Source organism: Sinohyriopsis cumingii, chromosome 7 (genome assembly GCF_028554795.1).
Source record: "Sinohyriopsis cumingii isolate HCF-2022 chromosome 7, ASM2855479v2, whole genome shotgun sequence".
Classification (NCBI taxonomy): Eukaryota; Metazoa; Mollusca; class Bivalvia; order Unionida; family Unionidae; genus Sinohyriopsis; species Sinohyriopsis cumingii.
In genome coordinates, this window is record NC_142967.1 from 124898251 (window position 1) to 124970339 (window position 72089).

General features: G+C 38.8%; 1 protein-coding gene across 5 annotated transcripts; it reads right to left on the reverse strand.

The window, feature by feature from the left end:
• Positions 1-5153: 5153 nt before the first annotated feature.
• On the reverse strand, positions 5154-42477 carry LOC149796070 (G protein-coupled receptor 157-like). 5 transcript variants are annotated; one of them, XM_089965980.1, is made up of 4 exons: positions 41848-41984; positions 35656-35755; positions 7489-7682; positions 5154-6833 (listed from the first exon to the last, which is right to left on the reverse strand). In XM_089965980.1, exons 2-4 carry the CDS (start codon positions 35696-35698, stop codon positions 6477-6479), a joined length of 594 nt encoding a protein of 197 aa, XP_089822106.1. In that variant the 5' UTR covers positions 35699-35755; positions 41848-41984; the 3' UTR covers positions 5154-6476. The 5 variants fall into 5 exon arrangements, with proteins under 5 accessions (XP_089822106.1, XP_089822104.1, XP_089822105.1 ...); XM_089965978.1 differs by lacking the exon at positions 35656-35755 and having other exon boundaries at positions 41848-42458; XM_089965979.1 differs by lacking the exons at positions 5154-6833; positions 35656-35755 and adding an exon at positions 15592-15833 and having other exon boundaries at positions 7540-7682; positions 41848-42477.
• Positions 42478-72089: the final 29612 nt, after the last annotated feature.

Below are 72089 nucleotides of genomic sequence, written 5' to 3' on the forward strand. Positions count from 1 at the left end.
AAAATCAGCTGGCAAGACCGTGTTCCACACAGCGAGATCCTGCAGCGTGCAAGTACCCCCAGCATGTACTCCCTGCTAATTAAACGCCGCCTTCGATGGCTGGATCACGTCCGACGCATGGAGGATGGAAGGCTGCCAAAGGACATCTTATGTGGACAGCTGGCCACTGGCATGAGAAGAGTCGGACGCCCCTCACTCCGTTTCAAAGATGTGTGCAAGAGGGACATGAAGGCATGCAACATTTCACCCGATGGCTGGGAAGAGCTGGCCGAGGACCGAGGCACCTGGAGACTGATGGTAAACAATGGCATATCAGTCGCTGATGCGAGGAGAGGCCAGTTGGCGGCAGAGAAACGTAAGAGAAAGAAGAACGCAGCAGCAACCACAGTAACGCAGACTTCCCAGTATGTCTGCACCAACTGCAGTAGGGACTGTCACTCACGTATAGGCCTGCACAGCCACAGCAGACGATGCCAACAGAGACAGACAACACCCCAAGGGCGCTATTCGCATGGTCTTTCGAGACCGAGTCGCCAATGATGATGATGATGGTGATGATGATGATGATGATGTGATGCAATTTAGTGATGTCTGTATGTTAAGTAGGTTACCGCTCTTTATTGCAACGTTGTTTTCTATAAGAACGTGTGTGGTTTTCGATGTGAACGAATGCGTGACCGAAGATCTTGATAGCCTTTATCTGATGATTGATTGATTGTTGATGTAGTGTGAGGCGAGATGGCTAACCAAATGCTAACGTCCTTGTGTTTTTCGCAGGAAGCTTTTGGAGACAGAACTACCGGGTAGTCAAGTTCTGAGTCTCAGAGAGACAGGATAGAACAAGGCAGTAGGCCGAAAACAAGCCTAGTTGCTGCAGAAAAAGAGACAAAAGGGGAAGAGGATAGGAAGAATCGGAGTACGGAAAACGCCGGAAGGAGGAAAGAAATTGGCGGAGTAAACACAGATGAGTAGAAACCAAGTACAGGGGAAAGCCATCTCACACTATAATCACGTGATGAAATAGGTTGTTACATAGTCGAGAGGAAGAAGATTGGTTGAGAAATTAATATCGTTTAACTTGTATTAAATTGTTATTCTTTGAATTCCACCTTTGTGTTCTTAATAATTTAATTGTCGGTATTGCTGACTGGGGGCTTGGAGCTTTACCTCTCTCGATCACTAATTTCACTTCCTACAAAACGAGCCAAAAAGTTTCATCAGTCGCAATATACGCGAGATAGAATAAATGTTTTTCTTTCCTGATACTTAAATAGAATTTCAGATTTATTAAAGAGAGATTGCTCTTATTGAAGGGACATAACTCTCCTAACATTGACAGAGTAATTTAGCAGTTACCTCCCTTGTTGATGTCGATAACGAGACACAGCTCTGTAATATATGTTTCTCCGTATTTTGTGATTCATTTTTTTTTTTTTTTTTACCATTTGACCCTCGGAAATTGTTAAATTAAGGCATATGGTGATAAAGTATATTTTACATGTAACCTTTGGTCTACAAGCAAGAAACAGCTAAGTGACCTATTAAAATAAAACGTCTACCTGGAATATTCCACCAGATTAAACCGTACACTACGTTTAATATGATCAACCTGTTTTTATTCCGATACTAACTGCATCCCATCATGCTGGCTGTTCTCACCAATCCAAATAAAAACTACACCATGCAAGCGAATGTTGCAACGAACGAAGTTTTTGGGCATTTCAGACGTTATTGTAAACAAAGTCAATGACAGTTTGGAAATTGTCTAGCTCCATTGCTTTAAGAATAACCCATCTCCACCACCACTCAGAAAACAAACCGACAGACGAAAAGCAAAATTAAAGCGTCTATACTGCAATGTCAGTCATTATAATTCTCAATTGTGTATTGAATTTGCCACATAGCTATCCATTCCATGCATAGCACATGTGACCCAACTTTTGCAAAATCGAGTACAACGTAGTAAAAGTCATTACACTAACCAAAATATGCTGAACATGCCAAATTCTTTATTAAGAACGCCAATATACCCTTTCAATGTAACTGGATACCTCTATACACGTTCTCTGTCTGTTTAACCAGTTATCAATTCCGTTTTGTATTCACCTTCATACACTTGAAAAGTGCAGGTCTTACTTAATGGCTGTTGGTAGATCGTCTGCCCATAGCTAATGGTTAATTACAAGAATGATCAGGATGTCATTCATTTGGTTGGCGCTTATCTTTTCTCTGAGGCGAGGGTTTCGACAGCTAGCAGTACCGCCATCGGTCAAAATATTACTAATTGGGCCTAACATTAAAAATAATAAAAAGTAAAATACACGAGAGAGGTCAAGAAGGTCCATATTTCTTAATAGGTATTATAAAGCCAAACATAAGAAAATCAGTCACTCCACCTATCAAGTCAGTGGAAATTCATAGAATAAAAGATAGATGTATCCCACCGCCAAATTACAAACCCTGTCGACATTATACGGTACATTTCTCGGTTACATGGTACACATACATGTACTATGATGTGTGTGTGTGATCGGAATTTTTAACGTAGCTTTAGCTTTTTCAGTCATATTGCTACGATATATGCAGTGTGGCAGTTTATAGTGATGTCTAGCACTGGCGCATCATGCTACAGACATGTAGCACGATGTCCCCCGCCAATCATATTATCCTGACACCAGGCCGACCAGTCCTGACACTAAGATCTTAATAATGAGCGCCTAGCGAGGCAGCAGTACCATTTTTATAAATCTTTAGTATGACTCGGCTGGGGTTCGAACCCGCGACCTCCCGCATACGACGCGGACGTTTTAACCACTATGCCACTGGGGCGGTCCATACTGTGATGTATTTAATGTTTAGCTGTTGTTTCTTAAACCTATTATAGCGTTCTAAAATCGATTATTATTAATTAAATGTGAAAATGTCCAAATGGCCTCCCTCCCCTCTCTCTCAACTGTAAATATATTAAAATATTTTAATTACCTCTTGTTTGTTTATTCATTTTGCTTGGCTTCTATTCCACACTAATTTCCATGCGCTGGTGGGTGAGGGGCTGAGCGTTCATGTCAATGATTGAGTTAACCATGTGTTTGTATTGCCCTACTTCCTTAATTATGACCATCTTCAGATTTAAATCATAACTGTGTCTTATATTGATTTAATCAATGTAACAAAAATGAAAGAAAACAATCAAATTATCAGATTGCAAGGGTGATTATAAATAGTAACAAAAGGCACATACTGCATTTTGTAGCGGATACACTCGGTAGGGACGTGAGTAGTTCATTCACTCAGTGAATACACAGTTGCTTGTAGTCAATCGTAAACTCCATTCAAAGTGCAAATACATGTATGTGCATTTGATATAAATATAATATATGTACAGTGTGTAAGCTGTATCAGTTATAAACCACTTGTATAAATCGTTCGTCAAAAGGATATTCGGAAAGCCTCTTTTTGATTTAATATAAAAAATGTATACATCTCGTGTTTTATCATGCAGCGGATATACTAATATACATGGGATTCGCGGACTTCAAGCCCTAACGCAGCCATGGAAAGTTTGCGGGCTGCATGATATGCCAAGATTCCAGACTAAACAATCGGCTTCTCAAAGATTATTTTGAAGCATGTCGCTGATTGAAAAGTAATTAGGTAATACATGTACTTGTTATTAATGTAACTCGTGTGAGATATATTGTAGAGGCATGCCTAATAAAGCACTTATCCATAATGATTATAGCAATTTCTATTTCTTTAAACGCCTAATCAATCAACCTAAACACAAGCAACCCAATCGGTGTTTATCATCTATTGTCTGATTGATTACATGAAAATGACAGGAGACTGATAACTATTTATTGTTTGGAAAAGAAGTAAACAAATAAAAAAAAACGTTTTCTCAAACTCCTTCTCAAAACTCAGCTTGTCGGAAAGAAAGTTTAAATACATGTCGCCGATTTCATGGTGACTAAATGATTATTGTTAAACAAATGGATAAGCCAGTGTTCTCAAATCATTATTCAATATTGTTGTACATATTGATCTGGTGAAATATCTAGGCGTAAAATGGTGAATTTAACAACATTTCCAAAAGCAAATCAAATGAACCCTTTAGAATAAAAATAATTAATGTTTCAGTTCAATGTATTTTACCTACCCCTTCTTTCTCACTATACTCTCTTTCGCAATTCTACCTATTTCAAAACCATAATATATTTATCTATGTATATACACATGCATATATCGGCATTCTACATTGTCGCATACTAGGTTAAGTGCAGATCTCCCAAAGGTAACTTCAGTTTCAGTGAATTTGCATTGGGCAAACTGACTTATGACATTTGTGTTGCTTAGGTGTCAACCTAGATTTTTAGAAATCTCATTTTTTATTTTAATAGATGAATTGACAATTTAGATGTTTGATATTTTCAAGTTTTTATTTTGCACTATCTAGACTTGATGCATATTTTTATTATAATGATATTTCTCATTTCCCAACCGGATGGTAATTTTTTATTGTGTCAGTAAAAGAGATCACAAAGTTGAAAAAAAGTGCCTGAGATGTTGTTTTCGGCAAAATAACTTAAACGTATATTATTTTAGGATATGAACATAAAACATCGTGTATCTTGTCTGTCTATAGTTTTAATTGCAGAAAAAGTAGTTCCTAAGCTTTTAAATAAATATGTTCTCATGTTTTTGCAGGACAGGCATAGTAAGAGAAACAAAACATTCAGGTTCTCAGGTTGATGGCAGTCTTTGTTTTTGTGTCATTAGTCCTCACAATGATGGTAAAAGTAAGAGTGGGCCTAATAATGTTTAAAAAAGTATACGGCAAAAAGGAAGTGATACAGATATTGCCTGGGTTACAGTCAAGCTTGCTTTCAAAGTTCTAACATATACTTTCATTCCTTCTTATGGTCCTCGAAATGTAGTCATATGTCAAGGTCCTCACAAGTTTATGAATACATGTTGTGTGTGTGTGTGTGTGTGTGTGTGTGAGAAAGAGAGAGAGAGAGAGAGAGAGAGTACACATGTAAATATCATTGCAGGGAAATGTAACTTACCTCAAGGACAAATTTCATCGATTCCACCTTCTGATGATAAGACAAATTAAGCATAGTACACAGGAATTAAACAAACTCAAATAATTTTAATATTTTCAAATTATGTTTATTGTTTATATCGTTTATACATTTTCCTTCTTTTTTATTCCGTCATAAATAAAATATTGAATACTTGTTAATTATTAATTATTTTTCGATTACAGACGGACTGAACTTGGACTACGCTGAATATCGGCGTGTCTTTAATAATTGTTAATTTACATCATCCTTAAGTGTCTTCCTGTTTATTTAGGACGGAGAACTCAGTTAATGAATGATTAATGGTGCAGAATTTAATGTAGAAGGGGCAATTTGGGGTTTATGAAGATTTAACATTACTGGTGTCACTATAGACCTATACGACGCATTGAACTGGTCTAGCCTTGTTCAGGAATATAGCATGCTGGGGAGGATACACACGGAATTTAAATTTACTGGGGTCTGAAAGTTAAACGAGCATCATGGTAAACCCTTTAATTCATTAGTCCCTCTGGTACATCAGGTATCTTTTTGTTTTCAATCGATGCTTCTGTTCTCAATGGCGATATTGGGGAACGCCACAGAAATCATAGCTATACTTTGTAAGCATACGTGACTGAAAATCCAAAACTTTCGTTGGACAACTTTCAAACAGCCCTTAACGAGGAATTCAAGTAAGTAATTCATCTTCATCTTCAGGTTAAGATGCTGGACGTTTGCTTCCTATAACCTTTATTTATAGGTCCATATTTAGCAGTAATTGCCGGGATTATTTTATGGAACTGTCTATCCTTAATACGTGTTTCATAAAGCACGTCTTTGAGGCAGCCTTCTCTACTATGTGATATAGAATTAGGAGTTGTTTGTAACTATTCAGAACCGTCAATTTTTCTCACAAGGACAAACATGTCGGCAAGCTGTTCATTTAATTGCTGAGGGATCCTGTTGTACATTGATCTGGGTTCCATTTTATCGTACCGTAGCCACTCTTGGATCTATTCCATGTCTCAGCTACAACTAACTGGTGTCTTCATCCCTGAAATATACGGTCAGCTCCCGCAGCCGACGTCGAGAAAGATACTGTATATAAAAATATGTTAATTATGGTGCCATGAGGAAGACGGTTAAATCAATCTATGTTATGTGTGTATGTACGTACGAAGAGATAGAAAAAAGGATTAATAGCTAGACCTCTTCCAAAATCGATAATCGTGTACAAGCTATATCAAAGATCAGAATGTTTTAATTTAGCTTACAAAGTCCGTATGTAGCAGCTGTGATTTATATACAATCTGCTAAAATAAAGTTTGTGTCTATATTATGGATTTGTGTTTTCTTCGTCTAGTTTACACAACTACGTTCGTGCCATTAATTTCCGTTGTAACACTCTTATACTGTGCCGTAAGCGTTACTCTTTTTATTATTCGCCGATCCGTCAGGTGTCGGAATAAGTCGATCATGCTCATCTTCCTCCAATGTAGGAGAAATACCTATATTTTTTATATGTCCCATAACCTCTTTATCCAAAACGCAGAAAAGAATGCAATTGCCAAAAGCCTGTGCATTGTCGCCGATACTTTGAAGAATTAACAGGAAATCAGGATCATCAACCCCGATCCAGACTAGTAGGAATCGGATGGTGCCCCAGACTCGTAGGAGCCACAAAAGCAACCACAGGTACAAAAAATGGGTGTCCGCTTCCCTGAAGTCTGCATTTAGCTCCCTCAGTGGACGTCGTGAAACGTACTGTAGATAATAAATGTTAAGTATGCTATAGTAAAATAAGATCGGTGAAATTAGGCCATATTGATTTATGTGTGTATTAATGGATAGGCTTATATATGGGCAGAGAAATGAATGCATTGTTAGCGGTCTTTGAGACTAATGACAACCGGAAAAAGATCGACCTTATGCAATTCATTAGAAAAAGAGTCTGTCATTTTCTAGCTTCTTCATTATAAACATAACGTAAGTAGCAGCTTGCATATACAAACTGCTAAAATAAGTGTATCTCTATTATTGTGAGTGCTTTCTTCAACTATTTCACTTTTGTACTGATGCCTATAACTTTATTATCACTAGTTTCGTCAGAGACAGTTTCATATCTTACGGAAATTTCGAATATACTTGAAATCGGAAGATTTTCAAGGCGTTTTGTTATTTACTGCAAATTTCTTGGCCGGAAGAGTTTTAAACTCGTAAATGTTTCGGTAATATATGCTTGCAGACGAATCCCAGAAATTAGTTCTACAACGGGTTTATTAAAGGAATTGACAGATCTCCATGTTACGATTTTTATTCTTTTTCTGTTGAATATTCATGTAAAACTATCGCCTACCAGTTAATGTGAATTGTATATTTTCTCGGTTCCAAAATAAGCGATGCATAGATTTCAACTTACCAGCTTTACTTTCAGCAGGACGAGGATAGATAAGGACAATATATAGCACAGCATTTCCCAGCTCTTTCCTGCAATTAGGATCCATTTAGTATGTTCTGCAGGTGGTAAATTATCCTTAATAAAACACCACGTTCCTGTCACATTATAGCTTGGTCCTATAACTCGTTTATAACCTGCCACTGATGTGATTATCCCTGAAAGAGAAGAACATTTGCTTTGCATTAAATGTTTTTTTTTTTAAAAAAATGAAAAATATCTAGAGGTTTATAATTCAAATGAATCTATTTTCATGGCATCGACAGGAAACATAACCAGGGTATCGATGATTTGTCATGGAACGGTTAATAAAGTAGTCCAGAAACCAGTTAATCTATTAGGATTTCAGTATTGACAGAAAATTGTTTTTCAAATCATGCTGCTACTGGAGTATTTACTCGATCAAATTAACGTTAGGAATATAAGACCTACTATCACCGGAATCCATTACTCCCAAAGACGAAATTTTGTCCTGTATGTCTATAAGATGTGGCAGGAAGGCAAAAGCTCTTGCCGATTACATCAACTTGCTAGCTACAGGTGGCGCTAATTTAAAATGAGCGAAATGAGTGAGTGTAACAGGACGCTCGCATTACGCGGCGAATGAGCGGGTGTTAAATAAATTTGATCGGGTAAGTGTTCTAGGAGAACATAATGATTTAAAACAGTTGTTTTCTCCTTAGAATACATTCACCGGTCACATTAACGTTAAGAGAATATGTAATAGGCAGAGGGTGTGTGAAACGTCCAACGTATACATCAGGGAACCAATTACTGGAGAGTAATGGATTCCCAATATGAAGGTAAACCCTGTTTCAAAACACGCGAGCAGCGTAACCGGAAGCGTCATGGTTAACATCTGGAAAGGAGAAAAAAATGAGATCTTAACACATAACATTTCCTGGCAGATCTAGCGAAATCTGCGCAGAGCGTTCGTCTAGAGGTTTTGCTTGTGTCAATATAGCTCAGGTAGCCGCAGGTGCAACTAAGCCTAGTAACACGGAATTTTGTATTCTCATACCTGAACGAAAATGCTCACATATTTCGATTACGCGTGCAGAATTACCAGAGAGTGGTTTATTTACGTCTAAAATTATATCAAAACATGCGTTTAGTTCACGCCATCCTACACGAGCAAAGTGATTACGATAAACCTTTGCTTTCTGGTTGCGTATAGCACCATAGCCAGGTACTCATAGACTCGAGATGGAGAGTAACATCACATAACAGAAGGTTTTGTCAATAAGCTGTCCACTTTATTGGAGCAAAAGCTTCCGCTGCCGAGGCACACGAAATATACAAGTGTATTTTCCTTTCGCTATCCTTAGTACGTAACTGAGTTGTTCGATATACTGGATGTTCTAATGTTTATTCTAAATTTTACAGTTGGTCACACCTATGTCATAGGCACTACGGTCTATTTTTGATTTAGTCATTTGCATAATTGAACAGAACTGAATTAAATGTTGCGTTATAAAAGGATGAGAAGCAGTTTGCGATCTTTAAGTTCTGTATCATTCTTTATGTCGGATTCATATTTACATAGGAACCTGCTTATTATGGTTATAATCTTGAGCTGTAGTTCCGATAAAATGATTTATTATATAATAACAAACTCCACGTGCACGCCTGCACAGCGCCCGTAACAGCGTTAGGAAATGGCCTTGTTGCATTTACTACACGGCTTTAGTCACCGAAATTTCATTTGTTTGAATGTTTGACTGTTCGGATATTTGGCTGTTTTCGAGTTGTGAACATGTGTCTGAATTTGGAGACGTGAGTGTAACCGCATAGATATTAGGCTGAATGCAGAATCGTATGACTAGCAGCAGGGAGGGCGAACAACCTCTAATTGGTTCACCTGTATTTTTCGCAAAATACGACTTCCTGGGGGATCGCAAAAATCGTTTTAAAAAATGCGATACTCAGCGTAAGACAACTCCGTCAACGACAAATTGGCTTACCTGTTATCGCTGATGGGTTTTTTTCTTCGATGCAACTTAAGAAAATACGCGATAGTGTCGGTGACGCGTTGAGAGCGTCGCCCTCCCTGCTGCTCAATTACAAATTTTATCTAATCCGATTCGATAACGTGTTCTAGGATCGTGTAGATTTATTGTTACAAATCCGTGTGGGGTTATTTTAGCACGACTAAAGAAATTTTTAAATTTATTTATGTCCATATCGCCGTTACACCAGGTTTGATGTATATTTCGTAACGTGTGAGTATCAACTCCGTCAAAGACAGTAAGAATATTACAGTTATCCCTGATCACTTTAGGAATTTGTGTATACCGCTGGGTTACATAAATTACATGTGTGTTTTTGTGTCTACTTCTGGAAAATATCCTGGCAGGATTTGATTGTTTATCCAACATTACATCATCGTAAACAACTAAATTGTTAATTGACCCATCAATATCATCGATACTTGACGCTTCATTGATGTCATTTATAAATTCAATAACATCATCTCCACTTAACGATTTTGCGCTTTCATTATAATCTTTTATTACATCATAACAACGCTGATCGTCCACAGATGGTGCTACCAGATATAATTTATCCCATTTCATCCACTTCATTATTAAATTAAGTAACAACTGCGTCTTGCCACTTCCAGATGGACCTATAATAATCATACGAATAGAATTTGGTAACGCGGCGTTATGCTTAACTGGTTCTCGTTTCCTTGTAGCAGAAAAGTCAGTGATATCCATTAGAAAATATATAAAAAGAATATGGATTTATATTGTGTGAAATGTAGGGCGCGCACACCGACAAGTGATCTAACAACCATTACAACAAAAAATAATAGATCTGCGGAAAAACCAAAGTCAAAGCCAAAATCAAAATCAAAGTCAAAACAAAAATCAAAGCCAAAGCCAAAGTCAAGTAAAAAAAAAAAGCAACACGGAGGTGACATCGCAGCACAATTAACAAAACTACCCGGTACTCCGTGGGCTAAATACCCAGGAGAAAAACATCTTCCAGGATATAGTTACTGCGGAACCCGACTTGATATCAGACTTGATGACCAGGATCAACCAAAACCAGGTGAATATCCGATAAACGCCATTGATAAGGCGTGTCATGCTCATGATGTAGCTTATAAAAGTAAGGATCTGCAGCATAGGCATCTAGCGGATGTGAAATTAATTCACGCGTTAAATTCCATCACTGATAAATCTCTCAAGGAAAAATTTTCTAGTTGGTTAATAAAATCCGCGATGAAAGGTAAATTAGCGCTAGGAGCTGGTAATTAATTATAATGGAGTCGATTGATTATTCCCCAAAAGGATATTGGAGCGGTAGCGCAGCAGTTAGTAAACTCGCTGAAGCAACAAAAGTTACGCGCGTTACTGCTAAAAGTTGGTAATCCCGACAGGCAATATGGCAAATTTACCAACCACCGCCTAAACAAATTCACTTTGTGCATTTCAATGTTAGTGTGCCAAATGAAGTTCATCAGGCTAACATATTATATCTGCCACATGATACCATTAAAATCCGAAGACGTCAAATAACTTATAAATACGCGTTAACTGTAGTTGATGTTGCAAGTAGATACAAAGATGCGGAACCGTTAACGACTAAAACAACATCTGAAGTAGCCAATGCTTTTGAACGAATTTATCAACGAGGTGGTCTACGATGGCCACATCTATTAGAAGGTGACCCTGGCAGAGAATTTCAAGGTGCAGTATCATCGCTGATGAAACAACATACCGTTACCATCAGACGAGGACATACTGAAATTCACCGTGATCAGGCAATTGTTGAACGATTTAATCGAACACTTGCTGAGCGGTTATTTGGATATCAATACGCGAAGGAATTCATTCAAGATAAAAGATTACGCGAATGGGTCGCAATATTACCAAGCGTGATAGCTGCATTAAATAATGAAATAACTCGAACAACCAATATGAAACCTATTAACGCAATATCCAAAAAAAATATACCACAACGACATGATTTGTCAACACAGCCGATACTGGGTGATGTCACTGAGATATTTATGTGAACCAGGTGAACTTGAAAAGGGTAAGAAAAGAGCGACTGATCCTATCTGGAGTATCACTACAAACAAGGTATCTAACATAACTAGATCTACTGGTAGACCAGCAATCTACAGGCTGGATTCGACTGCTCCTCAACGTGGGTTTACGCGTGAGCAATTACAAGTAATTCCCGAGGACACACAATTACCGCCCAAATCACTTAACTAGCACCACGACTTCGATTACACTCAAGACAGGTCAGCATCACATTCTCTCGTGTATGACCAAGACGATTATCTTTTCTATCTACGGTGAATTGTCTTGAATGTTTTTTCCGAATACTGCCACAACATTATACAATTACAGCTTGCACAATGATCATTCTGCTGTTGCTTCAGTGTCATGATAAATTCAACATCGAGATCAAATTCTCGATTATTTTTTTTTTGTCACTTTGTTTGTAACCGGCTAATTTTTTTCTGATTACATCACTGTTGTTTTTATTATTAATTTCATCAGCCATTGACTCTTCCAATATAATCCTTCGCAGTTAAGATATTCTTCTGACTCTGGACACAGCCAAGTAAACTAAGTTTGACCACTCGATTCGATCATCAACGATTCAAACAACTATATCAGAGATAGTTAGTCCCTGAGATGAATGTATCGTCATTGCGTATCCTAGCGTCCACGGGGATTTATCAGCACGCAGTGCATCTTCAACAACACTGACATCAACTGTAACAACATCATTTAATACTAAATTCTGCTTCCCCCTGACTGTCCTGGTATATCAACGTCAATATTCTGTAACCACGTATCAGCTGGTCTATAACACAATAGCACTGGTAACGTTGGAAATTTTTTCTTGTGTAATTGAAATAATTGTTGTTGAAGTGTGTCTCTGACTATCTTTCTACTTGCCACTATCAAATCATCTGGTTTCCACGTTTTCCAAAAGTCGTTCAAAGAAGTTCCTGAAATCACCTCGCGCATAATTTCGCACTGAATTTTATTCGGTTGTAGTCTGATTAATTTCTTAAATTCCTTTAATTCTGCATCGAGAGATCTATGATCATCAGCCACTACTTCGTAATAATCAACAAAATTCTTCAACCAATCGTATGGGGATGGTCCAACAAACGGAGGTGGCTGACCCTGATCGCCGCACATTATCACAGCTGTATTTTTTGTTAATAACCAATCGAGAAATGTTTTTAATGTTTATAACGGTACCGTACATATTTCATTCCAGATAATAACCTTTGGAATATATTTCTCCCCCATTCGATCTGAAGTCCACACACCACCGCTATATTTGAAAAAGCTGTGATAAGCACTAGAATTAACTCCTCGTTGTTTCATCTCCTTAGCGAGTATGTGTGTTGGTGTTAACACGATCATATTTGAAGATTTTCCACGAAATAATTCAATCTTACCAGATGTTCCTGTCACGGAATGGTGCAAATGTTGTTCATTAAATACATGTACTCGGGTTTCGTTTTTTTTTCTCTGTACAACGATACCCGAGGGTAATTATCTATATGGTCTATTGTATTTCGAAATCGTGAGTACGATTTGTCCTATGCCACACGTGCAAGGTGCTTTCGATACAGCAAAACGAAAATTCTAAAGGTATAAATACGTTACTGCATGTAAAGGGTCTTTACAATACTAATGGTTTTGTCAGCAAGCGGCCTGCTTAAAGGATTCGCACAACTCCAGCTGTAGGGGTAGGTAATTTTTCGGTCTTAAGTGATAACTCTTGTATTACCATATTTACCTTTGCATGTTTGTTATAGTTTTCTTTATACAGCATAATGCGTGCATTTCTTTTATTCTTGTTGCAACGTAGTATAGGATTTATATTGGTAATGTAAAGCTACATTTTTTTTAAAGACTTGTTTACTATAGTCTTATCGAGCAGGGTTAGGTTTACTATTGAACTTACCATTTTGTAATTGCCATAATAATATAATCTTTATAACTTACCATGTATAACGTCCTTACGTTATTATGTCTGTATCAAGTTTAGTACACTGTATCGGGTATATTTTCAGCTGTTTTTTGAGGGTAGGAATATCCGGGGTGTCCGGTGTTGTCTGAGGGGAGGAATATCCGGGGTGTCCGGTGTTTGACTGTAGAAACGTCCGTTTGTCCGGAGCGTTTAAGGTGCCGGAGTGTCTAAAGTTTAGCGTCCGGAGTGTCTAATGTCAAGAGTGACTAAGGTGACCCAGCTGTAAGAGCCGTCAAAGGACCAGGGTGTCCGGAGGGTCTAATGTTCCGAGTGATCATAGTATTCCGAGGGTCCGGAGTCTATAGCAGTTGTGAAATTGATTCGTAGGAGCTGTGGAGCGGATATGGTGCACGGGTAACGGAGTGTATCTCCATACATGTATTTTATTAGCTATAGGCTAATTTTGGGTTAGTAAGACCCAGTGTATCATTCAGGACTTGGAGGATAGAGGGTATATCCGTTCCTGTGTTTAGTGACATAATTTCGCTACCTCAGCGAATACATTTTTTTTACTATGTGTAAAAACTTGCATCGTTTACTATTTGAGTGAACTATATTCATCTTTCCATTATTGAATTATTTGTGAATCATTTATCCTGTGTTTTAGTGTTACTGAACTAATTTATTTGTATTTTTTTCCATCTTTGGAACTGTGTTTTTTTATGTTAAATAGATCCAATATTTGGATCATAAATACGCACACATCTTCATAATCTACTGCTCATATAAATCACCACATTAAACCATATATGTGTCGTCAAAACGTGTTCTGTTGTCTATCCGAAATATCCCACCCGGTTATCTTGTTACACTCCCCGCCCCGTTCAAATAAACGGTTTTGTGTCTGGATACTGGATCGTACACTAATGGTGCATTCGACATTTCTTATAATTCTGATTTGCAACAGCTATTTTTAACCGCAACATCAACGGATTCACAATAATAATGTAACATTTCCTTTTTTATTCTCCATGAACTCCATGATTCGTCATTGCTTGTGAAAAGAGCCAGTAATGCTGAATATTTTTTATCGATATAAAATGAATCCGTAGCAACTCTAACTGCAGTGTCAGGAAATCTATTTATCATCGATAGTAAACTTATAGAAACATAAGCGAGCATCGAAGATCTTAAATGGGTGTATTGAGGTGATTTTCTTTCGATGCAACTAAACAATTTGTGCCCAACTTTGTTCCGTCAGACAAGTAAGCATCTTCCCGATTACAAAGTATATCTCTCGCAGTGGCATCATTAATTATAAAATCTAATTCAGCATCATCCATAATCAATCGTGAGTGATGTCGTTTATGATCATATGCACCACCTTAAGTAAATTTACCAATTATTCTTCTACCGAGATCTTTTGCTGTTTTTTCACTGTTGCTGAGTTTAATCTTAAGAATATTAACAATGACATCCGCGGATAGGTCCGGATATTCTCGTGCCCATTCTTCTAGACTGATACGCTCCGGTGTTGGTAACCAAACCGAAGTCTGTTTTCGGTACGATATAATTGCTTCACTGACAACCAACGATATCAATATTTTACTGTCAAGCATATATCGTAATAACACTATTGGTGACAAACGTTTCTCCGAAAAATGTCTGCCAAACCAAATAGAATCAATCGGATGAAGATTCATAGTGAATTCAAACGACGTTACACGAGCAAATCCTGTCAGATCAAAATCAGGTAATGGACCATTAATCGATACTCTTACCATCTCATCGCTCCGGTGGCCTAGTGGTTAGAGCATCCGCCTCGGATGCGGGAGGTCGTGGGTTCGATCCCCGGCCGAGTTATACCAGAGACTTAAAAAATGGTACTAACAGCTGCCTCGCTTGGCGTTCAGCATTAAGAGGTTAGTGTTAGGACTGGTCGGCCTGGTGTCAGGATAATGTGACTGGGTGGGGCATCATGCTACATGTCTGCGGCATGATGCCCCAGTGCTAGACATCACTATAAACTGCCACATTGCAGACATCGTAGCGATATGACTGAAATTTTTTTAAAGCTACGTTAAAAATAAAAATCACATCACTTACCATCTCATGACAAGGATGACCAAATCTCGCAAAATATCCGGCGCACTCGCCCATCCCAAGAAAACTTCCAGGATAACACGCGGTCATGTCCACGGAAATCATCTCGCTAATATTATACTTGATGTTCCACAAACCGCCGTGTCCGTATTCGATACAACTATTCTGGACATCTTCAAGGAACTCAGCGTGTGTTGGTCTACATGAATTTCTTTCTCGAGCGGCATGGGCAGCAATCGACGGGACTGTAAAACAATTAGTTAATAATTGCTCAGTATTTTCTGAATATTTCTGTGCGAGTTTTCTCATTTCTTCGTGGAGAGATTCTTTACGATATAATTCGCCATTAGGTCTTACAAATTGATCATACTCGCCTTGATCGGAACTTTTAAACAACCACATTGACACAGGGTCGGTTTTGTTTATTCGGCTGATAGCATCAAATATTCCACTCGACGAGTAATATCTCACAACACGATTTCGTGGAAATAATGTTACCGCGGAGGTCCAAGCATGAGAGTAATGGTCAATAATCTCAATTGGTGCTCCTTTTCCTTTATTCGCTGATTCATATAAAACCTCCCCCGTTAATGTTTTTACTATCATTGGAAATTTTAATTTACTTGATAACTCAGCGACATCGTTTATTGACGCTCCTGTATCCTTAACCTATTCAGCCCATTAGTTTATTTTTTCACGTCGCAGATCAGTTAAACGGTTTCCACGCTTCGCTTTTTTAGAATGTTATATTACTCGCTCGGCTACACAATTCAGCTTTGAAAATCTCACCGGGGCGAGATCATTAATTTTGGGGTTTTTATCGGATAGATTCCGTAAATGACCGCTGTTACAGGATACGCTCGAGCGTAATATGGTCTGTCGATCCCAGTCAGCATTCCTGGTTTGGAATCTTTACTTAACAGAGCGGTTTTTCCATTAGCAAGGACAGGGTCACGTTTGTCACGGATAATCCACGTACCGGAATCTGCCTGCACAATAAACTTTATTCTGAAATGGTATTCTGATTGAGGTAATCGATAATTGTTTTCGCTTGTGTATCGTTCATTGTAACATCAATGACTTCGTCGACATTGTCTTCGTCAACGTTGCGTATAAATTTGAATGTAAACTGCACGTGAGATGCTCCATCATTACGAAATTCCTTTTCGGCATCCCTGATAATATCAAACAGATGATTCAGGGCTCGCCTTCGCGAATCAGGGGTTAGTATGTCGAGATCAAATCTAGAAGCTTTCCGGGGCTTGATTGCAGATAATCTCTCAAATTCCTCCATATTATATTTAAGACAAATACTTAAATAAGAAATATATATATAATGAATCAATGCAATTTGCTCAAAGTAGGATCTGTAACTGTCTGTAACAAATCCTGCAGAAAAGAATTTTGCGGGGAATATTCCCAAAACATCCAAAGGGGGAGGGGAGGGTCAGGACCATTACCGTGTCTGCAATGTGGTATTGGAGTCAAGGGTAAAACAGTTATGCGCGGGTTGCGGGGGAAAAAGATACCGTGAACTTAAGCGATATTATAACAACAAAAATTATAAATTAGACCAAATGACATTGCTATATAAAATGACCCAGGAATTTGGCGACACCCTATCATCGAGAATTACGAAGCGTCACGTAATGGTGAAATTAGAAATTGCAGGTTGAACAAGCTAGTTGGTTTTGTTGATAATTCTGGATATCTTAGATTTACCGCTGGGAAGAAAAGATATCTCTGTCATCGTTTTGTTTTTGAGGTATTTAATGGAGTGATCGAAGATGGTTTTGTGATCGATCATATAGATAATAATAAATTTAATGATAAATTATCCAATCTGAGAGTTGTGACACAGAGCGAAAATTCTGCACGAGGAGGTACTGGTAAATTTAAGAGTGTTACAAGGAAAGTTGTCAAATCTCTCAATATAAGCACCGGTGAAGAAAAAATATTTAAGTCAATGTATGCAGCTAGCAAGTATTTCGGTATTCAGTCGCATTCGGTCCAATTTGTTGCAGAAAATAGAATCAAATCAACGTTTTCATATAAATTTAATAACTGGATTTCATTTCGTTATGTAGATGCAGATAACGGAGATAACTCTGCAGCGGCTGTGTAAAAGTCAGTGATGCAGTTATCCCCTTGACGAGTCAAGGTCATTACCTGTAAATACATTATCCAGCAGCGGGCAGAACTGTATACAATTTTTTTTAGAACCAATTGCAACCGTCTTATTGTATGCATACTAGCAGCAGTCTATTTTCACCTGCGTGTGATTGTCAGTCCAGGTAAATGTTTCATCAAGGAGATTGCACAACACATATCATTACCTGTAAAGGTGCATTATCCAGCGGCGGACAGAACTGTATACAGTTTTTCACAGCCAATTGTAACCGTCTTATTGTATACACACTAGCAGCAGTCTATTTTCGCATTAACACTTCCGCGTTTGATAAAATCAACAATTGTCAGTACAGGTAAATGTTATTTTCACAAAATCTAATTCAGAACTTAAAATCTAGTTCAGAACAGAATTCAGCTGCAGCTCTGTCAATAGTTACCTATATGATGTTTTTTAAATCTTATATTCTCAGATGCGACCGTGGTGTAGTGGTTAGATCAGCCGACTCTCGTTCCTGACTTATCGCTGCCTTCAGATAGAATCTCGTAACGGACATATGTCGACGGTGCCGATAATTATGGCTTATTATAAGTGGGAGGGCCCCAGCAAAGGCCCTTCATGTACATATCCTCCTCCACGTTAAATCGTGGGGGTGACGTTTTATCACTCCTGGGATTTAATTCAGGGGGGTATGTACATGAAAACACAGACAGCCTTCTGAATACTCTAACATTTCGCCTCGCTTTCGCTTAGAGAATTCGCTGGAGGTATGTTTGTGAATACACCCCCAAAAATAAACAGTTGCCTTGGATGCAGAAGGCTCTACGTCACATGGGTCCCACAAAAAAAAACATTCAGAAAGAATGCGGCCAAAAAGAAACGGTCACGAAGGATGCCGAGAATCGACAAGAAACGATCTGTAAGACAAAAGTCTCCGAAGATAAAATCTAGGGACAAAAAGTCTGAAAGGACCTTCATGCAGGACCCATGATTGATAACCGCTCATCAAGACAACTGTTTATTTTTTCTTTTAAATATATAATTATATAAATAATGAACTACGAAAATATCAATGAAGTAATTGTTGCTATTGCAAAATTAGAAGAAAACAAAATTAATATATCTGATGAATTAAATCCTGAAAAAATCATGTCTAATTTTGAACCACTATATGAGGCTAAATTGGAAGGTCGGTATATTTTACCCGCTCAGTATAAATTTATAAAGAGAATGCAGGCAGAGCTGTATAAATCACTAGCTACAATGCAAGAACAGCAACTAGATGAGTTTGTCCCCCTCTCCCTTGCAATCGAAAAAAATTATATCAGCGTTATCCGAAGAATACGAAGCCAGGAAGGTAATTAATACGCGTGCAAGACAGTTGAGAAAAATTATATCAGATAGTGAGTTAAACCTCCTTGATAAAATCAAGGATGAAATTACTGGGAAAGGAAGTCAGGTACGTGGAAATGAAATCGAAAGTAGAATGTCGGTCTCGCACTGACAGAAAAAAAAATATTTTTTACCCACATTTTTTTAACCCATATCAATCTGACCTGCATCAATTAATCTGATAAGTTATTTTCACTTGTATCATCTGCATCTGGATCTGCAGGGTTAAATAATATTTCCTTAAGTTGACTAAATGTAATGCAGGAATGCGCGTAATTTAAAATCTGATCTCTGTCACATGTGATCACACAGATACGTTTTTGCCGCTGTTCATCTAACTGTTCCTGCGTTAATAAAAAGTCTTCATTACCGAATATATCAATAACTAAATCAACTTTGCTAACGGGGGACTGCGTAAACACCTCTTTGATGTAGTTTTCAAGTGCTTGCTTGTCGTATATAAAAACTTTCACGTGCTGGTACATATATAATATTCGTTTGATTTAATTAGAAATCAGGGTCTGTCCGGAATAAAATTCTTCACAGGTATATTTTTTTACTGAATTTGTCAGGCATACTACTTTTCAGAATTGGCAAATCGGACGATTTTCATGATTCTGTCAGGCATATTACCCTTCAGAATTAGCAAATCGGACGATTTTCATGATTCTGTCAGGCATATTACCCTTCAGAATTAACAAATCGGACGATTTTTCAGTAAAAAACCCTGTCAGATAATCAACATCATCAAAGTTTTTTGATTATAAGAAAAAAAAATTTATCGCGAAAAATGCTGATTTTTCATGACTCTGACAGGCATATTACCCTTCAGAATTAGCAAATCGGACGATTTTCATGATTTTGACAGGCATATTACCCTTCAGAATTAGCAAATCGGACGATTTTCATGATTTTGACAGGCATATTACCCTTCAGAATTAGCAAATCGGACGATGTGTACAAAATATATATAAATAAAATATTTACTGTTGTTCGTGCACAAAAAATAAAATTATTATACTTGCTTGTGAATTTCGGACGATTTTCATGATTTTGACAGGCATATTACCCTTCCAAATTAGCAAATCGGTCGATTTTCATGATTTTGACAGGCATATTACCCTGCAGAATTGAGAAATTTGAGTTTTTCAGTAAAAAATAAATTTCTTATAATTTTGAGCGATAATCCTGACTGTCAGGATTATTTTTTTTTTGAATAAGGTTCTGAAGATTGAAAATCTTTACGATGGAAATCTTTAGGATGAAAATCCTTAGGATGAAAATCCTTAGGATTTCACAAGTAGATTAATATGTAGAGTTTCATTTCTTAAATCAGGAAGGTGGCCAGATTGGTCTGTTAGTTTGAAATTTATTCTTGATAACAATGGATTATAACACTGCAGATAAACCTGATTGATCGGCTCTTGCACAATCATATATCCAGGTGGGTCTTTCGGGGTGAATGAATAAAGAACAAATCCTTGCTGGGCTTGATTTGATACTGTTGTGTCTGTGCTGTAGCTACCATCGATGACATCACACACAAGATTGACTGCGACCACGTTGGTTATATTTACGATGCCCGGGGATACATGTCGGCCTGTCCCTTCGGGGTCAATGTTGTGCCTGAGAATAGTTGCCGGTGGTAATGTTTTCCTCCACGCAGCAAGTATGTCGGGAAAATATTCATCAATGACATCATTGACTGATTTTTTTTGTTCGTCTGCGTTATACCCAGGAAATGTAAAATTCGACAGATCTGCTTCTGTTGTTTCATATATAGTAAAAAAAATTGGCGTTTGGAATTATTTTTATCGCTGTCAAAATGATCGATTTTCGCCTGAATTAATCGCTGGTTAAAATATTCTACATCGAATATTATCTGATTTAATATCTCAATTTGTTTAATGATTTTGCTGCGTGAACTTGTTATATCGAAAAGATACTCCTGAAAACTTTGCCGTAGTCGCCGCCATTGTGTTTGATGATCCTGATCAACAACCATAAAGTATCGATCGATCACATTCAGGTTAATATTGGTATATTGTTTTCTTCCCTGTCAATCGTGTTCATAAGCAAAGAACCATTGGAAACCAGAACCGCGAAGTTCAAATATACTACCTAACGTTCCCAGTTGTAAATAATGTAAAACTCCCTCGCATAATGGTTGAACTCTATGATATGACTTATTGTCCGTGACATAATCAGACTTTTTCGGTTCTGGTGGTATCGGTGGTGCCGGTGGTGGGATTTCAGGCCATCCTAACACTGTTCTGATCGAACTCTGACATATATCCACAGCGTAGTCTGGGGTGCTTATTTCGATCGTAGAAGACAGGGTTGGTTCATGAACAGTTATTGCTATCTTGGATTCTTTTCCTGTGATATTTTTTTATTCGCCGTTGTAATTCCTCTTTGATTTCTTCGATTTGATAAGACGGGAGTGCCATCGGGTTTATTTTTTCGTGCAAACACGAACGAATTATTTGCTGGTAATCCACCGAACGATTTTGATCTGATATTGGGCCAACTGTGGTATACTCGTTATTGTGCTAGTGCGATTTCTTTCACAGGAATCGCAGTTGGAAAATTAATACTAAATTCAGGGTTAGTCGAACTTATCGTTATCATTGAAATTCTCTTGGGGCTTGTATTTTCGACTATGTCGAGCAGAGCTCGATGAAGTAATTCCGACATTATCTATCTTGGTTGTTTTTAAATGGCGGGTGCAGTCTTCGTATATCTTAACCATTAGAGAGAATTCGGAATCTGATATTGTTGTATCATCGATGCTTGATGATATCAACGACGATAATTTTGAGTATGCGGCTGTGGCTGTGTTTAGTTGTATGACGTAATCGTGCAATTTTGTGCTCGTGCACGAGGATATTTTTTCGCGATTATATTAAAAATCCTGCGATGGCAGTTGATGAAGAGACGATTGTTACTACGATTGTTACTGGTGTTAGCGCTGATAATACTACTCCGGTGGATGCAGCTAACGCGGATACCGAGTACACTAACTCATCTAGGATGACTGCGTATTTGTCGATGAGGGTTTTTAACTCTGATTGCCATTCGCGCACTTGATCGTATCTATATTGTTGCGCATGTAATGTTGTTATTGATGCTGTTAAGGATATCATTTATTATCTTACTCGGTAACCAATTCAGGTGTTTCAGCTACGAATTCCAAACACCACCAGTAAGATGTTGCGGTTAATGTCTCATCGTCTGCTACCAACATAAAATCCTCTTCGGTTCCTTTGTTTAATATGATAGTAACAACCTCGGAAAACCTGTCGATGGAATGTTGTCGCCAGGGATATTATTTTGTTGTGAAAATCTCAAATTTTGCAGCACTGAACACAGAAAACCTATACACACCAGTAACTGTTGCGGTGCATTTGATAGTATTATTTTGTTTAGACCATGTTGCTTTTCCGGATGATATCGTTGGTAAAATGCCCGGTGGTAACTCCAGGTGGGATTTTAATCAAATTGGTTTTGTTAACAATCTCAGGAATCCCACTAACGATATCCTGCTGTGTTTGTTTGATCGTGTCAATGCTGGTTTTGATATCAGAAAGATTTATGTCAACGGTGAACGGAGTGCCGAAGAATCCTTCTGTGATTTCATTAATTTTTTGAAAGTTTCTACGAAGTCTTGAAAACGCGCTTACGTGAACGATGTGTACAGCCGGCAACGTGGATAATTTATTATCTATGGTGCCATAGTTAACGTCAACATACTTTTTCGTTGCAGCATCTTCGTCGGATGTTGGCTCTCTTAAAACAACTATTTTGTTTCCGCTCATGCTGAGTTCACCTGTCTTTGTGTCACCGGTATTTTTTAAGCGATTCGCTACAACTTTTTTTATCTCGTCTCTGATGGTTGTGAGTGATACACTTGAATCCCTGATTTTTCCGCTGTCATTAAACACAGGAATGTTATTGGGGCAGCTCGAAGAACCCTGATAATTATGTCATTTAATTTGATATTACTGGTTTTTAGTTTTCCGTATCGGTCCTGAAGAATAACAACCTCATCTGGGTCTATCCCGGATAACGATGAAAGATTATAGATTTCATCTTTGGTCGCATATTTTGATAAATCTACATCACCGCGTTTTTTTATCTTTGCTTCGATGAGAGATCTTCCGTAAATATCTACCATTATTTGATAGGAAACTGTTTAAATTGACCCGCGGTATACTCGTGCACGTCTTTGTGAGGCGGTTTGGTTGATTTTAATATCGCGTCGAGAACATTTAATACTTCACGACCACATATTGGTGGATCGGTTAGTGTTTGTGGTGGTAGCGTTGAATACCAGACTTTGGATGGGATGTCTTTTGTATATTTTAGAAATTCAACTGGCGGTGCTAACCCATACTAATCGAAATAGATAATTCCACGTGGATCGATCGGTAAGCAACCCAGTGAGTTCCAGGGCGTTCGCTGTTATCGAGATTAATAATTCCGGTTTCTGGATTATTCGGTTGTTGCGGTAACTGATCTCGCATGAAAACACCTTTGAAATTTTTTATATTTAATTGTTTGGCAGCATCGAGCAAATCTAAATTTGACATCGGTGAAAACGCTTTGTGTTTTATCAGAACCGTTTTGGGTACCATGAAGGCGGAGTTCCTGAAAGTCTTAGACCTCGTCCTTTTTTCTGTATCCTTTAACCAGTTGCCTTCTTTAATGCCATTCCGGCAGCTGTTCCAACAGCTCCCAACGCGGCTGCTTTTGCGACTGCGGGGGCAGCAGCAGCTATCAGCGCTGGTATTGCTGCGAGAAGAGGAAATATACCACCAGTTTTAACCATATCCTTGATAGCTTTTGGAGCGAAATCAAATTGAACTCCGGTTTTTTGCTTGCTTCGCTTTATTGAAACGTTTTAGTTGGGTTTTAGTCAGCGATAACTTGTTTGGGCCACCATTAACAATTTGATCTTGTTTTTGTGTTATCGTTGCCCCACATGCTTTTGTGTTTTTCGATTGTAATTTTTTCGCCTGACCAGGAGTCAGAGTGACATTAACGTGACTATATGACATTTTATAATAAACGCGATTGATCTAATCGTCTTTAAAAACTACATGTTTTCTACTGGTGCATCAATAACTCTCATTCGGCCACCAACGGCTTTAAGTAACATTGTTTTATCGCTGAGTATAACAGCAATTGCTCTGTACTCAGCTATACCCCCTCTATTCACTTGAGCTGTGAAATGCACATCAACGACAGACTGTCTAGTTAAATCAAAATGCTCTAGTGAGAAGTAATAGATTGGATAATGTGCCATAAAATCTAATTGTGATATTTGCAAACCAGTATCGATATTTACGTCACGCGCTAGATATTTCATCAAGCGATGATATACACGTGCAACATGATAATTAGCAAAATTTAACTGTATATTTTCTGATGGTTCTTGATGCCCGTTTATTCTTAAAGAAACGTCTGTAACATCAAGTGGATCAAATATCATGTGACTATGCGTTTGTGAGTTTATTCGTGCAATATTTTGAAGAGCAATGAGAATATGTCGCGGTGCAGAAACCCCCTGCTGTGATGCTACATGCCATGTAAATAAACCGTTAGCGGTACTCTGAATGCTATCTGTGGTTACTGTAAGCCATGATAACAACGATTTACCACCTTGATTCATAAAAGAAAGCAGTCGCTGTTCTTCAGCAATTGTCGGAGTCATTACCGGCATCCACAACACAAGTTTTGTTATTAATACTTTACCAACATCATCAGCACCACCAGCTTCTCGTCATAAGCCATCATTGTCATTATTTTTTCTAAAAGACACAACCGTTTGTTTGGCTCCATCAATTACCTTTTTGATATCTCTACAAAATCCAAATATATGCGACAGCGGAATGGTACAAGAAAATTTTCTATCAGTTCCACTTAACATTTGTCCACGTGTATGAAATCCTAGATTAAAATTATTATTAGCGCCGTGAACCACCGGCCACACATCAGCGTCGGCGGTGTTGGCAAAGTTTCTTGGTCGTCTAATATTGTACTGATCACTGTCAGGATGATTAGAAGTGTCCTTGGCAAACATCATTGATGGGCCAGCTGATTTTGTATAATCATCAGAGTATCTTGCTAAACCTATTATTATTGTAGCCACATCAACATTATTCACTATTGACTCAATTTTTTTCCGTCTATGAGATACGCAGCGCTTTCAAATAAGACCATAATTCCGTTATTGACAAAACCAACTTTAAATCCCGCGTCATGTTTTGCATTATTTGTTCTTGAAATTTCACCCTCTATTTCGATAAACGCTTCAGCGGGCAAGAAATATCTACTTGTGTCTTGAACCTGCAATTCAATTCGTCCTCGTTGATTTGGATGTTCTATGCCATAAGAATAATGCTGAAAATTTCCCACTGATTCGTCCTTGGGTACTGGTGCATCCATGTCGAACGCTGGGTCGGATTGACGTTTAAACATTTTATTATAATTTGTTATCTTCTAAAACGAAGACCACTTCCCGACACCAGACTTGTATTTATTTGTTCAGCCCCTTGATTTATCAACTCTGCTAGTTTTTGATTTGCAGCTTGATTTATTACTTTACTAACATCTGCAGGCATCACTTCGGTGCTTGGTAATTTCACCGGTGGTTTTGGTCTGCGTATTAATCGTGCAAGTCTGTATTTGATTGCCAAGAGCGCTTTGCTGGCCGCGCTACCAACAGCACCAGTAGCTTTATCAAGAATAACGTCAATAGCTTTCATTGATAATTGTTTTCCAATCATTATTGCTTTAGGAGCCATTCCCGCAAATAAACCTTGAACAACATCACCAAATCCATCTCCGTAAGTTATTTTGTATACTGGCAATCGTGAATTTACCACCCTGACCCTAACTGGCCTACCAAGAGATTCGTGTATGATCATTTTATTTAACTATTTATTTATCTAACAACTAGTCACTGTGGTAGTCATCAACGAGCTCATTAATAAGTTCTCGGTAGATATCGATATCCATGATACCACCTTGAAATAATCGTCGACAAATATCAGCTGCTTCATTTATTATTTCTGGTGAGTTATTCCCAGCTCGCTTTCTTCCTATGAGAACTTCCAGCCTTTGCGCATCATTGATGATATTGTTTGGACAGTCAATAAAACCACTTCCTAGACCAGGACGGTCAATAAAACCACCTCCTAGACCACTGCCCATACAAGTGTATGGTCCTTTGCGAGACTTCTTATATGCTTTGACATCTTGCTTAAATCTTAGGTAATCGGGATCACCGGTGTCAATACTCGAACTTTTAGAGGCAAAATATAATGCAGCGGGCCAACTTTCCTTTGTTACTCTTTCAGCGTATTCAGGTTTCAAAAAATTGTGTTTCCACGGATAACTTTCTGCAGCAGTACTGATTAACATATTCCGATTCGTAATACAATCAAGAGTCATATCGGTAAACATCACTGCAGGTTGTGATGGTAATGCTATGACGCGAGGTTGGGGTTGAGATTGGGGTTGAGGTTCAGACTGAGGTTGTTGCGACGATGAAGATTCCCCTTCGGGGGTGAATAAGGAGGATGTGATGGTTGTGTAAGTCTGTTCATATTATTTATCAATTTATTATATTCGTCACTCCTGACTTGTGACCTGTCGAGAGCCACGCGATACATCCATTTTATAAATTTTTCATTACTTGTTTTGGCATATGCTGGTTTTAAAACCTTATCTTTTGACCTAAATTTTTTTAGTATTACGGGGGGTAAATTATCTTTATTTGCTTTAAGTTCCTCAATAGCATTTTTGTTACATTTTGCAATTAGTTCAACATTTTCTCTTATCGGTTTTGGCTTCAAACACGAGTTTTCCTTTTGCGCCAGCGACCTCAGTACGAATTCCTCTAAGTATTTCTTCACAAGTTGAGGTTGAGCTGTAGCTATTTTAGTTGGAAGTTCTCGTAAAATCTTTTTTGTCTTTTTAGTTCTCGCTGCTATTTTTTCAGTCTGCTCAGCGGTCTCTTTTAATATTGTAAGAATACCCTTTCTTCTCTCCTCCTCATCCTTAATATCTCCCAATAAAGCTCTTTCAGTGACCGCAGCAGCTTTTTCAGTAGCTGTTGTAACGGGTTTAAACAATTGTTCCGTACCTGTATCGTATTCAACTTGTGCTTGTTGCCGCGCTTGTAATTTTTGTCTTACAGAATCTCTCACAGGAAGAAATTTTTTGATTACTTGTAGTCGCTCTCGAGCTAATCTAGTGGTATATGCTTCTCCGATGTTAGCAATTATTGATAACATAAAATTTTTAATTGAGCAGCAGGGAGGGCGACGCTCTCAACGCGTCACCGACACTATCGCGTATTTTCTTAAGTTGCATCGAAGAAAAACAAAACCATCAGCGATAACAGGTAAGCCAATTTGTCGTTGACGGAGTTGTCTTACGCTGAGTATCGCATTTTTTTTAAAGATTTTTGCGATACCCCAGGAAGTAGTATTTTGCGAAAAATACAGGTGAACCAATTAGATGTTGTTCGCCCTCCCGGCTGCTTGACTGGGTGAGTTTGTGAATAACATCTGTGGTGTATGTGATAATGTTAGCTCGGAGGTTGTGTTATGTATATTTAACTTAATTTATATTTGCTTTAATTTAATTTAATTGTTTGTTAGCTTTAGTTTATTTCATTACGTGTTATAGTAATTTAATTTTGTTTGCTGGAATTTGACAATTTCCAGAAAAAGGTTTGATATTATTTTTTTTTTTTATTTATTCTTTTTGTAAATACATAATATTAGAACTTTGTATCTCAATGCTGTCCTAGTTCCCGACCGTGATTTATAATTAGTAAAAAGTTGTAGTAAACAACAACTTTTTTATTTTTCTTTATTGTGGGATACAAAGAGTAAAATCAAGGCTGACTGGGGAGTACATGATGTTAAGCATTTGAAGCGTCGGTCTTGTTCTAGAAATTGATCAAGTGACCCTCATAAGGGAATCTGTTTTGAGTCTTACATTAGTGTATAGACTTTTTCTATGGAGAAGGTAGTCAGTTGGGCTTTTAAACACTTCTACGTCAAGTGTGGGGGCCCCAAGTGCCCGAGTGGTCTAAAGTGCCCTCCGTTACGGATCACTGCCATCTCACCTCTGTTTGCGCAGGTTCGAGTCTCAGATTCAGCCAATGTGGGTATGTGAGAAAGCTTGCAAGTAGCTTCTCGTGGGTCAGTGGTTCTTTTTGAGGTTTTCCCGGGTTCTTCCTCCACCATTAATACTGGCTGCCATGTATAGCCTATCGTGTACTGAACAACGGCGTTAAACCCCACAACAACAACAACAACAACGTCAAGGTGTAAATTCTGTTGTGACCAATTTGATTTGAAATTCCCTTTTATGGAATTATTAATTCTTTTCCCTGGGAATATTTAAGTGCTCATACAAAATTCTTGGACAAAGACATTTTTTGATCATTTTATTCGGAATTCAAACACCGGAATATTATTTTCTTTGGTTCAACAAAGAACTGTTGACACGTCAGTACTATACTGGCTCCAGCATACGTCCTCGCTTTCCATTTTGGATTTTCGTCGTAACTCGAAACTCAAGTTTATTTGAGTATTATTAGGACTTCTAATTTTCAACTATTGGATTATTCCTGGGTTATTTTGGATTTGATTCTTAAAACTGGAAGTTTATTTCTTCATTTTTACCTGGTTTTTCTAAAGAAATACATTATTTGTTAAATTTTACAAAGCTTGTTGTCTTCATATTTTCTTTCTTACTGTTTATGAGAACCTAAACACCTTACAGAGAGAAAGTGGGCTGCTTATGAATTTTGGCTAAAATGTCAGGAAACTTTGTTTGTTTTTTTAAATCTGAATTCCCAAATATTTTAAAATATTTCAAATCCCAAGCATTATTTTCCATTTTTTAAATCTTTAGTGAAATCAGCAAGCTTTTTAACAATATCATCAAAGGTAGAGAATTTTTAATCTACCCAGGAGTGGTCGGACGTTTTTAAAATTGAAGCACAACTAAAAATGTTGGAATTACAGACAAGACAGGTTCACTTTCAGATAGAAAAGATACAAATGGAAAGAGAGATAGAAGTAAGACGAATGCAGTTTCATAAAGAGGAAGATGAAAGAAAATGCAGTCTCGGAAAGAAATGGAATTCAGACCAGCAGAATTTCAAATTCGGTTTAAAGAATTAGAGATGGCAAAAGGAAAACACTTATCCACTTTTGATGTTTTAAGAAATATCAATGTTAGTACCTCCTTTTCTGGAGAAAGAAGTAGATCAATATTTTCTTCGTTTTAAAGAATTGCTGAAAGGCTGAAATGGCCAAGAGAGCACTGGATTCTGTTACTACGATGTGTACTCACTGGTAAAGGTTGTGATATTTACAATTCACTGTCACTAGAACAGAGTGCTGCCTATGATGTAGTTAAGGACTACATGTTGATAGGTTATGAGTAGTTAGTCCCATAAACTATAAAAAGAAGCTAACCAGACCTATGTCGAATTTGCACGTGAAAAGACAATTTGATGGATATTGCTTAGCCAGGAAAGTTTAATAAGATTATGAAAGTCTCAAACAACTTGTATTGCTTGAAGATTTCAAGAACTGTGTACATAGTGACATTAGGGTTTATCTTGACGAGCGTAAGATCGAAACCTTGGAAAATGCTGCTCGTGCTGCTAATGAGTATTCTTTAACTCATAAAACTCATTTTGTAAATAAGACTTCTACTAAACAGTCTTCTGGCAGAAATGTATTTCAGCCTAATTCAAGCCCTTCTAAATCTCAAACTGGCACAACTTCTCAGAAACAAGCTTCAGATAAGCTAGATCGAAAATCCTACAAATTAAAAAATAGGCATCAGAATAAAGATAGACCTATTCCAAATGCTCTTATTTCTAAGAGGTCAAGGTTACAGTCATGTATTGAAAGCACTACATGTGTTGAATTAAAAAACAAAAACGAGATTGATTTTATTATGGAGAATTATGAACCATTGATATCGAACGGTTCTATATCACTCTTGGGTGATTCGGCCAATCCTATCCCGACTAAAATGTTAAGGGACACAAACTTCTCAGAGTCTTTAATTGTCAGGTACTTTTTTCTGAGAAATCTTCTTCTAATGAAGGTGTTCTTATTCAGTTCTAGATTACAGCTTTGTTAATGTTCCTCTCCAATGTTTACATCTGTCATCAGACGTAGTCGCAGGACCCGTGACGGTCGGAACATTGCTGTTTTACCCGTTGAGAGCATTCATTTACTACTAGCCAACGACCTAGCTGGAGACAAGGTTGTGGTTATTCCACTTGTAACTGACAAGTCTTGTCTGGATCAGAAAGTCAGTCCAATTGAAAAAAATTCCCTGATTTATACCTAGGTTGTACAGTTACCAGAACTATGGCAAAAAAAAGCTCTTGCGAATGATGTTAATAAGGTCAGTATTATTTTATCTGACACATGTATTAGTCGGGCTTTTGATGAGGTCAATTTCACTCCTTGTTTGGATCAATCAGAAGGTATTGAGCACAGTGATCCTCTTTTAACTACTCATTCTTTTTATTCTAGTAAGGGTGATAAACGTCACAAAACTTGGAAACCCTAACATCACCTGCCAGGAGAATCCACTGCTGTAGTCTGGAGCCAAACAGATCTGCCTTACTTTTGGATAATTCCAAATTCCAGTCAAGGTCATTTAGTTCACTTTTTATTATGAGGTGTGGTTCAGAGAAGGTGGATGGGAGAAAATATGGGTCATGTGACACTGATGATTCAGGACTATAAGTTTCATACTCTTCCTCTTCTCACTCAAGTGAAAATGATTCTAGTGCATCAGGAACCGGCAGACCTTCTCCGCACGGTACTGGACGTATAGCTGATGGAATGCGTAGATAATGCACAGTCCACTTTTTTCTATGACACCTTTCCCAATTGCAAGAACCATGCAGAAGTAACAAATGCTGATATGATCTGTTGTCTCTCTACAAATCAGTGGCACTGCAAAATGCATCGGTTTTCTTTTCCTGTTCAACCACTGGCAAAGGTTTACTGCACACGTGTTGCAGAATATGCGTGGGTCCCACCTATAGTCCTGATCTTCAATTTTGCAGCCAAAAAAACGGTGATAGGCTTTCTTAACCATAGTGTTTATACTGTGCTTTTCTGGTGCATAAGTCACTTCACCACAAACATAGCAAACATTATTTACATTGTTCACATAAGTACGAGGTATCTCTACTCACTTTGGCTAAATAGAAATGTGTCCCTTTCCAATATCAAACACTGACAAATAATTCACAGCTAATATAGTGTCATTTATTCAGCAGAGTGATGTAAGCTTACTTCTGATTCCATCATCCATGACGTCGAGGAATAATATGATGCAATTCATATCATGTATGACGCAATACCAGCTTCAGTTTGCTTCATTCATTGTTTTGCCTAAAAAGAAAGTACAGTCTTAACCCAGTCAGTGATTTATTCATTGATCCAGTCAAAGATGTATTTTATACATTTCTGGTGGAAATTTAGATCCCTTCCATTTATAACCTCCTTGTCCTCCTTATCCCATTCCCATGTCAAGGGTCTTAATTACTGACCCAGTATAATATCTTTAAAACTACAGCCAATCAACAATTGTTAGCATCATTTTAATTCTCAGTGACTAATTATTAGTAAAGTTTGACTGTAACAAGATAACCGGGTGGGATATTTCGGATTAACAACAGAACACGTAATGACGACACATATATATGATTTAATGTGGCGATTTATATGAATATTGGATTATGAAGATGTGTGCGTATTTATAATCCAAATATTGGATCTATTTAACATAAAAACGCACAGTTTCAAAGATGAAAAAAATATACAAATAAATTTAGTTCAGTAACCCTAAAATACAGGATAAATGATTTCACAAATGATTCAATAATGAAAAGATGAATATAGTTCACTCAAATAGTAAACAATGTAAGCGTTTACACATAGTAAAAAAAATGTATTCGCTCAGGTAGCGAAATTATGTCACTAAACAAGAACGGATATACAATCTATCCTTCCAGTCCTGAATAATACACTGGGTCTTACTAACCCAAAATTAGCATACAGCTAAAAATACATGTGTGGAGATGCACTCCGTCACCCCTGCACCATATCCGCTCCACAGCTCCTCCGAATCAATTTCACAACCAATATAGACTCCGGACCCTCGGAATACTATGATCACTTGAAATATTAGACCCTCCGGACACTTGAAATATTAGACCCTCCGGACCCCCTGGTCCTTTGACGGCTCTACAGCTGGGTCACCTTAGTCCCTCTGGACACTCCGGACGCTAGACATTAGACGCTCCGGCACCTTAAACGCTCCGGACACACGGACGTTTCTACCCTCTGACAACACCGGACACCCCGGATATTCCTACCATCAAAACACTCACTCACTCAGCTGAAAATATACCCGATACAGTGTACTACACTTAATACAGACATAACGTAAGGACGTTATACATGGTAAGTTAAAAAGATTATATTATAATGGCAATTACAAAACAGAGGTTCAATAGTAAACCTAACCCTGCTTGATAAGACAATAATAAACAATTCTTTTAAAAAATGTAGCTTTACATTACCAATATAAGTCTTGCACTACGTCGCAACAAGAATAAAAAATGCACGCATTATGGTATGTAAAGAAACTATAACAAACATGCAAAGGTAAATATGGTAATACACTAGTTATCACTTAAAACCCAAAAATTACCTACCCCTACAGCTGGAGTTGTGCGAATCCTTTTAGCAGGCCGCTTGCTGACAAAACCATTAGTATTGTAAAGGTCCTTTACATGTAGTAACGTATTTATACCTTTAGAATTTTCGTTATTCTTTATCAAAGGCACCTTGCACGTGTGGCACAGGACGAATCGTACTCACGATTTCGAAATACATAGACCATATTATAATCACCCTCGGGTATCGTTGTACAGAGAAAAAGAAACGAAACCCGAGTACATGTATTTAATTAACAACCTTTACACCATTCCGTGACATTGACTACATTTATTTCGGAGGCATTTTGGCTGTAATTAGGATTATTGGGATTACACACAAGGAAACCATACACGGTAAGCTATTTTTAATTATTCCGCTTTGTTGACACATATTTATATTGTGGAAAACTTTAATGCTTGCTTAGATTTTAAATAATCGTGTTGCTTAATTTGATCCACCCAGACGTAACACTACTGACGGCAATCATTTCTTGGCGACGCAACTGGCTGCGTCATAAGGGCCACCGAGCCACCCGATCGAAAGAGTAGGCAACCGAACAAGGACGGCAGGTTATTTACCTGCTCTGCAATCCGAAGTGAACACTGTCATGGAACAGGTTTTGTATGAAAGAAGCTTCAGCATTGTTCTGGCTAAATGCTCGAATTTTATCGGAACCAGCCAAGTCAGAACCCCGAAACGATTCCACAAAGGAAAACAATTCGGTAATGGGAAAACGAAGGTGAACAGTGTGTGCTTTCAGCTGGTTGTAAATGACTATAATCATCAGACGCCCACATACTTGTTAAATCTGATGAAAATAAACTGGATAGAAAGATAAATCTGTGTGGAGAATTTATTCACTCCTTGACAGGGAATGGGCAACTGATCTGGATGCCGATGTTGCGTTGTGCTCACCAACGATAACATGCCCAGACCAAAATATAGAGTTGGGATGACTTTTAACCGCTGTTTGAGGAGGTATATCAACAAACACATTGTATGTCTAAAATGATGAGATTTGTCTCGTACTGAAGATGGTTGCTCTAAAGTAAAGATAGTTCTCAACTCCAGAGGTTGTTGTGAGATGACTTGTATCCTCCGGTACCCCAATGGTCGTTCACTGTGTCGAGGTCCGGTAAGAGAGGGATTGTTCAACCCCAGGAACTTGTATTTGTGTATGTATTCGTGTCCTGAGCCAATCCTGGTTGCATCACTTGTCTTCACTGGTACTGTCTCACTAGTTACACTGATTCTCTAATCAAGCAACATGGAAGAGGGGCGCCTTTGAGATAAGAAAGTCATTTACAAAGGGCGCGCTAAGAGATAATCCTGCAGTCGAAGATCTGTTAATGCATAGAAAAGTTTGTGTTTGACTGTTGTTGATGGGCTTGGAGTTGGATATTGATGTGGTCATATTAAACTCCTCCTTATTATTGTCAGCACTACATGTCTTCTTTTATTGTAAGGCCTGTTTGGCTGTGATGACCTGCGTAAACGTATTACGTCTTCCTGCCTTCTCTTTTGATGATTTCATATGGGCAGGAAGTTTTCCTTAGCTGGTTTTTCTATGACACGTGGGCCCCTTCTGGTGGCTTCCACTTTTTCTGTGGGTGTTGCAGGATCCCTTGTAACGAATCGGACATACTGCCTACGTTTTCTGATAAAATCAGTGTACTCCCTCTCTTCATCCTGGCCCTACTTTATATTTGCTGTCTTGATGAGGTTCATGGTGGCTCCAGGACATGATAGATGTTTGCTGTCATATCTTGAGCTGCATGCTTTGCATATGCTACACCTGTATCCAAATTCAGAGTGTTCAGTGGTGATGTGTCTTTCACAGTAGTGGAGCTTGGCAAATTTCAGGTCTCCACATATAGTACATTTGAACGTTGTAATCTTGAAGTAGAATGTGAAATGTACCAGACGGAGCTTAAGAAGAATACAGCTATATGTAGGTATAGGTAAATAATTATTTTGTTAATTCAACCAACCTGATATGTTTGTTGATGAACAACTTTACGTTTTAATTTCGGGAGTTTTCTGGATAACATCATTTATCTTTTGTATTATGAGAAATGGACCTTCCCATGGACAGTATAATGTTCTACCTTTGCCTTCGTTATGTGCATTATATAACCACAAAAAATCTCCTTTTTCGTGGATATTTATGTCATGAACTTTTCTCATATGTTCTGAAGAAAGTTTAATTTCATCCCTTGCAAATGCATGTATTGTCTCTAATTTCTTTCTTAATCCAAGTGCATAATCAGTTTTTATGTTTTCCATTTCAGTTTCAAGTCTTCCCAGAACAAGATCTACTGGTAAATTTATGTTTCGGCCAAACACCATCTCACAGGGAGATACACCTGTTGATTCATGTTCTGCTTACCTATACGCCGTCATGAGAAGGTACATATGCTCATCCCAGTCTCTTTTATTCTTTGAAATGAAAGCTGAAAGAATGGATTCAATAGTTATATTTGACTTTCCACCATGCCATCAGATTGAGGTCTGTATGGGGGTGGTGTGGGTTTTCTCTATTCCGAGTATTTCATAAACTTCCTGAAATACATCTGATTCAAACTTAGTACCTTGGTCAGAAAGTAACTGCATAGTCGTGCCAAAAAATGGTTATTACTCTTTCAACAAATGTAGGTGCAACAGTTGTAGCTTTTTGATTCCTAATGGGGATAGCATCCACCAATTTTGTGAAATAGTCGGCATCCACCAGTAAATATAAATTCCTTTTATTACCTTTTTGGTAAGGCCCAAGCACATCCATTGCCCGACTTTCCATAGGGGCTCCTACATTTTAGGATTTCATAGGTCCTTTTCCTTTTTATGAGGTGGTTTCCTGGAAGTACATTTGTCACAAACATTACACCAATGTTTTATATCTTTGATCTTGTTTTGCGGGAAGTATCTTTCTCTAATTTTTGAAAGGGTTTTCTTATGACCGCCTGTTACACTGTTATGTAACTACTTCAAACCAACAGCTTTTAATTTTTGAGGAATAATTATTTGTAATTTTGGTTGTCACCCTTGACCTGGGTCCCATTTATGAAGTAAATTATTGTATATTTCCAAGGAGCCAATTCTTGCCCAATACCATTTTGTACTTTCATCTAAATACGAAATCTCAGACCACGTGGGTCTCACGCCACTATTTTTCCAAGGTATCATCTTTTTTAGTACTAGATCTTGTTTTTGCAAACAATCAGTGCTATTTTTATTGAATCTAGGTTATTGTTATTGCCTGTTTTGTCATTTATCATCTCAACATTTTCATAGCCATTATCCTTGGTGTTTGCATGTGGATTAATGGACCTGGTATGTATCCTATAGCATTTGGAAGAAGCTGACTGTTCTGATTGTTAATTTTCGCTATATGCATTTTCATATCTCCTTTCTGCTCAGGTACAGTGATTACATTCCAGACTTAGACAAGGTCTGCGAGATAATGCATCTGCATTGTTATGTATACGTCGAGCTCTATACTCGATTCTGAACTGACAGAAAGACAGAAATTCAATACAACGAGCAGCCTGACCTTCTGGATTTTTAAAGCTTAACATCCATGTTAGAGAACCATGATTTGTTCTAACTTTAAAATATATTCCATACAAATTGGAAATGTTTTATTGAACTTACAATGACTAATAGTTCTCACCGAGTCACACAGTATTTCCTTTCAGTCCTGATAAACGTTTTACTGCAAGAGCATATAACCTTTTCTACTCCATTTTGCACGTGTAACAGCACATCATCCAGACCTATATTAGATACGACAGTTTCAATATGAACAAGTCATCAGGTGTAAGATATGCCAGTACTGGAGAACTTATCAAGGCCCTTTTCAATTTTGTCAAAGCAGCCTGACAGTCTTCAGTCTAGATAAATCATTTACTTTGCTCAGCAAGTTTGTGTAAAGGTCTTGCTGTATCAGCAAATCCATACACAAACTTCATATAATAGGAACCTAAGAATTACCTAATCTCTTTCAAATATGTCCGTATTGGCCATTTGTTGACAGTATCAGTTTTATCAGGATCAGTAGCAATGCCATTCTCGTTAACAATATGCCCCATAAAGGACACAATCTTTCTAAATAAAGGGCTTTGGGTTCATCTTAAGGTTTGCAATCCTAGCTCTTTCAAATACTCGTCTTAAATGTTATACATGCTCATCAAAAGTTTTAGAGAAGAATATCATATCATCAAGGTAGATGATACATATTTTCCAAGTTAACTTTGATAAGACTTTTCCATCAACTTTTCAAATGTTGCGGGTACTGTGCATAATCCAAATGGCATTGTAACAAACTGCTAGAGTTCAACACCAGGTATAGCAAACGCAGTTTTGTGCCTGTCTTCAGGAGCAACTTTAACTTGCCAATAACCACTTTTAGGTCAAGAGTGGATAACCACTTTGATCCAGACAGTGCGTCTAGGGTATATCAATTCTTGGAAGAGGGTGACTATCTTCTATGTTGCTGCCTAATAGGCTGTGAATCACCTGTATTAACAGGATGTTCAAGAAGATATGTTAAACCCATGCCGTTGGTTGATCTTGAGAAAGTGTACTGATATTCCATTAGTAGTTTTTAAAGAAAGCCACGTTCAGTCTCATTTAATTCCTTACAGGACTCCTGGAAGAATGAGTCTACATGTTCAGGTACTATGTTTCCACCTAGGCAAGATTCTGTGACCTTTACCTCATTTACAGCAGATTGTTGTTCAATACACAACTTGACCACATCAACTGTGGCCACTACAGTGTTTTTGTGAAGCTTATACCCCTTGTCAGTAATATTTAGAAACCTCAAGGGTACAGTACCCAAAGTAGGATTGACGAAAGTAATATTTAGAAACCTCAAGGGTACAGTACCCAAAGTAGGATTGACAAAAGTAATACTTAGAAACCTCAAGGGTACAGTACCCAAAGTAGGATTGACAAAAGTAATATTTAGAAACCTCAAGGGTACAGTACCCAAAGTAGGATTGACGAAAGTAATATTTAGAAACCTCAAGGGTACAGTACCCAAAGTAGGATTGACAAAAGTAATATTAGAAACCTCAAGGGTACAGCACCCAAAGTAGGATTGACAAAAGTAATATTTAGAAACCTCAAGGGTACAGCACCCAAAGTAAGATTGACAAAAGTAATATTTAGAAACCTCAAGGATACAGCACCCAAAGTAGGATTGACAAAAGTAATATTTAGAAACCTCAGGGGTACAGTACCCAAAGTAGGATTGACAAAAGTAATATTTAGAAACCTCAAGGGTACAGTACCCAAAGTAGGATTGACAAAAGTAATATTTAGAAACCTCAAGGGTACAGTACCCAAAGTAGGAGTGACAAAAGTAATATTTAGAAACCTCAAGGGTACAGTACCCAAAGTAGGATTGACAAAAGTAATATTTAGAAACCTCAAGGGTACAGTACCCAAAGTAGGATTGACAAAAGTAATATTTAGAAACCTCAAGGGTACAGTACCCAAAGTAGGATTGACAAAAGTAATATTTAGAAACCTCAAGGGTACAGTACCCAAAGTAGGATTGACAACATTAATATTTAGAAACCGCAGGGTACAGTACCCAAAGTAGGATTGACAAAAGTAATATTTAGAAACCTCAAGGGTACAGTACCCAAAGTAGGATTGACAAAAGTAATATTTAGAAACCTCAAGGGTACAGTACCCAAAGTAGGATTGACAAAAGTAGTATTTAGAAACCTCAAGGGTACAGTACCCAAAGTAGGATTGACAACATTAATATTTAGAAACCGCAGGGTACAGTACCCAAAGTAGGATTGACAAAAGTAATATTTAGAAACCTCAAGGGTACAGTACCCAAAGTAGGATTGACAAAAGTAGTATTTAGAAACCTCAAGGGTACAGTACCCAATGTAGGATTGACAACATTAATATTTAGAAACCGCAGGGTACAGTACCCAAAGTAGGATTGACAACAGCTTTAGCCAACAATATTTCATGTTTTTGCATGAAGTTTGGTGTTGGTTCCATTAAAGCAGTTGTTTCTTTAATAAATGGGTCAGTAAGTTTTCAAGTGACAATACTTTTACTATTGGGAGGGAAGATAACATCATCCAAGACTGAAACACGGCTACAAATGGGTTCCATTTCAGTTTGATACCGAAAGCATTAAATATTTTCACTTTTACTGTTATACAGTTTTTATTTAAGAGAATATAATGTCTAGGCGTGAAGTCTATACCAAACATTTCATTATCTTCTATATTAGCTATAAATACCTCATGCCTATGCTTTTGCCTAGTGAAAGGTGAAGCCACCGTTTTCCTAGGAAAGGTCTCCTATTTCCGGTTGCAGTAACCAAATTTAATTCCAATAGTTCGATGTGAAGTTTCTCCATACTGCCTAATTTCTCTCTAAATTTATGGCTACTGATAGAAACAATGGCACTAGTATCGACAAGCAAAGGTACTTGATAATTTTGTATTTTAGCACAAACTACTAATCCATGATTACTGTCATTTATATTGCTAATCATAATATCAGTGTGCCTTTCTTTCATTTCTGCTGATTTCTGACCCTAGAATTCAGCACTAGCTAGTTTTCCTCAGTCTGTCTGCTCTTTGATTGCCAATTTCTGTATGTACATGGTTGAGTCTGTGTATTATCCCTACCCTGGAAGGTTTGGGTGCCATGTCTGCATCGGTTATACCTATGACTTTCATTATAATTATGTTGGTTCGTTTTATTGTAACTTGGATTACCATTCCATGTATTTGTTTGTATGCTGGAGATTATGTTATGTCCAGAGTTACCCCCCATTAAAGTTCATATTAGATGTTGACTTGTACTGTTCAAGGCTTTGATTGATTCATTAAGGGTTTTAATGTCAATTTCCTCCTTTTTATCAGGGGCTGCCTCTTCTGCGTCTGACAGACAGTTACACTGCTTTCATGCTGTGCAGATAGTTGGAGGGAATTCCATCTTAGTCTTTCAGCAAGTCTGTGTGCTTCCAGACGGATAGCATGACTTTCAGCTTCATTGATAATGTTGGGCCTAAGCTCCCTTATACGAAACCTTATTTCTGAATCTGGGATAAAGACAATGAAATAATCAATAGCCAAAGTTTTCAATAAGGCTGAGTCAGCTGATGAATAGGTTAACCGGGTTATGATAAGGACTTATCTTTTCCCCTAATCCTAGTTTGCAAGTTTGCTTTATACATTTCTGACCGTTGAGCTGATCCAAATCTGATATTTAGTATCCGAACCAAAGAATCAAAATCTTGCCTCTCTCGAGGGATTAATTCTGTTGGAGCTGCCTTAGCACTACCACTAAAACGTCCAGCCAAATATAAGGATTTTTCATGGTAGTTCCAGTTATTGATCTGTACAACAATTTCAAATTTAGACAAATACTCTTCAAAATCTTCATGCCCATTATACTGCTGGGGCTTGATTTTAATTTGTCCCTTTCCACTGACAGGAGTTGGGTTTTGTGAAAAAGAAGATTCTTAATGGTTTTCATTTTTGTTTGCATTTTGGATAGGTAAGCTAGTATTCAGTAATCCCCATGAGAAAACCTATTTCTAGTTGCTTCTATAGCAATTTATTTTTCCAAAGTGTTTATATGGTCTTTAAGAGAACTAAACTCTTTCCTTACCTTCCTTACAATTTCATTCACTTCTTGTTTCAATGAATATTTCATACACAGTAAACTTCTCATATTTTATTGTCTTAAGAGATCTAGCTGCTCAGTGAGTTTATTTAAAATAGAAATGCCACTAAGAGATAGGTTTTGTATATTTTCAAATGGATAATCAAAATGTTGCAAAACTGGAGCTTCTTCCTCCTGACTGTCCAGCACTGGACTCAAACCGATCTCTTTCTCTTGGGAAAATAATTTCAGGATCATCCATTTTTGATTTATGATTGTTAATTAAAAAAATCAATCAAGGTCTATTCTTTTATTCCACTTGTTTTTTGTTTTCTTCTAGATTTACTTAAAGATTAAAAATCAAATGTTCTTTTGATCAGCTAGACAACGGGGAAAAAGTCTAGAAAATATGAAAATATTTTCCATTAATCCCACTTCTTGACAACAATGTAACGTTTATTTTTTATCCACATAAGGTCAACGTTTTCATAGACAACAAAAGGCTCGTCCCAGCCTAGCACTTGACCAAACGAAAACTAATTAAAGATAAGTAACATGTAAATGTAGTATATTTATTTTTATACAAACATCGGAATCACACAGTACAGACAAACACATTATATACGCATATATATATGGTTTTCCCATCCATTAGTATTGACATGTACCCAATACTGGAGAAAGATACAAGTTTACAATATCTTTACGCCACTCCGCAATTAATACAATACAAAACATCTAAGTTGTGGCTTGTAAGGTTAATAATTTCTTTAATTCGTTGCATCTACATATATTATTACATATATCATATTTTCTTTGGGACTGTTACCCAAGATTGGAGAGAAGATTTTAGAAGTTCGTTTCCATAGATGGAGACATATGGTACTTTGGAATGTATTTCGAAAGACGATACATTTATACTTCGTCTAATATTGTTATGGGTTGTTTTAATCTTACTTCAATGATACCTGAAGCATTACCATGGCCATGGTTTAATTTTCGTTTGTTTTATTACAACCGCTTAAGTCGGTGTTTCAATCTGTGAAAGCAGCTCTCATCTGTCGGCAAGCGAGGTGAGCGAATTTGTCAATTCAAAAGCTTAACCTATCGCCACCTGTATGCCGAAAAGTAGGTCAATGGCAAGAGTATTTGCATTTTGTCTATATATTGTAGACAGACATTATAAAGTTTCGATTTTGGGAGGGCTGGATTTTCGATGAAGTTGGGCTTATATTCCTAACGTTAATGTAATCGTAGAACGTATTCGAATGAGAAATATGCGAAAATGCACCTTACCCGGAATTCCCCAGCATACTGCATGGTATAAAACCTGTAAAATGGCAGACCTGGTCCTGTCGCTCCGGAATTGAATGGCTACCATCATGTGAGCTGTTATTACCAATGTCCAGAAAAATGACGCCATTGCAGAGAAGGTTGTAATATAACCTTGGACATAGCAAACATCGTTTTCCGCACCATTAGTTGTTAAAACGTTAATCGTTCCAAGCAAAGTTCCTGATGCATTTAAGACGTCTGCCAGTGTAAGCCATAACAAAAGTTTTCGAGTAAAATTCCGTACAGAAGGTACTAACCAGTACGTCCAATATATTATGAAACCACCAAATATTGACAGAGAAGAAAAACCTATGGTACAGCCTGCAGATGCATACTGTATGTCACTGATATTCATACTTAATGTTTGTTCATGATATTAATTGAAACGTGAATCTCGAAACGTTTTGCGCGAAGCGTGTAAACAATCCCTAACACGTGATTTACCGAGCCTAAGGAAGATTTATTATTAGAGCTGGGTCAGCTTTCTTCAGCATATACTGTGTCTATGGTGTATCCGATTTCACTTCGATTCAGTCACATGCAAATCTGAAGTTGCCTATTTCTAGAGATCAAACGCGAATACGCCAGTACACTTAAGATTTATCGGATATAGAGCATTGACAAAATGTAGTTTACATGTGCATCGAACATGATTATTACATTATATCACTGCATGATTATTACATTATATCACTGCATATCTCTCCGAACAAAATGTCCCTTCTTTTTGTAAGTCAGTCACGAAATCATATTCCTAGTCATTATAAGTGATTCGGATACACAGAAATGTAAATAAAAATTATGTGTAAACAATTATTCAAATAAACTTTATGATCTTTTTTTTATAGTTTTGTAACTTTGGTTTAGCTTTATTAGGCTGTTTTATTTCCACATGCAAATCTGAAGTTGCCTATTTCTAGAGATCAAACATGTATAACCATTATCTAGTGGATACAGTACGTTTATCTCTTACTGGGTTAAAAATAATGCATGTGAAAAGTCACGTAGACACTAATATGCTGTGTATCAAAGCACCCACCACGTACTAAACAGGTAAAGTGGCTAATAGTATCATCAGTGTTACCTTATCTATGATGTAATGGTTCCTATGGAACACGAACCGTTGATAAGCCAAACAGGTGGGTGAATTTCAACAAACCCGACTAAAGAAAGAAAAGCTTGAAATAAACCCAGGGTAGGGACCCTTTTGTCTTAAGATATAATTATCCCGACTGGAAAGAAAACAACCATTGCCCACGAACCGAAGCAGGAAAGAGAAAGGTAACATTGGATTCCATGGCTTTGAACTTACACGATCGCTGGGAGCAACACGTGATATAAATATTACAATCAGATATAACCAATTGTTATTACTAAGACACGTTTTTTTTTCCTTCTGTTTCTAAGCTTAGGCTTTCGGCCCAATGTAGCGGAATGTTCCTAACTACAGAACGAAACGTGGATTATCGATCGAATTCGTAACAATGAAAAGGAGATTCAACGTTTAAAGAAGTATTGTAATCTCCGAAGTGTGTGTGTGTGTGTGGTGTGTGTGTGTGTGTGATTTGGATTTTTAACGTAGCTTTAACAATTTTTTAGTCATATAGCTACGACGTCTGCATTGTGAAAGTTTATAGTGATGTCTAGCACTGGGGCATCATGATGTCTAACCCAGTCACATTATCCTAACACCAGGCCGACCAGTCTTAACACTAACCTCTTAATGCTGAGCGCCAAGCAAGGTAGTTGTTAGTACAATTTTTGTTTTCTTTGGTACGACTCGGCCGGGGATCGAACCCACGACCTCCCGCATCCAAGGCGGACGCTCTAACCACTAGGCCACTGAAGCGGTCCACTCCGAATTGCTGATACTCAATGTATGAGACTTAAAGGTGCCACCAGCTATATTAGACACCAGCTTTATTAAAATAATGTTTGTTTGTGTGATTTAAATTTTTAACGTAGCTTTAAACAATATTTCAGTCATATCGTTACGATGTCTGCAGTGTGAAAGTTTATAGTGATGTCTAGCACTGGGGTATCGTGGCGCAGACATGTAGCATGATGATCCACCCATTCACATTATCCTGACACCAGGCCGACCCGTCCTAACACTAACCTCTTAATGTTGAGCGCCTAGTGAGATAGCTGTAAGTACCATTTTTTAAACGTTTATGGCATGACTCGGCCGGGGTTCAAAGCCGCAATCTTCCGCATCCGAGGCAGACGTTCTAACCACTAGGCCACCGGGGCCGTCTATTAAAACAATAACCTTGTATCAAGAAAGAAATGTCTGACAATACTTGCATGACTTAGAAAGCGCTCTTGAAAAAAGGGCAGTATTGGCATATAAAATATAGGGCGATGGCAGAAATATTAACTTTCGAACATTTAGCAAGAGTATAATTCTAAGTTTCCATGCAAATGGAGTAAAGTGACATCCCCCGCGACACGCTACATCAGCTGACCTTGGCTGATCTGGGCAGGTTTCGAACCCGCGACGTTTGACTTGCGAGCCTTTTACACTGGGTGTTAAGCCATGTCAGGTCTATGAATATGACCAATTGTGCAAATCTGAAGTGTGTTTTAGTCTTTACTGGTCCAATCTGTATTAACTGAAGAAATTTATATTTTGTTGACATGTGTCTCTGTCTTTAAAAGCTGGTTAGAGCAGTTGTTAATGTGCCCAGAGATAAATTGTATAATTTAGATCAGTTCTGCTATTAATTATGTAAGATAAATGACGTCACCCGTCTTTTGACCCATTTATCACCGGTATTAGTTGTTAGACTTTGCTCAACATCTATCTTTCTTGAATCAGAAAGAGTTAAATTTACGATAATTATCGTTACGATTATAATCTGCTGATTATCTGCATTGTGTCACATACAGATGAAATGTATAAAAAAATATTTAAACACAATTGGAACGAAGCTTTAAAGATAAATGGAAAAATGATTTTCCGAAAAGCAAACAACTGGCAACAATGGATAATACGCGAATTTTACAATTAGTGATTATCTATGTTACTTTGATATACACGTGATATATTTGACACATAAATACATGGCCTTGTACTTAGAAGTTAGAAACTAGTCCTCGCATCATACCCATTTTATCCAAGCACATGACTACGAAACAAAGACGGCAATGTAGAAAATGAATTTCGTAATAAACATAAGGTCAGACATACATTTTGATGAGTTTAAGCGACTTTTAAATGTCTTGAAAGGCTACAGAAATAAATTTACTATCAATAATCCTTCTAAAAGTATTTGTATACATACATTTATTCTACTTATAATGAGAGATGAAACGGAAAATAGAAAACAAGTCTCACTAACTGAATGGAACACAAAATTTGACCATTTTAATGAGAATGAATTGAACACACGTTTCTCGTTTCCTCATCATTTTAAACCAAACGTTTACACCGCGCATGCCATTCTATGAAACTTAATCTCAGCTGCTGAGAGAATGTTGGAAACACATAATCAATCTTGACTAGCTTTATACAGTAGAAAATGTGTGAGGACCGCTCCGGTGGCTTAACTGTTAGAACGTCCGCCTCAGAAGTGGGAGGTCGTGGGTTCGGTCCCCGACCGAGTCATACCAAAGACTTAGAAAAATGGTACTAACAGCTGTCTCGCTATGCGCTCAGCATTAAGAGGTTAATGTTAGGACTGGTCGCCCTGGTGTCAGGATAATGTGACTGGGTGGGACAGCATGCTACATGTCTGCAGCATGATATACCAGTGTTAGACATCACTATAAACTGCCACACTGCATACATCGTAGCAATATCACTGAAATATTGTTAAAGCTACGTTAAAAATCACACACACACACACACACACAAAATGTGTGGTGAGTGTAATCATCTATCCAAGTTCTATGTATGAATGAGAGAGTGTGTGTAATCTTCTATCCAATGTATATGTATGAATGCTCAATGCCGGATTAAGGTAGTGCGGGGCCTGTAGCATATGTTATTAAAGGACCCTAAATTAAAATAAAAACAGATAAATATTGAAACACATAAAGTTTATACATGCATTGTAAAGCATTTGTATTTTTTAATTTACTATGCAGCCAGATAATGCGACAAATATGTCTGACGTTACAGTAATTGTATTATTTACATGTAGGTAATTGATAGCTTGAATGCATTTAGCGCGGGACCTTTGATAGTGCGGGGACCGTATCATATGCTAATTTTGCTACTGGGATAATCCTGCATTGTGAATGAGAAAGTGGGTGTAATCAGCTATCCAATTTATATGTATGAAACAGAGTGTGTGAAATCATCCATCCAATTTATATGTATGAATGAGAGACTGGGTGTAATCATTTATCCAATTTATATGTATGAACGAGAGACTGGGTGTAATCATCTATCCAATTTATATGTATGAATGAGAGACTGGGTGTAATCATCTACCCAATTTATATGTATGAATGAGAGATTGGGTGTAATGATCTATCCAATTTATATGTATGAATGAGAGACTGGGTGTAATCATCTATTCAATTTATATGTATGAATGAGAGACTGGGTGTAATGATCTATCAAATTTATATGTATGAATGAGAGAGCGGCTGTAATCATCTATCCAATTTATATATATGAAACAGAGAGTGGGTGTAATCATCCATCCAATTTATATGTATGAATGAGAGACTGGGTGTAATCATTTATCAAATTTATATTTATAAATGAGAGAGTGGGTGTAATCATCTATCCATCGGCAAGACCTTTGTTTGAGGAAGGAAGTATATGTAATAAAGAAATATACTGGGATGGAAAACAAAGGGACCAGCTCCAGGGACCTTATGAGTATGACCCACCATAAAATAATAAAATGCAAAGGGTAATGAGCAAGCACCGAACAAGAATATTAAATATTTTTTTCTCCCGAATTCTTTTTGATTTTTTGCAGAAAAACATATACAGTGACGCTATGGGGGATACAGCTGAAATTATTTATTTTATTTGTTAGTGATTTGGGTACTTGAATAAGGTTAGCATAAGGGTTTCATCATCTGGTGCATCATCATCTGGTGCATCATCATCTGGTGCATGGTGCATCACCATCTGGTGCATCATCATCTGGTGCATGGTGCATCATCATCTGGTGCATCATCATCTGGTCATCATCATCTGGTGCATGGTGCATCATCATCTGGTGCATCATCACCTGGTGTATGGTGCAGCAGCATCTGGTGCATGGTGCATCATCATCTGGTGGATGGTGCATCATCATCTGGTGCACGGTGCATCATCATCTGGTGCATCATCATCTGGTACATCATCATCTGATGCATCATCACCTGGTGCATGGTGCATCATCATCTGTTGCATCATCATCTGGTGCATCATCATCTGGTGCTTGGTGCATCATCATGTTGTGCATCATCATCTAGTGCATCATCATCTGGTACATCATCATCTGTTGCATCATCATCTGTTGCATCATCATCTGGTGCATCATCGTCTGGTGCATGGTGCATCATCATCTGGTGGACGGTGCATCATGATCTGATGCATCATCATCTGGTACATCATCATCTGGTGCATCATTATCTGGTGTATGGTGCATCATCATCTGGTGGACGGTGCATCATGATCTGATGCATCATCATCTGGTACATCATCATCTGGTGCATGGTGCATCATCATCTGGTGGACGGTGCATCATGATCTGATGCATCATCATCTGGTACATCATCATCTAGTGCATCATCATCTGGTGCATGGTGCATCATCATCTGGTGGACGGTGCATCATGATCTGATGCATCATGATCTGATGCATCATCATCTGGTACATCATCATCTAGTGCATCATCATCTGGTGCATGGTGCATCATCATCTGGTGGACGGTGCATCATGATCTGATGCATCATGATCTGATGCATCATCATCTGGTACATCATCATCTGGTGCGTCATCATCTGGTGTATGGTGCATCATCATCTGGTGCATCATCATCTGATGCATGGTGCATCATCATCTGGTACATCACCATCTGGTGCATCATCATCTGGTGCAGCATCATCTGGTACATCATCATCTGGTACTTTATCATCTGATGCATCATCATCTGGTACATCATCATCTGATGCATCATCATCTGGTGTATGGTGTATCATCATTTGGTGCATCATCATCTGATGCATGGTGCATCATCATCTGATGCATGGTGCATCATCATCTGGTGCATGGTGCATCATCATCTGGTACATCATCAGCTGGTACATCATCATCTGGTACATCATCATCTGATGCATCATCATCTGGTGTATGGTGCATCATCATCTGGTGCATCATCATCTGATGCATGGTGCATCATCATCTGGTGCATGGTGCATCATCATTTGATGCATCATCACCTGGTGTATGGTGCATCATCATCTGTTACATCATCATCTGGTGCATGGTGCATCATCATCTGATGCATCATCATCTGGTGTATGGTGCATCATCATCTGGTGCATCATTATCTGGTGGACGGTGCATCATCATCTGGTGCATCATTATCTGGTGGACGGTGCATCATTATCTGGTGCATGGTGCATCATCATCAGGTGGACGGTGCATCATGATCTGGTGCATCATCATCTGGTACATCATCATCTGGTGCATCATCACCTGGTGTATGGTGCATCATCATCTGGTGCATCATCATCTGATGCATGGTGCATCATCATCTGGTGCATCATCACCTGGTGTATGGTGCAACATCATCTGGTGCATCATCATCTGGTGTATGGTGCATCATCATCTGGTGCATGGTGCATCATCATCTGGTGCATCATCATCTGGTACATAATCATCTGATGCATGGTGCATCATCATCTGGTACATCATCATCTGGTGCATCATCACCTGGTGTATGGTGCATCATCATCTGGTGCATCATCATCTGATGCATGGTGCATCATCATCTGGTGCATCATCATCTGATGCATGGTGCATCATCATCTGGTGCATCATCACCTGGTGTATGGTGCATCATCATCTGATGCATGGTGCATCATCATCTGGTGCATGGTGCATCATCATCTGGTGCATGGTGCATCATCATCTGGTGCACGGTGCATCATCATCTGCTGCATCATCATCTGGTACATCATCATCTGATGTATCATCATCTGGTGCGTATTCTAAGCGTTATGTATAATATGGAACATAATCATCAATGAAAGCTCAGAAAGGACTTATTTAAATAAAATGCTACTTTCAACATTCAGTTTAACTGTAACTTGTTTATTGTTTCTATATGTATGTAATGTTATTGTTGTTGATTTATCAAAGAATTGTGTGTTCACCACGTTAATTTTTCCAAATGTATCTACATTAAAACATTCAGTTGCAAGTATCTGCACAGGTTATCCACTTACCCATTGATGTATGATTGTATCCATTGTAGTAATAAGAAAAGGATATTTCTACCCGACCCTAGCTTGTTTTACCTCGTCAGGTACTTTCATTATTCTGTCCAATTCATCTGACAAGTTCACAATATCATTTTCCAGGTTCTTGATGTATTTAGCAGTGTTCTTAATTTCTTCTGTCATCTTGATTACATACATTTCTATTATTGCTAGGTCATCACGTGATTTTGTGATGTTATCAGTAACACCAATCACTTTCTCAATCTGTGTATTAAACTCATCTATCTGATTTTCTATCTTTGATATTATTTTAATGATTAGATAAAATTTTCATACGATCCGATTATCAAGAGTTTACTTGGCCGAGCTATTAAGTAAAATTCATTATCAAATTTATGAAAATAAAGGTGAATCTCAGCGTTTATCATTTTGGTTTTGTTCAATGATTCCAAGAGTACCTCTTTAGTCATTATTTGTTATCTTCTTTGTAGGCTTCCAGCTTTTTCAAGTCTATTTTTAATTTTGTGTATTTATTTTGTGAGATTGGGCAATACAAAATGCTTATTTCATCAACTATCAAACACTCAAGTGTCTCAATTAATCTGAAATAAAGAATATCATTAACATCGATAAGACCCAATTGTATCCTTTTAGCACTATTTTTAAAATACCGGCCAGTTACGTTATTGCTAATGAAGATAATAAATGATTTGCCATTATACTGAGATTTTCAATTCCTCGTTCTTTCATTGTTATAAATCAAAATTCATTGTTTATTTCGTCTAGCACATGCTGCCTAACGTCCATTACACACAAGTTTAGATAAAATTGATGTCATATTTTTTATGACATAACTTTTCATATTTAAAATCCTATGAGGAAAAACTTCGTACAACAAGTCATTTGTTGTTTTAAGCTCTTTTATAAAATCATCCAGTTGTAACTAACACCTCTCAAGTAACATTTTATCTCGTTTAATATTCTACTGTAAACAATCACAGCTATCCTACACGCAGATTCTTTTATCTAACAGTCGGATTAATTTGTATAACTATCATGTCTAATACTACAACAGCTCCAGATAAAATTTACAAAAATGGGTTACACAGTAGCATTTTTTATGATAATAGCTGTAATGTGATATTAATGTGTTTTTGTCATTGACTGGTGTATCCTCCGAAATATGATTAAAATCTGCAAAAATTTCATTACTGTTTATTGTTGTCTATGTTATTATCTAGACTAAGCTTCTCTAAAAACTGTAACAAAATCAACGTTTTCAGGTTGATTTAGAAATGATTTATTGCAATTATAAAATACTGAGTTATAACTTTCAGATGATTCTCGTCCTCAGCTGTAAATACTTGTTGAACAACGTAATCTGAATTAGGCGCTGTACTCTCTTTTAAGATATCATTGTTGAATTCTGGTATGGCTTAGGAATCAATGAAGCTAATGGTATATTTCACATAATCTATTGTTATTCCTATTGTTAAGTATTTTTCTAAAATAACATAGGCTGTTGCATATTTTCCAATATAGTAGACAATATTCATATCATCAGAAGTGCCAAATTTATTTTCTTTTATTATGTTAACAGAATCAGCGTTTGCAATAACATTGAAAAAATTGTTGTAATTTGTGAACATCTGATTATCTTTGTGTCTGTATCTATCTCGTTCAGTACGATCGCTTTTAGTAACTCTGGCCGAAAATCTTCAGCCAGTGAAAACGTTTTGTTTAGGTAACATGATCGTAATTTTCATATTCATTAATGTAATTAATTATTCTTTCTCAGTGAAGGTGACAAATAAAATGTTTAAATATTTATATAACATTGAATAAGCGTAATAAAATCTGCCATGCACTTTGGATTCAAATTTACAGTCTTCCTGGATAACGTTTCCATTATGCATTATTATAATACTATTCGGCGAATCTTAAATTTCTAGAGCCATTCTAAACTCATAGTTTTCATTCGAAAAAAGATTATATTTATCAAAATAGCTTGTTACTGAGTAGTTAATTTATCTCTTTCTCCTGGCGAATAATCCACTTCAAAATATATATAATGCTGTTTTATCTGCGCAGCTTATCTACCATCAGCTATATCAGGTATGAATGTTTTGTTTTTTTTTGTAATATAATTGCATATTTTACAGTAAATAAAAACAACTACTATAAGAGTCAAATGATTATAGATAATAACAAATACGCCAGCAAATGAAGCTGATTCAGCAGCTAGTGGCCCAATATATTCATCAACTCTATTATCATCCATAATCAGGTCATCGATTATTATTCTAAGTTTAGGTTTATTATCATCAATATAAAAATACTGTGATTAACAGTAGTTAAGTGGGATACCCTACGTACAATGGGAATTAGCATTACAGGGACCCCTGGGACACTCTACGTAGAATGGAAATTTAACATGGCGAAAAATCGTGGGACACTCTACGTACAAGGGGAATTTAACATGGCGAAAAATCGTGGGTCACTCTACGTACAAGGGGAATTTAACATGGGGGAATAGAGTTTGGGTTTGTTTAGGGACAAGGGGAATTGAACATGGGATTTTTTTTTTTTTTTAAATTTTTTTTAAATTTAAATTTAAATTTAGGCAATTGAAAGGCTATCTCTTTTCGAGAAATATGGCTGGCCCTGAAAAGGGCCTTTGGGTTTATGTTAATGTATTCATTAACATAAAGGGTACCGCATTGGTCTTCTTCTTGTCCTTAGGCTACGTCTCACTGTTGGTCCGTAAATCAGCACTCTTTTCAGGCATCCTTGTCTTTCAATGTAGATCCTACGTATCCACAGGCTGGTGTTTGTCCTGTGGACAACGGTCCACTTGGATCGGACATACATGGGTATGTCCGTCCGGAACATCATGGAAGACACAAGCGTAGAAGATTGCACATCGGTCCACATCTTGAAGCGACGAGAACAAGTGAATCAATGCACTGAACTGCGCTTATTTATAGGTAGAGGTAGGATTGAAACGGATTGAGTTCATTCACCAATCCAAACACGCGTTACAAAATTCAGTCAGCCCGCATCCAATCCGAAGAGAGTAGTCTGTGACGTCAGTTGGTCTATATAGATTCGCTAGCGCTTGTGTGCAGTCAATCTATGCGACAGTGATTCAACATGACGGAAACTCAGGAAACGATCCATTGGGGTGCACCAGCAGGGGAGACTGCCCAAGGGAACCCGGACTTACTTTCAGAAGAGGTACATTGGGATTTTGTGGATTTTCTTACCTCGCAAGAATTTGTTCCGGAACCTTCGTTACCTTCTTCATTACCGCAAGTGGATAATTTTAGACAGAGACAGAAAGAAGAATTGGAGAAATTTATGCAACGACAAAAGGAAGCGGAACAAGCTTTTCTCCTACAGCAACAGCAACAGCAGCAAGAAGAGGTAAGAAAAAAACAACAGCAACAACAGCAAGAAGAAGTAGCAGCAAAGAAACAAGAGGGTGAAAATCAAACGGCTACGGTACTGTTGGACATTTTAGCGGAGTTAAGAAGTCTGAAACAAATGTATCAGACTTCTTTATCACGACCGAAGAGAACACGACCTTCCCGAACTAAACACGCCAACCCTGTGACTAAGCATGTCGTACCACCCTTAGTGATTTCAACCCAATCATCAGAAGTAGGCCTTGGCCGTGGCAAAGGCTTAAGGCAGTTAAAGTTGATTGGTTAAACTCACCCCTACACCAAAATAAAAAGGCCCTTTTCAGGGCCACCCACATTTCTCGAAAAGAAATACAATTTCAATTTGCCAATAACTCAAAAATAAACCCCACCCATTTTACCCTTATAGTACGTGTCTGTGTATGAGTGCGTGAGTGTAGCTTCTTATTTTAAAATCAAAACTCAAAGACACTTACCTTATATCATTCATGTATTCTTTTATCCATTTTTTTACAATCCAATTCACAATTCACCACAGAACACTTTAATTAAAAGTTCATTGACTTCTTCTTTCTCCTTGTTTAGTCTCTCTGTTTTTTGAATTTCTTCACCGTTTTTACCTCATTTTCTTCCCTTCTTCTTTTCTTCTCCTGTTTCTTTGCTTCTTTTAAATAGAATTGTCTTCTTTCTTCCTCTTCTTCCTCTGAAGAATCTCTCTCTTCTTTCGAAGAATCCCTCTCTTCTTCCGAAGAATCCTTCTTTTCTTCTGACTCCTCTTGATTCTTTTTTGGGCAATCTGGAGACCAATGTCCTTTTTCTTTACAATAATAACAGGTATCTTGACTTTTGTCTTTTTTAGCCCCTGTTTTTTTTCTTTTTTGACGGTCTGGACACTCTGAAGACCAATGCCCTTTCTTCTGACAGATATAGCAAGTATCCTGACTCTTATCTCGAAAGGAAGGAGAGTAGTCCGTCGGCTGGTCTGAAGAGAATTTTCTAATGACCCCTCGCAAAGCTCTGACGAAACGTTCCATCTGGGTAGTCTCTTCCATCGTTGTGCTCGGTTTGAGAGTGAAATGAATAGTGAAAGGACAAGACACACCCTTTTTATATACGCGCTGGTTTGCCATGACTATAAATTAGTCTATGGTGTTTGAACTTGAGTCATTTGACGTTTTGCACTCAAGATGAAACGATCCTATTCATTCGAGAAGAAAGAAGAAGAAGAAGAAAGTAAGAGGCAGAAACGTGATCTATCGCCTCGTACCAGGGATGAAATCTTGGCACAAATTCATGCCAGTGATTTTGAAGAGGACATGAGTGAACCAGAATCCGAACCCTCTAAACCAAGTTCGTCACCCTTAGTCAACCCTGAAAAATACTATTCCATTCGAGAGACGGAAAAGCGCTCCTCTAGAAAATTTAGAACCACGGCTTACACCTACACGGTGAAGTTTAAAGATTTCAAGGCCGACGTACCCTTAGAGAAAGCAGAAGGGTTTATCACCGAGATGTGGGATTCTTTGCTCACTGCACTCAAGCGACAATGTCAACCCAAAGAAGACGATCGCTTGACACTATCCATAGATCACGACGGTTTGAAATCCCCTGTTTGGATCGAGTTTAGCAGACCCGCAGAACTGACCCCTTCCAAAGTCATGGACAAGATTCAACAGGTACAACAATCTAATGACGAGTTTGACATCACCGATGGTAAAGCCACACTGAAAATGGCTCACGTCTCTCTTCCTCAAGGGACAGGACGCAAAAAGATGTTATTGGTGGACGACCTTCGCAACATCAAAACAAGTCTCGTCCGAATTAACAACCCTCAAAACCAGATGTGTTTAGCTCGAGCCATCGTGGTGAGACGAACCTATGCCAACAAGAACGACACGGTAGAATGGAAAAGAACCTGGAACACTATTCAACGTTCCTATCGAGCCAAACAACGAAACGAAGCAGAACTCCTGTTACAACAAGCCGGACTGTCCAAAGACACACCCTGTGGCATTCCTGAGATGCAAAAATTGCAAGATGCCCTAGCTCCACGCTACACCTTGAAAGTGCACCCTCAAGAAATGCGCGGGCCTCTGTTGTTTCGAGGCCAAGATTTTAAGGACGGAAAATACATTCATGTCTATCATCACGATGACCATTTCGATACCATTACCAGTATCACTGGATTCCTGGGATACGGTTATTATTGTGAGAAATGTGATTATGGTTATAACAATCGAGAGCAACACAAGCACTGTCTGAGCGAAGAACCAGTGCCTTGTTCAACTTGTCTGCGTACGTTTGTCAGCCCTGCCTTTTACCAGCAACATCTGAAGACGCAAGGTTCACAGCAGAAATGTGCTTGACAACTCTTGAGATTGTGCACTACCTGTGGACAAGGCATACTTACCAACAATGCCAAGGCACACGTATGTCGAGGAAAGAAAAAATGTCACATTTGTCACCACATCGTGGACTTGGAACACGAATGCTACGTGCAAAAATACCATCCCCCACCAGAGAAAGAGGACGGTCACAAGAAGAAAGGCAATTTCATCTTTTTCGATTTCGAATGCATGCAAGAGACCGGCATTCACATTCCTAATTTCTGCGTGGCTCATCGAGCGTGCGAGAAGTGCATTCAAGAACCTATCTTCAGTCATTGCCCTCACTGCAGCAAGATTCCCGGAGGGCGTGAAAAAATCTTTCGGGGACCAAACACATTAGCCGATTTTGCGCAATGGGTCTTAGACCCCATCGACAAGACGTGGAGCCAAGAGGACATCGAACGTTACGGAGATTGTCATCGTCATGCCACAGTGATGGCTCACAATTTCTCCGGATACGATGGACAGTTTCTTTTGAGGTACTATACGGAAAATGGCACCGAACGTCCTAAAGTGATTTTGAACGGAGCCAAAATCATTTTCATGCAAGTGGGACAAGTACAGTTTAAAGATTCGATGAGTTACTTGGCCATGCCTTTGAGCCGAATGCCTAAAACGTTTGGAATGACAGAAGTGGCTAAAGGGTACTTTCCACACTTTTTCAATACGGAAGCCAATCAACATGCTGTTCTACCCCATTTGCCTGAGGCTCACTATTACGACCCCGACAACATGCGTACCGAACAACGAGAAGCTTTCTACGCTTGGTAACAAGCTCACGCCTCGGACCCTTTCGACTTTCAGGAAGAAATGTTAAAGTATTGTCGTTCCGACGTGGACATTTTACAGCGTTGCTGTGGAAAATTTCGAGAACTGTTCATGGAACACGGAGGGGTCGATCCTTTGAAAGAAGCTTGCACCATTGCCAAAGCGTGTTCCTTAGTGTACCGCCAACGATTCATGCCTGAAAACACCGTGGCTGTCATCAGTCCTCAAACGACCCACTATGTCAAGCGTCAATACTCGGTCAAAGCCCTACGTTGGTTACATTACTTGTGCGACAAGGAAGACAAATGGATTCAGCATGCCCGCAACGGAGGAGGCGAAAAGACCATCGGAACGTATTCGGTCGATGGCTGGGACTTAGAAAACCCCAAGATCGTGTACGAGTTTAACGGTTGCTTATTTCACGGATGTCCCGTCTGCTACCCTGACCGTGACACTAAAAATCAGTTTTTACAACGGACCATGGAAGACCTGTACCAGGACACTTGTCAGCGACGCCTAAAGCTAGAACAGCAAGGATACCAAGTGGTGGAAATGTGGGAACACGAATACGATCACCGTATGAAAACCGATCCCGAGTTTAAACGGCTCGTGGAAAGTTACCAGTTCATGGACCCGCTGAACCCGAGGGATAGTTTGTACGGAGGAAGGACCAATGCCACCTGTTTGCTGTACCAAGCCGACGAAGAGAAAGGAGAAGAAATCAAATACTTGGACGTGTGTTCGCTGTATCCCTACGTGTGCAAATATTGTCGCTTTCCTGTAGGGCACCCGCAATTGCTGACGGAACACATCGACCTGAAAAACATTCGACAATACGAAGGCTTGATCAAGTGTAAAGTTTTGCCTCCCACGAACCTATACCATTCCGTCTTACCTCACCATTGTCAAGGCAAACTGATGTTTCCCTTGTGCCGTACTTGTGCCGAAACGTACAACCAGGACCAACGTTGCCATCACAGCCAGGAAGAACGGGCCTTGACGGGAACCTGGGTCAGCGTGGAATTGTTCAAAGCTCTGGACATGGGATACCAATTGTTAGAAGTGTACGAAATTTGCCACTTTCCCAAGACACAACAGTACCACAAGGGTGACCCTACTCAGAAAGGCATTTTCGCCGACTACGTGGATGCCTTTTTGAAACTGAAGCAAGAAGCCAGCGGCTATCCTTCCTGGTGTAACACTCCCGAAGACCAAATAAAATTCAAAGAGAAATACCGGGAACAAGAAGGCATCTCTTTAGACCACATCGAAAAAAACGAAGGCAGGCGATCGTTTGCCAAAGTGATGTTAAATTGCTTGTGGGGTAAAATGGCACAACGACCGTGTTTACCCAAGACGGAATATTTGACAGAACCTTCCCGCTACTTCCAGATGATTCACGACAAAACCAAATACATGAAACACGTGGACGTCGTTCGAGAGGATTTGATCTTGGTCAATTACGAAGAAGATCTGGATTTTGTACAAGACGACCCTTTTGGAAATGTCATCATTGCGGCTTACGTGACAGCTCATGCTCGCTTAGAATTGTACGAAACTTTAGAACTGTTAGAAGAACGCGTCCTGTACTTTGACACGGACAGTTGCATTTACATCCATCACCCGAGTCAACAGCACCCTGACATCGAAGGAGACCGTTTAGGAGCCTGGACAGACGAGCATCCCGACGACAAGATTCTAAGTTTCGTCAGTGGTGGTCCCAAAAATTACGGCTACGAATACCGGGACAAACAAGAAGTGCACACGACGTGCAAAGTGAAAGGACTGACTCTGAATCATCGTACCAGTCGAGTGGTCAACTTTGGGGTATTGAAAGAAGCCTTGCAATCGGGAGAGGATGGAAACTTTAAAGTGACCACCTATCAACCGAACAAGATTGTACGTTTACCCACTCACCACATCGTCAGTCGACCCTTGGAAAAAGTCTATCAAATTGTATACCAGAAGCGAGTGCGACTTCCCAATCACTTCACCTTACCGTACGGTCACGTCGGTATTGGTCTGTATATGAAAAGGAACCCTAGGCAAGATCGATAGTTCATTGTTCATTGAAGTAACTTACCATGTCGTTGACGAAGAAGAAACCAGATTGGTTAGGAGTCAAATGTTGGACATCACCGAGACCAGGGTTTTGAGGCTTGGACACAAGAGGTGGCCTAGTATGCACGAGAGTTATTCAAGGAAAAAAGTTACTTTTCAACCTGTGTTAGTGATGGTGCCAGAAGAACCCGTCACCCAGGACAGGACTGTCGTGGACAGGCCTGAAAGACCCTTTCGGGAGGACACTTGTGTGACCTTACCCCTACTATAGAACTGGTTAGAACTTTACCCAAAACATGTTGTACAGACACTTGTGTTTATTCCACGTTCATGGTTATCATGTGCCTTTTATTCTTGTACTTAAGCCTTTGGCTTTTATGTATTTTTTGTCTTTCGTATTCATGTTTGAAAAAAACATTCAATAAACGTGTTCTGAAAAAGTATATAAACTCTTGTCTTGTTTGTTTTTCGTGTCACAAGTGACATTTCTCACACCATGGCTACCTCTGCTGTCTCTGCTCCCTCTTCCTCTACTGTCAAAGTCATCGACGAACACTTAGATCGTGCCAGTTGGGAGGCTTTGTATCTTCGCCATCCCTTTAACATGCTCATTGCTGGACCTAGCGGTTCTGCCAAAACCGAATTCGTCAAACGCTTGATCGAACATAAACATCATTTGATCGATCGATCCCCTCAACGAATCGTGTGGTGTTACAAAGAGTGGCAATCGGCGTACAGCCTCTTGCGAGAAAGTCAAGGCGATTCCATCGTGTTTGTGGAAGGCATTCCTAAAGAAGACGATGGCATCGTCTCTGACTCCCGTCTAACCCATTTGGTCATTTTCGACATGTTAGGAGAAGACGAAGAAGAAATTAAACTGTGGTTCACGCGCAAAGGGCATCACCGTAATGCCAGTGTCGTTTACATCACCCAAAATTTGTTTCAACAAAGTAAAGCCCATCGCACCATCAGTCTCAATGCGCATTACGTGGTCTTGTTTAAAAGCCCTCGAGATAAATCGCAAGTGCAAGTCTTAGCCAAACAGTTAGGAACGCCTTGGTTGACTCAGGCGTACGACGATGCCACTCAAACTCCACACGCCTATTTACTCGTCGATTTGAAACCTACGACTCCCGAGGATTTGCGATTTCGTACCCACTTGTTTCACCACTGGTGCCAAGACGGAGGGCCTGTCCTGTACACGTCTCCGTCCTCGACTTCATTTCACTCCCCATCAAAAAATCTATAAAAACCTCAGACCCTTTTTCGTCTGTCTCACTCTCAGTGCGAACATGACGTCCCTTCAGTCGCATCTTCCCGTCAAATTGATTCGTGCCTTGTATGGCATCAGTCGAGAAAAAGATCCACAAACACGAGCTCGTGTCTTAGAAGCTAGTCTCAAAGAAGTCTTACGATGGTTCACGGTGACGGCACGTCAATTACTCCAAGGAATCATTCAGATTCCTCATCAAACCAATCGCTTTTTCGATCGAAACAAAGTCGCTTTGGTCCAACTGGCCGATCCCCGCATCGACACTCAAACCAAAAAACAAATCATTTTGAAACCTGGAGGGAGCGGTACTCTAGGAGGGGTCATCATTCGCTCACTCTTAAGATGGGATCCTAATGCCCCCAAAGTTATCCCCAAGACAAAAGTCCAACAAAGCCCCAAGAAGAAAAAGACCAGGACCCCAAGGAGAACTTCTCCAGTGGCAGGACCCTCCTCTGACCAGACACCACCACCACCCCGGAAAAAGAAAAGAAGCCCCCAGAAAAAGAAAAGTCCACAGAAAACTAGTCGCAAGAGAGGCACTTCGGCCAGGACGCAACCTTACACTCGCAAACCACGACCTGCCACGGCGGTGACTGCGTCTCCAGCAACTTCACGTTTGTCCACTTCTCCGTTAATCACACCCAGAACTGAAGAGTACTTGGAGACGTTGATCACACCAAGAACTTCTCCGTTGATGACCCCCAAAAGAACTTCCCCAATGGCAGGACCCTCCAATTTAGTGGCAGTGGCTGCTGCTCACAAAGTACCTTCTCCCAAAATCAAAGTTCAAGAAAGATCGGGCATGTTACAAAGTTTGCTGGATTTGTCCAAGCAAGAACTGGCTCGATTTAGTCCGTTACGTACCCCTGCACGACGTGTCATGCCTGTCCTCAAACTAATACGACGTAAAGACAATCAGTGGCGACGCGTTCCAGTATAAAAAAGGCCTGTGACCAAGTCGGGTATCAATGTTTTTTTGGTGCTCCTGAAGACTCAAAGATGTCACCCTCCAGAAAACCCCAAGGAAAGATAAGGAAAGGACTGCCACCACGTTTAGCCAAACATGGGGACATGTTATCTGTCCTGTCCAAAGCTTCTCCACCCCTACGAAAAAAACTCATTCAAACAGCCTCCAAAGAGGTCATCGATACCGTGTGCGAATGTTGTTTGAACGTTTTGAAAGGCACGATCCCTTTGTCCAAACACCAGAAACAATGCTTAGGCAAACATCGTCACGTTCTTCGCCAAATGGTTCAAAAGAAAATTCCCATTCGTCAAAAAAAGAAGATGTTAGTGCAACGTGGAGGTATTTTACCTCTCTTGTTAGGCCCCATACTGAAAGGAGTCTTGGGAACCATGTTGGGAGGACTGGTGGGAGCAAGATAAAAAGGCCTCGGAAGTTCCAAGATCTCAGAATCGACCCCTGACAACCCCATGGAAGGACGAAAACTAGCTTTAGTACCTTACAAACGATGGATGGAATACCATCGGTGGCAAGAACAACACACCCCGCATTTACCTCCCAATCCCCATTTGAGCGAGATGTCCCAGTTACAACACGAATTGCAGTCCTTGATGGATCGCCAAGATTTGTCCGAAACAGAAAAATCGCAAAAGTACGGTCAACTCTTGCAACGACTGCAACTCTTTCACAAGAAAGCTTTAGACGAAACAGCTCTACCCACTCTGAAAGATTTTAAGACCTTGATGAAAAGTCCAGCACCATCACCAGTACCAGTACCAGTACCACCAGTACCCGTGACCAAGACAGAAAAAGGAGAAGAAGAAGAAGGGTTTCAAACTCCACCAGAAATAGTACGCAAGTTAACAACACCACCTACCTCCAGAATTGGATGGATTAAAAAGATGATGGCCACCCCTTCTTCCTCACAAGAGAAAAAGAAAGTGAAGACAGAAGTGAAACAAGAACCAATATCTCCCGCTCAGACATCCTTCTCCTCTTCGACACCGATTGCTGGCCGCACACTCAAAGCATTGCAATCCAAGAAAATACCCCAAGAAAAAAAAGAGTAGCATCCTCCAAGAGTGGGTGTCTTATTAACACACCAACCAACACAAAAAAAAAATGGAAAAAGTCTTAGCCAGCATTTACTACGATCCCTCCCATCCTGCAGGTTACGCAGGAGTTCAAAAATTGTATCGTGCTGCCAAAACGCGACTGAAAAGTCTCCGTTTACCTCAAGTGCAACGATGGTTACAAGAACAAGCTACCTACACTTTACACAAACCCATTCGACGCAAGTTTGCCAGAAGTCGCACCCGAGTGGAAGGCATCGATCATCAATGGCAAGCCGATTTAGCCGATGTCTCTCATTTGGTCAGCTACAATCGTGGCTACAAATATTTGTTTTGTGTCATCGACGTCTTTTCCAAATTTGCCTGGGTCGTGCCCTTGACTTCCAAATCGAGCAGCGAGTTAGTGCGAGCCCTGCAACGGGTGTTGAAACAAAGCGGTCGTCACCCTCTTCGATGGCAAACGGACAAAGGCACCGAATTTCTGAACCAAGCTTTCCAAAAAGAAGTAAAGAAACGTGACATTCATTTTTTTACCACCGAGAATCCCGAAACCAAAGCCAGCATCGTGGAACGTTTTCAACGTACTTTGAAAGAACGCATGTGGAAATATTTTACGCATCACCACACTCTGAAGTACATCGACATCTTACCGCACCTGGTGCAAGCGTACAACCAATCTTACCATCGAAGCATCGGACGTGCCCCGCAAGAAGTGACTCCCGACAACGAAGTGTTGGTGTTTGAGCGTCTGTTTGGTACGTCCCCGACGAGGGCTGTCCCCGAGAAAAGTGGAATGTTGGCCGTAGGAGATTGGGTGCGCATTGGCAAAACCAAACGCACTTTCGACAAAGGTTACTTACCTAACTGGACGACCGAATTGTTTCGCGTCACTGGACGAGTGCATGGCCGTCATCCTACCGTCTATAAATTGGAAGACATGAACGGAGAAGTGCTCAAAGGAACGTTTTATTTGCCCGAGTTACAACGTGTCACCAAAAAAGAAGACGACGTGTACGACATCGAAAGCATTCTCGAACGCAGAACCCGTAAAGTGGGCAAACGACGTGTCAAAGAAGTCAAAGTACGTTGGAAAGGATATCCACCCAGTTTTGATTCTTGGATCGACGCTTCGCAAGTCATCGACTATAAAAAGAAGTGACCATCATGCCCTTTCACACAGTAGACGCAGCTACGTCGACCACTCCTCCTTCACCTAGTTCTTCTGTGCAAGATTTACAAAAACAACCCTTGTGGGTGTGGTGTGGAGAACGTGTGCCTAAAACGCAAATCGTCTTTTTCTGCCAGATCTTCGTGGTGTATTGTGTCATCGGGGCAGCCATCGCCAATTTGAGTTTGCAACAAGGAGACAAACAATTGTGGACCATTTTATTGAGCAGTTGCATCGGTTACCTGCTTCCTAATCCCTCCCTGAAATTCACCTCGAACGGGAACCCAGGGAACCTTGTGTCCAGTGCCAGTGCCAGTCACCACTTCAACCACAACCAGAACCCCATTTTAGACGGAGACACGCCTCTGACGTCCAGTAATATCCCCTCGGACAGCCACAGAACTCTGGAATTATGAGTCACCAAAACCAATTTTACTTAACCTTACCCAGTGACAGTTCCATGGAGGTGTTTCCCAAGAACACGTTGTGCTGTTACACGGCCAAATTACCTCAAGCCATCCAGTTAGATCACGAAGCCCATTGGGAAGTGGCTTTAGTAGAAATGATTCACCCGACCCAAGTCCTCAATGTCCTTCCCAATCAAAATTTTTTTGATGTGGAAGTTCATGACGAGCAAATGCAACAGTGGATGGATAGCAATGTCAAATATGACAAGAAAACCCGTACACAAAATCAAAAGTACACCACCTATCACTTGTTCATTCCCCCAGGCTATTATTTTAGTGGTCAACATTTGGTCAGCACCATAACCTCCAGGTTTAATGTCGTGTTTCTGAAAGCTTTGGAGCATGTCAACAAAAGTGTCACCATGGAGTACCACAAAACAGCTCGTCGCTTCTTGATGAAATTTGAACGGAGTAAAATCATGTCCATTTTATTTTGTCCTGAATTGTTTGACATGTTGGGCGGAGACATGGACATGAGAAAGACCATGATCAAGAAAAACGAATTACCCATCGTTTACGACAACGAGTCTTTTAGCAAGTTATTTCGTGCCCCGGTAGAACTGAACCAAGGACTGAATTTGATGTTTGTGTACTCCGATGTGGTGGAGTATAACGTGGTGGGACACACCTCCGTACCGTTACTGCGTGTCATTCCTTTCAAAGTAGATTCTGCCACGGGCGCTGACGAGGAAGGTGGAAACACTTACCACGTCCACCGCGAATTTGTCCATCCTCACTATTTGCCTGTCAGCAAGTCGTATTTGGACACGGTCAACATTGCTATAAAAGGAGATCTGGGACAAAATATTCCATTCACCAAAGGAAAAGTCACGGTGAAACTCCATTTTCGAAAACGGTTCTCTCACGACTCGTAAGTAAGTCATGTATCCAGTGTACCGAGGGGTTGCTCGACAGCGAGGACACGGCTTAGGAGATATGTTAAAATCGGCCTTTCGTTCGGTGGCCCCAGTGTTGAAACCGATGGTGACACGCGGATTGCACGCCTTGAAAGATGCGGCACTGACGCAAGGCAAAGAATTTCTCCAAAATGTCATCATCGACAAACAAAACCCTAAAGAAGCCTTCATGAGGGCAGGCAAAAATGTCTTGCTGCAAACGGGCAAAGACATTTTAGGCCAACGAGAAACACCTATAAATGCCCTGCACGCTAACGAGTCAGGCATTCAGCAAGGACAAGGCAGAAAGAGACGACGAAGAAAACACCCTTTCACCAGACTTCAAGCGAGAAAGGCCAAGAAAAGAAGAACCGTTCGAGACTTAGACGTTTTCGATTATTGAGAAAAAAGAGACAAAAAATGATGCACCGAGAATCTTGCGCTTGTTCCAAGACGGAACTGGATCTGTTTGCCATGCCCCCCACGATGATGACGATGCAAGAATCCCAGTGGGTGGAATTTCACCCCGTCTCCTCACTGACCGATTCCGCTCCCATCGAGTTTAAAATCAAAGGACAGCCCGAAGATTACATCGATCTGAATAGCAGTTACTTGTACCTGAAAGTCAAAATTCTAGATAAGACTGGAGGTGCTATAGACGATGAAGCAGTAGCTCCCGTCAACAATTTCATGCATTCCTTGTTCAGTGGAGTGGACTTGTACTTGAATAACAAACTGGTCAGTAGCAGCATGGATACTTACCCTTATCGTGCCTACCTGGAAAATCTCTTGACGTACGGAATAGATGCCAAGAACACTCATCTCAATGCCTGTGTGGTATGGGAAGCTGACGAACCTACCAAGTTTGAAATATTGGAAACTGGTGAAAAGAAAGACAACAATGATGGATTTGTAGAACGAAGAAAGAGAATCACGGGAGCCGACACAAGTTTAGAACTGATGGATCGTTTGCATTTGGACATGTGGTTGCAAGAAAAGTATTTGCTGAACGGGGTGGATGTCCGCCTGAGACTGAATCGTAGCAGTGCCGCTTTCCATTTGATGGCTGATAGTGACGGTTACAAAACCAAAATCCTAGAAGCCAGACTCTACGTACGCCGTGTGGAAGTGTTACCTAAAGTGGGAAACGACATCAGTCAGACGTTGAGTAGAACGACCGCCAAGTATCCAATACGGCGCGTGGAAGTGAAAACCTTCACCATTCCCAAGGGACAGGGATCCATGATCGAAGATCATCTGTTCCAAGGACAGTTACCCAAACGTTTGATCGTTGGTATCGTCGAGAATACAGCCTTCAACGGAGCTGCGGAAAAAAATCCTTTCTACTTTCAACACTTTGGCGTGTCCAAAATCGAAGTCAGTCGCGATGGCAAGACCTTGTGTACCCGACCTTTCGAACCTGACTTTACCAAGAAGAATTACTTGAGATCGTACTTGTCCCTGTACGAAGCCACCGGACAGTTAGGAACCAATACCAGTCACGGTATTACGTACGAGGATTATGCAGGAGGCTACGCTTTGTGGGCTTTCGATTTCACTCCAGACCAAGGCAGCGACGAGGGACATTTCCACCCTATAAAATCCGGCCAGATTCGTGTGGAAATTCAGTTTAAAGACCGAGACCCTGATGAAACGGTGAACGTCATCCTGTATGCAGAATTCGATAACACCATAGAAATCAACAGTTTGAGAGAAGTCATCCTATATTACTAGAAACCATGGAAGACTGTTATCCCTCTTTACCTAGTGGAGAAACTTTTAGTGTTGGATTATTGTTAAAAAATGTTAGAGTTCTTGTTGTTTAGTGTTAAGTGATTTTTGAATAAAAAATGTTGTGTTTTGAAAAAAATTGTTTGATGTTATATTGTTGGATTATTGTTAAAAATGTTAGAGTTGTTGTTTAGTGTTAAGTGATTTTTGAATAAAAAATGTTGTGTTTTGAAAAAAATGCCTTTGTCTTTTGTTTAGCTAGAAGAATGTTGGATTGATGCTCTTTCATTTCTTACTATCCCTCTCATGACACTCACTAAACGTTGCGACTCAAAAACCGTGTGGGGGATGTTTTCCTTCACGTCCGCGCTTTGACTTTAAGAACCGGGTTGTTTCCAGTCTAACCATCCATTGTCGACTCATCCTCCTAAGAAGATGTGCTCCAAACTAGCTAAACTCAACGAAGCCTACGTGAATTTGCATAGGGTCAGACACAGTCTGATACCGAAGCCAGAAGAAATAGAGAATGTGAGAATGTTAAAAATCACTGAAGACCTGATAGAAGAGCTCTTCAGAGAAGAAATGAACAGGGAAAAAGAAGAATGGACAGAGAAGTACAGACTTCAGAGACAGCAGCAACAACAACAACAACAAGAGCAGCAGCAGCAGCAACCTGAACCTGACAGAGGCTTTGTCGATTGCCGTATCGACACCAAAGAGTTCTTCTTTTCTTTCCGAAGAAGCAGACCTATCGCCAGAAAGTCTATCCTCAGAGGACATCATCGCATTCTTAGAAACTAAAAAAGAATGCCATAGCAAACAAAAAAACAGCCCTTTTCAGGGCTACCCCAATACTCTAGAAAAGAAAAAACGATCGATTTGCCAATGTGTGTAGGTAGAGTGGTGTGAAAATAAACACTAACTCTTTTTTAAAAAATGTGAGGGTATGTGTTTGTGTGTTTGTGTTTGTAAGTGGTTAAGTAAGTTGGTATGGATAGTAGATTAAAATGATGTTTTTTTTGGTGTTTGAGGTGTATATTTGGAGTTAGATTGGATTGCTTTGCGTATGTGGATAGTCTATTGAAGTGATTTATAAAAAATTTTAAAATAGTGATGGGTAGCATTAAAAAGTGAGTGAGTGTTTCTTTTAGGTCCGCGCGTTGTTGTTTTTGGTCATGATGTAGGTAACATCAATTTTATGTTTTTTAGGGGGATGTTTTCCTTCACGTCCGCGCTTTCACTATAAATTGAAACTCGCTGGGCAGTCTAGCTACCCTTGTTGATTGATCAAGACCAAAAATGAACACGAGACTGTCTAAACTGTTGGAACTTCATGTGCATCTGGAATATGCCAGGCGCCTGTTGAATGAACTGGCCGCGGAAGCCATTGTGGAGGAGGGAAGGATAAGAGAGGAGGAGGAAAGAAGAAAAAAAGAAGAGGAGGAGAGAAGATATAAAGAAGAAGAAGAAGAGGAAAGAAGATACAAAGAGGAGGAGAGAAGAAACAAAAAAGAGGAGGAGGAGAAGGAAAAGAAGAGAAGAAGAATAAATTTCAGAATCCCAGAGAGCGACAATTGGGATTCTGAAGCGACATATCCTGCCTCTGCTCTCTCCCCCAAAAAAGTAAAAAGTAACTGGGGGATAAGATGTGTATGTGGCGCCAGGCCTGGAAGGTGCCACCATTAACCAGGTGTCCATGAAGTTCCAAAAAAACAGCCCTTTTCAGGGCTACCCAATACTCTAGAAAAGAAATAACCATCAATTTGCCAATGTGTAGGTAGAGTAGTGTGAATATAAACACTAACTCTTTTCTAAGATAGTGTGAGGGTATGTGTTTGTGTGTTGGTGCTTGTAAGAGCTAAGGTATGTTTGTGGGAATAGTAGATTATGGGTTTCTTTATTGTTTCTTAGCGTAGGTGAAGAGTATAGTTAGGGTTCTGTAACCGCTCACGTACGATTGTGTGGATAGTAGATTATGGATTTTGTTTATTGTTTCTTAGCGTATGTGGAGAGTATAGTTTGGGTTTTGTAACCGCTCACGTACGATTGTGTGGATAGTAGATTATGGATTTGTTTATTGTTTCTTAGCGTATGTGTTTGTGTGTTTGTGTTTGTGTGTTTGTGTTTGTACCCGCTCACGTACGATTGTGTGGATAGTAGATTATGGATTTGTTTATTGTTTCTTAGCGTATGTGAAGAGTATAGTTTGGGTTTTGTAAGCGCTCACGTACGATTGTGAGGATAGTAGATTATGGATTTTATTTATTGTTTCTTAGCGTATGTGTTTGTGTGTTTGTGTTTGTGTGTTTGTGTTTGTACCCGCTCACGTACGATTGTGTGGATAGTAGATTATGGATTTGTTTATTGTTTCTTAGCGTATGTGGAGAGTATAGATTGGGTTTTGTAAGCGCTCACGTACGATTGTGAGGATAGTAGATTATGGATTTTGTTTATTGTTTCTTAGCGTATGTGTTTGTGTGTTTGTGTTTGTGTGTTTGTGTTTGTACCCGCTCACGTACGATTGTGTGGATAGTAGATTATGGATTTGTTTATTGTTTCTTAGCGTATGTGGAGAGTATAGTTTGGGTTTTATTATATGAAATGAAAAAGTAGGGGATGTTTTCCTTCACGTCCGCGCGTTGTTTGGCCATGATCTAGGTAAGATCATTTTTACGTTTTAGGGGGATGTTTTTCCTTCACGTACGCGCTTTAAGTATAAGAACCCATAGTATTCGTCGTTCAAACCATTCTGCAAAGAATAAAAAAGAAGATGGCTTCTAACCAAATGGACAAAATACAAACATTACAAGACGTTTTAGACAACTTAGGAATGATGGAGCAGATGTTGATAAGACTGGTTGAAGACCATTATTCCTATAGTCCCCATCGTGTAAAGATGGAAATTAATAACTTAAAAAAGGTAAAGGACAAGATTAGTGGTGTAATGAAAGAGATAAAGGAGGAGAAGGAGGATGAAGAGGAAAGAATAAGAATAAGCAAATGGAACGAAAAGATTGAAAAAGAAGAAGAAAATGAGAAGAGGAAGAAAGAAGAGGAGGAAGAGAAGAAGAAAGAAGAGCAGGAGAAAAAAGAAAGAAAAGAAGAGAAAGAGTGTTGGAGATAAAATAAGAACTTGGTGGAGAAAAAGAAGAAACTAGAAGCAGAAGAAAACCCAAAGGCCCTTTTCAGGGCCAGCCATATTTCTCGAAAAGAGATAGCCTTTCAATTGCCTAAATTTAAATTTAAATTTTAAAAAAATTTGAAAAAAAAAAAAAAAATCCCATGTTCAATTCCCCTTGTCCCTAAACAAACCCAAACTCTATTCCCCCATGTTAAATTCCCCTTGTACGTAGAGTGACCCACGATTTTTCGCCATGTTAAAGTCCCCTTGTACGTAGAGTGTCCCACGATTTTTCGCCATGTTAAATTTCCATTGTACGTAGAGTGTCCCAGGGGTCCCTGTAATGCTAATTCCCATTGTACGTAGGGTATCCCACTTAACTACTATTAACATTAAATTATTTACTGACTATATTCACAAACTTAATAAACAAAGGCGTTTTTACCCAAAACACTAGATCACTCGGCTTTATCTCTTCAACTATATTTCCCTCAGGAATTAAATATTTATCATGTGTTCAGATTACATCTTTGATAATTTTTGAAAAATTCTTGATCTCATTTAGATACTCAGCTAGAATGTCAATTTTTTCAGTTTCAATATTTTAAAGGGCTTTACACGTCACATAATATTCAGCTTCACTATCATGATGGAAGTATGTTACTTTATTTATGATGTTGCTAGACACGATGAAATATGCTTTATGTAAAATATTTGCGTCTGATTGCCTATGTTATATCTTTATGAACACATCAACATCCTCAAATCCTAATCCGAGTTTGTCTCTCAGACGTATCTTGATAAATCTATCTCTGATTTTTTTTTTGTAAGTGCTGATCATGTGCTTCCTAATCTTCACATGATCGGCCATGGATTTATTGAATAGATCATCGTTATCATATGTTTCCTTCTTTTCCAGGTTTCCCTTGCTTAATAATGACAAGATGCAGTCTGAGTGAAGCTGAGCAGCAGGGAGGGCGAGCAGACCTAGCTCAGATTCTGAATAAAAAGCTCCACAGAGAACCTTGTTCTACCATGGGCTGATTTGCCAAAATAAACGCTTCTACGACGATCAAAAAGTATCATAAAATCCGGAAACACCCGTAGGTAGGTCCCCCTCCCTGTTGCTATGGTAATCGATTTTTTTCAGCCAAAGATTTTTAATTTCACAATAACAAAAAAAATTTATCATATAAACTGAAATCATTAATATATCAATAATTATGGATGTTGGAGAAGCATTAAGAACAAGATTAGCACGAGAACGATTAGCAGTATTAAAGAAATATATTCCAGTGAGAGAATCAGTCAAACGAAAAATAAGAGCAATTGAAGATGCAAAGGAAGGATTTGCTGAGTTAACGACTGAAATATTTAAACCAGTAACTACAACTACTGAAAAAGTTCTTCTAGAAGATATTAAAGATCCTGATGTGAGAAAACGTGGTATTCTTCCTGTATTAAAAACAATTGAAGAACAAACTCGACCTCAACCTGTAGCTGCACCTGTAGCTGCACTTGCACCTGAATATAAATACGAGCAAGAATTTAGTCAATATGGAATGAACAGAATGAATCAGTATCCACTTAATACTCTACAGGATTTTGAAGATTTTGGCGATTTTGCTTATAGATCTTTTGCAGATAGGCAAAGATTTTTAAATACTGTTGTTATTGTTACTGGTCGTAAGCAGTTTGCAGATTGGATGTTCAAAGCGAGATTAGGTATTACTAAAATAAAAGATAAACAAAAAAAAGATAGTAATTATGCTGCATTTATGAGAGGATATAATAGAGAAGAACAAGAAGAAATTGAATTACAACCTAAACAAAAATTACCTAAACCACAACCTCCATCACGACCTAAACAAGAAATACCTGAACCACAACCTCTATCACGACCTAAACAAGAAATACCGTTAAAAGAAGAAATACCTTCTATCATGTTTAAAAAATATTTCATTTTATCTCCAAAGGATCGTGATATAATACTTAAAATTGCTTCACAAGATTATGACCGGCGAGAGGAATATTTACTAAAAAGATATGTTGATAAAGTTACAAAAGATGAGTGGCCGGCTTACTTTTATTTTACTTATAAAGATAAAAGTGTTAATCTAGGTGATCCAGGTTATAAAAAATTTATTGAGAAATTAAATGAACTAAAACAATAACCTGAAGAAGAAGAATTTCAAGATGCACCTGAACTTCAACCTATGCGACTTTCTCCAGAACCTCAACCTATGCGACTTTCTCCAGAACCTAAACCACAACCTAAAAAAATAAAGCCAACTACATATATGTTTACCAATGATGCTCTTAATACCTTTGAAAATAGAGACGAATTAATTAATATTGCTGCAGATAAGTATACAAATAAAGAAGAATATCTAAAACCTGAATATGTTGAAAAAATAAACCCTAAATATTGGTCTGCTTCATTGTATTTTGCTGCTACAAATAAAAATGTTGATATAACAGATCCCGGATACAAAGAATTTTTAAAACGTGTAAATGAAAGAAAAAAACAACTTCAACAACTAAAATCTCCTGGAGAACCTGATATATTAGCAATTCTTTTCTCCGAAGAACCACAAGGTGCTACTGGTAGCGGTTATAATTCTGTCTGCCCCGACAACGTTGTCAATGATGTATCTCGGTTAGAAGTTCTTATTGGAGGAAAACGAGCTGGAAATAACTCACCAGAAATAACCAATGAAGCAACTGATATCTACAGAAGATTATTTCAAGGTAATATTATCGACGTCAGTATATACAGAAATCTTATTGATGAACTTATTGATAGCGACTAGTTGAAGATAAATAATTAAAATAAGATGATATTACACAAAAATCATCGTAGACCTGTTCAGGTCCGCGTGGTAAACTCACGACTAACAGTATATAAAGTTACTTACGGAAACGGATTAGGTGACGTCGTTAAAGGTTTTGTTACCAGAATAACTCCTAAAGCCGGACCAATTGTTAAACAATTATCAATGAAAGCTATGGACTTTATTCGTGATAAAGCAACAGCAGCTATTGGTACCGCTGCCAGTAAGGCATTTAGTGCAGTAAAAGACAGAATATTAAATTTAATACGCCGAGAAAAACCTGCTGCGCTACCTAGTACCGCGGTGATGTCCATCGATGTTAGTAAAATAATAAATGACGCAGCAAATCAAAAACTTGCTTCGTTGATAAATCAAGGAAGCGAAATGATAAATACTAGTATGATTTCAGGTAGCGGTCTTCGTTTTAGAAAATAATCTTTATAATAAAAATGTTCTCGCGAGTATCTAACTCTGCCTTTGACATGAATGAACCAATAAGTAAGGATGAATCAGTAAGAGATTATCAACATTATTCATATGACGCAATAGACCCAAATAGCAGTAATAGAATAGAATTACAGGTGCATGACACCAGCAGGTATTTTCTACCATGTGAGGATTTATCGAAGTTGTTGGT

Bases quoted from the DNA above. Each gene is read 5' to 3' on its own strand.
- LOC149796070 (XM_089965978.1), bottom strand. From the start codon at position 42,241: ATGAATATCAGTGACATACAGTATGCATCTGCAGGCTGTACCATAGGT. The intron at 7,683-41,847 runs GTAAGGTGCATT...CTTCTCTTTCAG, and splicing joins AGTATGCTGGGGAATTCCGG to GGATAATCACATCAGTGGCA. The intron at 6,834-7,488 runs GTAAGTTGAAAT...TATTATCTACAG, and splicing joins TCCTGCTGAAAGTAAAGCTG to TACGTTTCACGACGTCCACT.